The sequence below is a fragment of the Oncorhynchus masou genome, chromosome 12 (assembly GCF_036934945.1).
Source record: "Oncorhynchus masou masou isolate Uvic2021 chromosome 12, UVic_Omas_1.1, whole genome shotgun sequence".
Lineage (NCBI taxonomy): Eukaryota > Metazoa > Chordata > Actinopteri > Salmoniformes > Salmonidae > Oncorhynchus > Oncorhynchus masou.
This window is the reverse complement of record NC_088223.1, coordinates 21,722,215-21,783,162: the sequence shown is the minus strand read 5'-3', so window position 1 is coordinate 21,783,162 and position 60,948 is coordinate 21,722,215. Positions and strand designations below refer to the sequence as shown.

The following is a 60,948-nucleotide window of genomic DNA, read 5'->3' as shown; positions in this document are numbered from 1 at the left end:
AGAATAGAATAGAGGTAACTCACTCACGGTCTCATCGATAGAATAGAATAGAGGTAACTCACTCACGTTCTCATCGATAGAATAGAATAGAGGTAACTGACTGTCATCGATAGAATAGAGAACTCAGTGTGTCATTGATAGAATATAATTGTTATCTCACTCAGTGAGTCATTGATAGAATAGGATTGAGAACTCACTCAGTGTGTCATCGATAGAATCGAATTTTTAACTCACTCAGTGTGTCATCGATAGAATAGAATTGTTAACTCACTCAGTGTGTCAACGATAGAATAAAATAGAGGTAACTCCCTCTCTGTGGCATTGATTTGATCAGGGGTAAGCTGATAGTTCACTGTCTGTCCTCCCTCTCAGTTAACTCAGGGCCTTACCCATCATGGGGGCATCTCAATATTGTGTTCAGTGGCTTTCTTAACCATGTCCTTCTCATTAACTTATCTTCGTCCCATTATGATGACCACTGATAAAAGAGTACTAATGTGGTGGGAACAGAATACAATCCAATCCTTCTATCGACCAGAGATGGGCAGTGTGTAGCTGTCACGTTCGGACCTTTATTTCCTATGTTTTGTCTTTATTTAGTGTGGTCAGGGCATGAGTTGGGGTGGGCAGTCTATGTTTTGTCTTTATTTAGTATGGTCAGGGTGTGAGTTGGGGTGGGCAGTCTATGTTTTGTCTTTATTTAGTGTGGTCAGGGTGTGAGTTGGGGTGGGCAGTCTATGTTTTGTCTTTATTTAGTATGGTCAGGGTGTGAGTTGGGGTGGGCAGTCTATGTTTTGTCTTTATTTAGTATGGTCAGGGCGTGAGTTGGGGTGGGCAATCTATGTTTTGTCTTTATTTAGTATGATCAGGGCGTGAGTTGGGGTGGGCAGTCTATGTTTTGTCTTTATTTAGTATGGTCAGGGCCTGAGTTGGGGTGAGCAGTCTATGTTTTGTGTTTCTATGTTTGGTTTCTGTTTCGGCCTAGTATGGTTCTCAATCAGAGGCGTGTGTCGTTAGTTGTCTCTGATTGAGAATCATACTTAGGTAGCCTGGGTTTCACTGTTGGTTTGTGGGTGTTTGTTTCCTGTGTCAGTGTTTGTGCCACACGGGACTGTTTTGGTTTGGTTTATTTCACGTTATCGTTTATTGTTTTGCATTTCATAGTGTTCAGGCTTTTCTTATGAATATCGTCATGGACACTTACCACGGTGCGTATTGGTCCGATCCTTGCTACACCTCTTCAGACGAAGACATCTGCCGTTACAGTATCAGTGTCTAGACAGTGCTCTTGAAGTAAAGTAGATGATCAGGGCCGTTATGCACTCACGGGGCATGGCGAGGATATCCGCGTGCCCCCGACCAGGCTGCGGCCAAGAAGAGTCGGTGAGGCACATGCTCTGGGAGTGCAGAGCCGCCAGGGACCTGTGGAAGGAAGCAGGCCCCCTGATCACCTCGTGTCTGCCAGCAGGGGAGGACCTAACACCTCAGCTCGTGCTGTATGGGGTGGGCCGAAGGCCCATTCCATCGAAGACCTTCACCAAGCTCTGGTCCACCCTCACGTGCCTGAAGGAAGCACTGTGGTCCTCCCGTAACCTGCTGGTAGCGAAAAACGTAGAGACCAACCCCCAGGCAGTGGCCATGGTAGCCACGGAAGCCCTGGGGTGGTACGGAAGAAAGGGGGCCTCGACCCCAAGCGAAGGGTCCCCCACAACACCCTAGGTCCCGGCGGCCACGGCCTGACAGCGCTGCGGCGCCTAGGGCGATGCGCCTAGGGGAGGGATCCCCTCTGGGCCCCGAGGGACGGAATGATGATCCATTCAGAAGAGCAGGATGAGGTGAGCTTGATAAAGACTCACCCCGCTCCTGTACAAAGGACTGAAGACAGCCTTTTAACAAAGTGGCTTTTTAACATGTTTTTCATGTCTTAAAAATGTTTTACCTTTGTTAGATCATTAGTACACATTTTAAATGGCTTTTACAGATTTGATGTTTTTTACAAGGAAAGTACTTTTATTCATAGTTGTTTTCATTGGTTTTCACAACATGTACTTTTTAACAAATTTAAATGTAACCTTCAAATGCTGTGTTTTATGCTTTTTTGCCGTTTTTATGTGTATAAATAATGTAAAAAATGTATGAGCTGTTTTTAAAGGAATTGTACCAATAAAACTTCCCTGCGTTGCACTACTACCAGGGTTACCATGACATTATGGTCACCTTCCTACTGGTGGTAGGGGAGCGCATGGACATCGCCATGGTGTAGACCCTCTCTAACCACCACCTCAGGTTGATATGAGGATATCGGCACACTTACTATGAGACTCTTTATGAATACATAAGAGCACAGACCTCCAGACCTGGGTTCAAGCAATATTTTAAATATTCCCAAAATACTTTGAGCATTTGCTTGAGCCTACCTGTAGTGACACATGGCAGGCGTGGCAATTTTGAAACTCTTTCCTTGTACCAGGCAAGCTCAATCAAACACAGCTTAAGTATTTTAAAGATTTCAAATAGTATTTGAACCCAGGTCTGTTATTATATCCCTTATTATGCGCTTAATACCCTATTCTGACCACCAAAGATGGATTCCCCTCTCTATCATGGTCACATTATCCTCCTTCCCCAGCTGTGATTTCATGGATCCAACCATGGACAGCACCAAGCACATACTGAACTACCTGATGCCAATACTGGATGGTGTCACACGACTTCCACCGATGTTGGTTCCTCTCCTTGTTCGGGCGGCGTTTGGCGGTCGGCGTCACCAGTCTTCTAGCCATCATCGATCCACTTTCATTTTCCATTTGTTTTGTGTTGTCTTCCCACACACCTGGTATCAAGTACATCATTACATGTTGTGTATTTAACCCTCTGTTCCCCCATGTCCTTGTCCAGAATTGTTTATTGTAAGTGCATGTGCACGTTTATCTGGTGTGCGACGGGTTTTGTACCCATTGATTGTTTGTTCTGTTTCCGGTGGTTTTTATTATTAAATTGCTCTGTTGTAAACACCGTTTTTGCTCTCCTGCGCCTGACTTCTCTGCCACCAGTATGCACCCCTTACAGATGGAGATAGTTGATCCAGAACTACATGATTTTATGCTCAGGTAAATCTTTGTTATTAAACATTTTAATAGACACTCTTATCCAGAGTGACTTACGATGTGCCCTTGCTCAAGGGCACATCGGCATATTTTCCACCTAGTTGGATTAGGGTTTCGAACAATCAACCTTTCGGTTACTTGCCCCACGCTCTTAACCGCTAGGCTACCTGCCGTCCTATGTGGATTTGTTGCAGTGAGAGAGGCACAGATCACAGTTCATGTGACTTCAACTCCAAATCCTTTAGGGAAATTGGAGAGACAGTTTTCCAGATTATTTGAGAAAAGATCAAATAGCAGGTTTGAATGGCAGATAACAAGCGAGGCATGGCTGAAAGGAATACACCTTCGCTTTGAAGTAGTTCTACCAGTTTTCCCCAACCACAAACTCTGATTCATAGCAAGAGTTTTGAAGTTTTTTCAGTTGATAGCAGTGGAATCTATTTTGTTTTATTATGTGTTAAAGAATAAAATGTTCAGATGTTTTACCTTGTAGCCTTGTAATATGTTTTCCATCAGCAACATCAGTTTCTACAGTGAGCTCCAAAAGGATTGGGACAGTGACAGATGTTTTGTTGTTTTGGCTCTGTAATCCAGCACTTTGGATTTGAAATGATACAATGATACAAAGTTCAAGTGCAGACTGTCAGCTTTAATTGGAGGGTATTTTCACCCATATTGGGTGAACTGTTTAGAAATTACAGTACTTTTTCAACCAAATGTATTGGGACAAATGCACTTACAATGCCTTCAGAAAGTATTCAAACCCCTTGACTTTTTCCACATTTCATTGTGTTACAGTTTGCATTTAAAATGGATAGAGGTTCTGTGTCACTGATCTACACACAATACCCCACAAAGTTAAATTTTTACAAATGAATTAAAAATGAAAAGCTGAAATGTTTGTCAATAAGTATTCAACTCCTTTGTTTTGTTGTGACGTGAATATCATTAATGTGATGATTATTTTATCAAATCAACTAAATATGTTTAATTATTATGAAGATTAAATGAATCATGTAACAATTAAGTCATTAGCAATCTTGGGGCACCACGGAAAAAGTTAGTTTAATGAGTTACCCTTTCCCCAAATTAACTCAAGAATATCAGAATATATCCTTATCATATTAGTCATCCATTAATTATTATTACCTCATATCAGTCTCATTCTGAACATCGTTGACTTCAATTCTGCACGATTTGAAAGGGGTGGGGAAAGAAAGAGCGGGAGAAGGAGAGACAAAGGAATTCAACTATTGTACATACATTTGAATAATACGCTCATCGTAAATATGGATATTTAGCACCCTAACAACCGCTCATTCGGATTTAGAAATGCAATGTGCATATCTAAGCTTGTATGTCTTTGTCGTCTCTCTGTTGAAATCGCCCGATCCTTCTGTGACGAATAGTTTGACAGAAAGTCTCTGGTTGTGTAAGTCTCTAGTTGTCCACCAGAGGTCACCATGTCCTTCGTAGTTGTAGTAGGTTTCCTTTGTGCTGGAAGTGTTTGTTGGAATGCATACATCAGACGTACCAATGGTTGTTTGATAGGGAAATGTTATTCTTTTCTCGACTTCGGTCGAGTTTCCTAGACTAGGTTACGTGCAGAGCTGCAGGCGGTGCATGTCTAGTCTTCTCTGTTGAGTTTCAGAGGGTCTTGTAGTTTTCAACCATTTGTCACATATTCAGCCCACGCTCCAAATATACTGGTCTAGTAGTTTTAAACCATTTATCAGCTATGTAGCCACCGCTCCACTCTGTCTGGTCTAGCCTGCTTGGTCTCATGTAAATTTTGTTACGAGTCCTTTTTAAGCACTCTTGTCAAAGGGGGCGTTCCATCACGCCGGCATAATGTCTGTGCTCACCTGGGCGTGGTTACTGACTGGATACAGTTTCTCATTTAGAAGGCTAAAATCACATAGCTATCTTTTCAGAAATAGTAAATCAGTTAATATTTAATCATATAAGTTGTACAACATTTTTCATGTATTTAAGTAGGCAAGTCAGTTAAGAACATTCTTATTTTCAATGATGGCCTAGGAACAGTGGGTTAACTGCCTTGTTCAGGGGCAGAACGACAGATTTTTACCTTGTCAGCTCAGGGCTTTGATCTTGCAACCTTTCAGTTACTAGGCCAACGCTCTAACCACTAGGCTACCTGCCACCCCATTTAGATGTAACTCTGACATATACATTGGGAAAGCACTTAGTTACAATGTTTCCGTTATAGTGTCTTGGGGCGGCAGGTAGCCTAGTGGTTTGAGCGTTGGGCCAGTAACCGAAAGGTTCTAGATCGAATCCCCGAGCTGACAAGGTATAAATATGTTGTTCTGAACAAGGCAGTTAACCCACTGTTCCTAGGCCATCATTGTAAATAATAATTTGTTCTTAACTGACTTGCCTAGTTAAATAAAAATGATTTCACCAAACAATAAATTATCTGACATGATTGTTCTTTAATTCCCTCCCGACCATTTCCCACATTCTTTGTGTTAAGAATATTTTGTTTAATTTTCCACTTTTGGATGTTGTAATTTTGGCGGGAAGAATTATCTTGTAACAAAAGGTTCTTTCCCTTCAATACTGCAGGCCAGGGTGAGACAGTTCCTGCAAGGTATTTACAACCCGTCATAAAACCAGCCAACTCCCCCCAGGAGAGGGGAGTCTTGAAACTGTTGGTTGGCACCTTTGACCTCGATCCAGGAGGGCAAGTCATGACAGTTATGGCAAACCTGAATAAGTTCAGGAGTAAAAATGTGCTTAACAAGTAACATAATAAGTTGCATGGACTCACTCTGTGTGCAATAATAGTGTTTAACATAATTTTTGAATGACTTGAATGACTCATCTCTGTACCCCACACATACAATTATCTGTAAGGTGCCTCAGTGGATCAGTGAATTTCAAACACAGATTCAACCACACAGACCAGGGAGGGCAGCTATTGGTAGATGGATACAAATTTTTAAAAAGCAGACATTGAATATTCCTTTGAGCATGGTGACGTTGCACTTTTGATGGTCTATCAATACAACTAGTCACTACAAAGATACAGGCATCCTTCCTAATTCAGTTGCTGGAGAGGAAGGATAATGCGTGGATCAATAACATTGTAGTTACTTCACAATACTAACCTAAATGACAGAGTGAAAAGAAGGAAGCCTGTACAGAATAAAAATATTCCAAAACATATATCCTGTTTGCAACAAGGCACTAAAGTAAAACTGCAAAAAATGTGGCAATGGAATGAACTTTGTCCTAAATACAAAGTGTTATGTTTGGGGCAAATCCAATACAACACATCACTGAGTACCACTCTTCATATTTTCAAGCATGGTGGTGGCTGCATCATATTATGGGTATGCTTGTCATTGGTCAGTTCTAGGCAGTTTTTTAGGATAAAAAGCAATGGAAAAGAGCTAAGCACAGGCAAAATCCTAGAGGAAATTCTGGTTGTCTGCTTTCCAACAGACATTGGGAGGTAAATTCACCTTTCAGCAGGACAATAACTTAAAACACAAGGCCAAATATACACTGGAGTTGCTTACCAAGACAACATTGGAATGTTCCTGAGGTACGGCTTGAAAACTCTATGGCAAGACTTGAAAATGGCTGTCAAGGAGTGATCAACAATGATTTTAAAAAGAATGTGTAAATATTGTAAAATTGTCTCCCCTCATCAATCTACACACAATACCCCATAATGACAAAGCAAAAGCAAATTTGTTAAAAATAAAAAACTGAAATATCACATTTACATAAGTATTCAGACCCTTCACTCAGTACTTTGTTGAAGCCCTTTGGCAGTGATTACAGCCTCAAGTCTTATTAGGTATGACACTACAAGCTTGGCACACCTGTATTTGGGGAGTTTCTTCCATTCTTCTCTGCAGATCCTCTCAAGTTCTGTCAGGTTGGATGGGGAACGTAGACGCACAGCTATTTTCAGGTCTCTCCAGAGATGTTCGATCAAGTTCAAGTCCGGGCTCTAGCTGGACCACTCAAGGACATTCAGAGACTTGTCCCGAAGCCACTCCTGAGTTGTCTGTGTGCTTAGGGTCGTTGTCCTGTTTGAAGGTGAACCTTCACCCCAGTCTGAGGTCCTGAGCACTCTGGAGCAGGTTTTCATCAAGGATCTCTCTGTACTTTGCTCCGTTTATCTATCCATTTTATTTAACCTTTATTTAACTAGGCAAGTCAGTTAAGAAATCATTCTTATTTACAATGACGGCCTACCAAAAGGCAAAAGGCCCCCTGTGGGCACGGAGGCCTGGGATAAAAAATTCAATAGAAAATACAACATAAATATAGGACAAAACACACGTCACAACAAGAGAGACAACACAACACTACATAAAGAGAGACCTAAGACAACAACATAGCAAAACAACAACACATGACAACACAGCATGGTAGCAACACAACATGACAACAACATGGTAGCAACACAACATGGTAGCAGCACAAAATATGGTACAAACGTTATTGGGCACAGTCAACAGCACAAAGGTCAAGAAGGTAGAGACAACAATACATCACACAAAGCAGTCACAAATGTCAGTAAGAGTGTTGTCATGACTGTCCTGATCAGGTCAGGTTACAGGAGACTACAACCCTACAGATTATCTCTCAACCCCAACAGAGGAGCAGAGATCTAGGGGTCTGAAGATGTGGGGGTTTTATGACCCACACGTCCCTGGTAAATCTCAGGCCACAGACAAATTCCTTTGTCCTGTTACTTTGGAGAACCCGCCTCAGAAGATTAAACATGAAATAAAGGGACTTTGGAACAATGGTTTCCGTCAGCCACAATGGTGGTCATGACGATAGATTGAATATGAAAATGTATGTCATTTTTGTTTTGTTATTAAAAGGTTAATAGATGACGTTATTACGAAAACAGTGTAATGTGAAGAGTTTTCCTAGTATATGTTTGATGTTCATACATTGTACGTTGTGTGGAAAATGTCCAAGTCAAAGGGAGTGTTTTGGTAAATTAAATGTAAAGTTAGATGTCTAAAATTGGGTTTGAGTAAAATCTAGACCTTGCCTCATTAACTTGGTACGCCCAAAGAACTGCCCTAAAGTCGGTTACGCCCACTTCTGACCCAAGGGTATAAAACCTGTGAGTATAGAATTTACAGAGAGGACTACGTGACCCAAGCTGCAGCCAAGGTCTAAAAAGTCAACGAACCCAGAACGCAACACAAGTTTGAAGACAAAGAAATCCTTTTCTACCCAAGTTACGGATGAGTAGCTGTGTCTAAGCGGGTGAATTCAAGCCGGACCCCCTTAGCATCCAATCTCAGCGAATCGTGGTATCTAAAAGTTTCATTCCTATGCTGTGAGCTCTGAGCTACAGAGCTGTCTGTCCTCAGAAGACCCCTTCCATAGCAAGGGTGAGGGAACAGACTCCCAAGCCAAAAGGACACTGACATCGGGAGGACGATCAGAGAGGTGCGCAGGAGAAGTGCGTCATCGAGTAGCTGAACGGTCCCGTGAACGGTCCACGCAGAGAATCCTTGGAGATCTACCCCACGTAATTACATCATTATATTCTGACCCATAAGAGCGGCAGTTTGGGACAAGGCTGGAGTTAGAATAGCATAGCTGACAAATTCACCCAAATGTATATTTCTCTCGTGTACTTTCTTTTTCCTCTCTCCCTTTGAAATCCCCATTTTGTGTAACACGCGCCATAGTGTGTTGGTAAGTTCTAATCAATAGCCTATAAGGTGTTTTGTCTATGTGTATCTTTTATCATCATTTTAGCTTTTTAGTAAATAAATATTCAACTAAGATTGGTGTGGTACGAACTCATTGGTGAGACCCGGGTCTGTGCAGATTCACGGGCTATACGACGTTCAGAACGAGATTGTAAGAGGTAACTGGTTAATTAGCTGCTGTTGTAAAATCGATATTCTGATATTCTTTGAGTTAATTTGGGAAATAGAAACTCAATAAAAACTAGTTTTCCCATGGTGCCCCAGGTTAATTAGTTCATAATTGCTTGATTCAGTTAATCACACAATTAGAAACTTGTAATCATTCGATGAGCAACAGTCGTCACATTAACTAATACAATGTCACGACAGTGTCCATGACAGTCTTTGAATGAATAGATTGAGATAAAACTGTCCAGTTTGAGTGTTTGTTGCAGCTTGTTACAGTCGCTAGCTGCAGTGAACTGAAAAGAGGAGTGACCCAGGGATGTGTGTGCTTTGGGGACTTTTAACAGAATGTGACTGGCAGAACGGGTGTTGTATGTGGAGGATGAGGGCTGCAGTAGATATCTCAGATAGGGGGGAGTGAGGCCTAAGTGGGTTTTATAAATAAGCATCAACCAGTGGGTCTTGCGACGGGTATACAGAGATGACCAGTTTACAAATCAAATCAAATTTTATTTGTCACATACACATGGTTTGCAGATGTTAATGCAAGTGTAGCGAAATGCATGTACTTCTAGTTCTGACCATGCAGTAATATCTAACAAGTAATCTAACCTAACAATTTCACAACTACCTTATACACACACAAGTGCAAAGGAATGAATAAGAAGAATATGTGCATAAAAATGTATGATGAATGAGTGATGGCCGAATGGCATAGGCAAGATGCAGTAGATGGTATAGAGTTCAGTATATATATATATATATATATATATATATATATATATATATATATATATATATGAGATGAGTAATGTAGGGTATGTAAACATTATATAAAGTGGCATTGTTTAAGGTGGCTAGTGATACATTTATTACCACAATATTTCCATTATAAAAGTGGCTAGAGATTTGAGTCAATATGTTGGCAGCAACCACTCAATGTTAGTGATGGCTGTTTAACAGTCTGATGGCCTTGAGATAGAAGCTGTTTTTCAGTCTCTCGGTCCCAGCTTTGATGCATCTGTACTGACCTCGCCTTCTGGATGATAGCGGGGTGAACAGGCAGTGGCTCGGGTGGTTGTTGATGATCTTTTTGGCCTTCCTGTGACATCGGGTGGTGTAGGTCTCCTGGAGGGCAGGTGGTTTGCCCCAGTCATGGGTGAACGGGGAGTACAGGAGAGGGCTGAGAACGCACCCTTGTGGGGCCCCAGTGTTGAGGATCAGCGGGGTGGAGATGTTGTTACCTACCCTCACCACCTGGGGGCGGCCCGTCAGGAAGTCCAGGACCCAGGGTCTCGAGCTTAATGACGACATTCTTACATAGGTATTCCTCTTGTCCAGATGGGTTAGGGCAGTGTGCAGTGTGACTGCGTCGTCGTGGACCTATTGGGGTGGTAAGCAAATTGGAGTAGGTCTAGGGTGTCAGGTAGGGTGGAAGTGATATGGTCCTTGACTAGTCTCTCAAAGCACTTCATGATGACGGATGTGAGTGCTACGGGGCGGTAGTCATTTAGCTCAGTTATCTTAGCTTTCTTGGGAACAGGAACAATGGTGGCCCTCTTGAAGCATGTGGGAACAGCAGACTGGGATAAGGATTGATTGAATATGTCCGTAAACACACCAGTCAGCTGGTCTGCATATGCTCTGAGGATGCGGCCAGGGATGCCGTCTGGGCCAGCAGCCTTGCGAAGGTTAACACGTTTAAATGTTTTACTCACGTTGGCTGCAGTGAAGGAGAGCCCGCAGGTTTTGGTAGCGGGCCGTGTCAGTGGCACTGTATTGTCCTCAAAACGAGCAAAGAAGTTGTTTAGTTTGTCTGGGAGCAAGATATCCTGGTCCGCGTCAGGGCTGGTTTTTCTTTTGTAGACCATGATTGACCGTAGACCCTGCCACATACCTCTCGTGTCTGAGCTGCTGAATTTTGATTCTACTTTGCCTCTATATTAATGCTTAGCTTGTTTGATTGCCGTGCGGAGGGAATAGCTACACTGTCTGTATTCGGTCATGTTTCAGGTTACCTTGCCCTGATTAAAAGCAATGGTTTGCGCTTTCAGTTTTACGCGAATGCTGCCATCAATCCACAGTTTCTGGTTGGGGAATGCTTTAATAGACGCTGTGGGTACAACATCGATGCACTTGCTAATAAACTCGCTCACCGAATCAGCGTATTCATCAATGTTGTTGTTCGACGCTATGCGGAACATATTCCAGTCAACGTGATCAAAGGAATCTTGAAGCGTGGAATCCGATTGGTCGGACCAGCGTTGAACAGACCTGAGCACGGGTGCTTCCTGTTTTGGTTTCTGTCTATAGGCTGGGAGCAACAAAATGGAGTCGTGATCAGCTTTTCCAAAAAGAAGGTGGGGGAGGGAAGCGTTGCAGAAGTTAGAGTTACAATGATCCAGGGTTTTGCCAGCCCGGGTCGCGCAATCGATATGATCATAAAAATTTAGGGAGCCTTGTTTTCAGATTAGCCTTGTTAAAGTCCCCAGCAACAATAAATGCAGCCTCAGGATATGTGGTTTCCAGTTTATACAGAGTCAAATTAAGTTATTTCAGGGCCGTCGATGTGTCTGCTTGGGTGGGAATACATACAACTATGATTATGATCGAAGAGAATTCTCTTGGTAGATAATGCGGTCGGCATTTGATTGTAAGGAATTCTAAGTCAGGTGAACAAAAGGACTTGAGTTCCTGCATGTTGTTATGATCACACCACATCTCATTAATTATAAGGCATACACCCCCGGCCTTCTTCTTACCTGAGAGATGCTTGTTTCTGTCGGTGCAATGCTTCAAAAAAACAGGTGGCTGTACCGAATCCGATAGCGTGTCTCGAGTGAGCCATGTTTCCGTGAAACAAAGAACCTTACAATCTCTGATGTCTCTGTGTAAGGCAACCCTTGCTCGGATTTCGTCTACCTTATTGTCAAGTGACTGGACATTGGCAAATAGTATGCGCTGGAGCGGTGCGCAATGTGCGGAGCCTGACCAGAAGACCTCTCCGTCTGCCCCTTCTGCGGCGCCGTTGTTTTGGGTCGCCGGCTGGGATCCGATCCATTGTCCTGGGTGATGGACCAAACAGAGGATCCGCTTCGGGAAAGTTGTATTCCTGGTCGTAATGTTGGTGAGTTGACATTGCTCTTATATCTAATAGTTCTTCCCGACTGTATGTAATTAAACCTAAGATTTCCTGGGGTAACAATGTAAGAAATAACACATAAAAAAAAAATACTGCATAGTTTCCCAGGAACGCGAAGCGAGGCGGCCATCTCAGAGGAGTATAGAATATAGAGTGCAGTGATGTGTCCTATAAGGAACATTGGTGGCAAATCTGAAGGCTGAATGGTAAAGAACATCTAGCTGCTCTAGAGCACCCTTTCCTGCATATCTACAAATTACTTCTCCGTAATCTAGCATGGGTAGGATGGTCATCTGAATCAGGGTTAGTTTGGCAGCTGGGGTGAAAGAGGACTGATTACGATCCAGCAAACCATGTCTAGATTTAACTTTAGCCTGCAGCTTTGATACATACTCCCAAGTACTTGTATGAGGTGACTACCTCAAGCTCTAAACCCTCAGAGGTAGTAATAACACCTGTGGGAAGAGGGGCATTCTTCTTGATCCTAACTAGTCTCCCAGTCCCTGGCGCTGAAAAACATCCCCCCAGCATGATGCTGCCACCATGCTTCACTGTAGGGATGGTGCCATGTTTCCTCCAGATGTGACACTTGGCATTCAGGCCAAATAGTTCAATCATGGTTTCATCAGACCAGAGAATCTTGTTTCTCATGGTCTGAGAGTCTTTAGGTGCCTTTTGGAAAACTCCAAGCGGGCTGTCATGTGCCTTTTACTGAGGAGTGGCATCCGTCTGGCCACTGTACCATAAAGGCCTGATTGGTGGAGTGCTGAAGAGATGGTTGTCCTTCTGGAAGGTTCTCCCATCTCCACATATGAACTCTGGAGCTCTGTCAGAGTGACCATTGGGTTGTTGGTCACCTCCCTGACCAAGGCCCTTCTCCCCTGATTGCTCAGTTTGTCTGGGTGGCCAGCTCTAGGAAGAGTCTTGGTGGTTTCAAATTTCTTCCATTTAAGAATGATGGAGGCCACTGTGTTCTTGGGGACCTTCAATGCTGCAGACATTTTTCAGTACCCTTCCCCAGATTTGTGACTCGACACAATCCTGTCTCGGATCTCTACAGACAATTCCTTTCACCTCATGGCTTGGTTTTTGCTCTGACATGCACTGTCAACTGTGGGACCTTTATATAGACAGGTGTGTGCCTTTCCAAATCATGTCCAGTTAAATTAATTTACTACAGGTGTACTCCAATCAAGTTGTAGAAACATCTCAAGGATGATCAATGGGAACAGGATGCAACTGAGCTCAATTTCAAGTCTCATAGCAAAGGGTCTGAATACTGTAACGACCAAGCACAGACAGCTGTTTGTTATGTGTTAGGCTATTAGTTGGTTGTGTTGTACTTACCAGTGTTCGCGGGGTCCGACATGCCAATCAACCTGCTATCTGCTAATCACGGGAATGCCTGGAATGTTCTGATGCCGGGCATCCTGGTGGTTGGCGGAGTGGCATGGAGGGGGGTTGGGCAGGGGGATGGAGCTTTGGAAGTTAAGACCAGGTTTAGCCATTGTTCCTTCTCTTATGTCTGGCCTTCACAAGAGAAGGTCACAGCTGGTTTGAGGGATATCTTTCGTTTATTTGGCGTGGGCTACGGCCAAACAGTAGCCTGTGTAAAGTTGGGTTAATAAACCGTCAATTCGTAAACTCAACCCTCTGTCTGGACAATTGTTCCTTTATGATCTAGTCAGGTCATTACAAAACGTATGTAAATAAGATATTTCTGTTTTTATTTTTAATAAATTAGCTAACTTTCTAAAACCCTGTTTTCACTTTGTCATTGTGGGGTATTGTGTGTAGATTGATGAGAAAAAAAATATTTGATCCATTTTAGAATAAGGCTGTAATGTAACAAAATGTGGAGAAAGTCAAGGGGTCAAAAGTTTAGTGTTTGGTCCCATATTCCTTGCACACAATGATTACATCAAGCTTGTGACTTGTTGGATGCATTTGCTGTTTGTCTGCACTTTCACCTCATAGTCATTGTATAATTTCAAATCTGAAGAGTACAGAGCCAAAACAACAAAACATTTGTCACTCTCCCAATACTTTTGTAGCTCACTGTATATTTGCATTTGCGACTCATGATCGGTGTCTAAGATCAGGTCCCCCCTATCCATGTAATCTTGTTCATGATGATCCAAAAGACAAAACTGATCCTAGAGCAGCACCTATTCTGTAACACTTTATTAATACAGGCCCTGCTTCCCACTCTTTTCTCCTGAAGGGGGCAGTAAGAGTCTGTATGTTCTTCTAGGAAAGGTAGGTTGTCGCAGCCAGGATATACAATTGAGTCAAACTAAGAGATATGGAGTAAAAATCCACCCGATCAATTGCTTCTATGTCTCTCCACCTGCCTTGCCATCAGCTAGGCTACTGTACCCCTGAGCCAGCTGGACTAGTGTGTAGTATGAGACTACAGAACTGAGGGAGAAAGGATGGAAGACTGTGTATTTCTTATTTATCACAGAGATTTTTTTGGGCTCCTGATGTATTTGTATAATTGATGGTCTGACAAGAATGTATGCTGTGAGATTTAATTGGGAAGGCTTTGAGTTAAAGAGCGGCCCCTGGTTTCCTGTCTCCACAGTGAACTGTCAGCCAGTCAAAGGATTCCACCGCCTTCCGCTGTGCTGTCACTTTGCTCTCTGTTTCCTCAATGTCACATTGGGTCTTGATTGTCAACCTTCTTAAGATGTCTCCACGTCAATATGATTGATGCACTGACGAGTCACTATGAGCATGGTTGAGGACTTTCTTTTTGTATGCTAGGCATGTTTTTCATCCATCTCCGAGGAGAAATGGAACGCAGCAGACAAGGAACGATATTTTGACTCGAACTGAAGCAGTGTTTTATATGACTGTTCGTCAAAGTTGTGTGACTATATCCCTCTAAAACTCCAGCATTGTGTGTGGTGTACTAAAACACATTACCATGGTATTAGATATTCTCCTCGTCGTATTTACACTGTGTCCTGTGTGTGTGTTGTGTTGAAATGCTTTGGGGTAAGCTGTGGCACATAAACCTCTCTCTCTCTCTCTCTCTCTCTCTCTCTCTCTCTCTCTCTCTCTCTCTCTCTCTCTCTCTCTCTCTCTCTCTCTCTCTCTCTCTCTCTCTCTCTCTCTCTCTCTCTCTCTCTCTCTCTCTCTCTCTCTCTCTCTCTCTCTCTCTCTCTCTCTCTCTCTCTCTCTCTCTCTCTCTCTCTCTCTCTCTCTCTCTCTCTCTCTCTCTCTCTCTCTCTCTCTCTCTCTCTCTCTCTCTCTCTCTCTCTCTCTCTCTCTCTCTCTCTCTCTCTCTCTCTCTCTCTCTCTCTCTCTCTCTCTCTCTCTCTCTCTCTCTCTCTCTCTCTCTCTCTCTCTCTCTCTCTCTCTCTCTCTCTCTCTCTCTCTCTCTCTCTCTCTCTCTCTCTCTCTCTCTCTCTCTCTCTCTCTCTGTGTTGCGTGCAGTTCCTCCCCAGTTCTTGATAAAAGAAAGTTATTTTTGATAGTGGTGCCATGTAAAATGTAGAGAATAAGAGGGCTAGTGATAAATATTGAATATGGGTGCATCTTGGAAGGCCTCTTGGAAGTAGTGCACTAGGGTGCTATTTGAGACAGAGCCAAGGAGATGGAAGCTCACAGATATAATGGTGTTGCTCACTGCTTTTAGGCTACCTTAAGACTGCTGAGGAAATGTATTTGACGCTAGAGCGGTTATATAACCTAGTTTTTACAAATAGGCCCTACTTCATTTGAACAAAATTAAAGTATTACAAAGGCAAGTCATTTGACAACACAATGACTGTTGCTGTTGTGGTTGCCATCCTAAATGTTCAGTTAGCTATAGAGTTGCCTATGGATGTTACAAATTGGTGATTTTTGTGGGCGGCACTCGAGTGCTTTGTCCAAGGAGTTTTCTCCTGCAAAGCCCACAAATAATAACTAAAATAGATCTGCATTAAGTGTTGCAGTCCAAGGGGTTTCTGTAGTGAACCATGCCTAATGCCTTGCCTTTGAAACTGGTCTCTCTGTATTCTGTAATTACACCGTCCTTACTCACAGGAACTGGCATAAGCATAACTTGGGTGTGTCCCAAATGGCACCCTTTTCCCTATATAGTGCACTACTTTTAACGAGAGCCCTATGGGATGTACTCGTAGCCCTTGTTATATTCACACATTTCCCTCAGACTTGCATCCCCCACTTTGCAGGCTAATGCAGGTTAAGTGCTGGGCTGTCCTGCGGTCATCATGACAGAATAAGGACATTGGGTTTACTGTACATTGACTGGTGGGACGTCAACGGATGTATTTTAATTAGGCAGTGTAAAAATGAGCTGTTGCTCTTGATAATGAGCGGTTGAGCAATGTAGTTGTTGCTGTTTATTCCCTCTAAAGTGTATGGAGACTCTGTGACGATGCACTTTAAATCAAATGTGACTTGACCTGTTCTTAATGGCATAGGGTGGTCAAGTGGTCTAAGTCGCTGCCTCCAGATCTCATATACCGCTGTAGTATGGGTTTGAATACGGCCTACTGCTATTTCAGCACTCTCTCCTCTAGCTCTACCTCTGTCCTCTCCTATAAACAAACACAGAAAATAATAATAACTGACTAACTTGTTCATATGTGTTGCAAGGTCGAGGTGGGAACCATCTTTGCTCTGAGCTGGCTCATCACATGGCCACGTCCTGTCTGAGATCCATCATGTTCTCAGGCTCTATGACTTCTTCCTGGCTTCACACCCACTCATGGCCGTCTTCTTCGCTGCCGTGGTAAGAACCAATATTTAAACTGTAAACTCTCTGTTTATAGAATAGAGTAATGTAGAATAAAATACTAGAATAGAATGGATAGGTTATTGTCCATTTTGTAAGGAATAGAAATGTGTCTTGTGCCTTACTCTGTAACTAAATCCTTGTTTTCAGAGCATCTCTCTCATCTGCTTCCAAGTTTTCTGCTGGACATAATTATTTTTGGGGGCAGTGTGTATTTTCTATAAGTGAGCGACAGTCATTTGGGCATTTAACAATCTGAAGTGAATTCAGAGATGCATTCTTATTTGTGGTACAGTAGTTGCTAATGAACAACAAACCACTCATTAGTCTGCACATTCCACTAAGCGCTTATTAGATGGTATTGGGGAAACAATATCTCGCCAAACTTCAAACGTGTGTTTCTCGCTCGGCCCTTTGTAAATGGAGTTGTTTTGTGACTACTTGTCAGGAGCAACGGAAAACAAAACAAGAAGTTTGTTTTTTAAAGGCAAGGATTCCTCTTTTCTTACGTGCACCACACACACACACACACACACACACACACACACACACACACACACACACACACACACACACACACACACACGAATCCAGGGCACTTTGTTATAGCTAGACCAGTTAATTAAACAACTCTAATGAACTCACCAGAGGTTTGGTGTGGAGTACTGGCTGTGTTTGTGCTAGATTGCTTTAAATGGCCCCTTTCTTCTTCTTCCATAAGCCTATCCCCTGCTAGATACTGGAGCTGCACACAAACCAAAGGGGGCCAAGGCCTTTTGAAGTCGGGATAACAAGGCAGTCAGGAAATGTAGTTCATCCTGCCTCTTATGTTACTAGACACAGGGAGGCTTAACCCTTTCAGTCTGCGCTGTGCCAAAACCCTGTACCGTTACTCACCGAACTAAAACCCTGTACCGTTACTCACCGAACTAAAACCCTGTACCGTTACTCACCAAACTAAAACCCTATACCGTTACTCGCCGAACTAAAACCCTATACCGTTACTCACCAGGCTAAAACCCTATACCGTTATTCACCGGGCCAAAACCCTATACCGTTACTCACCGGGCCTAAACCCTATACCGTTACTCACCGGGCCTAAACCCTATACCGTTACTCACCGGGCTAAAACCCTAAAACCGTTACTCACCGAACTAAATCCCTATACCGTTACTCACCAGGCTAAAACCCTATACCTTTATTCACCGGGCTAAAACCCTGTACCGTTACTCACCGGGCCTAAACCCTATACCGTTACTCACCGGGCCTAAACCCTATACCGTTACTCACCGGGCCTAAACCCTGTACAGTTACTCACCGGGCCTAAACCCTGTACAATTACTCACCGGGCCTAAACCCTGTACAATTACTCACCGGGCCTAAACCCTGTACAATTACTCACCGGGCTAAAACCCTATACCGTTACTCACCAGGCCTAAAACCCTGTACAATTACTCACCGAACTAAAACTCTATACCGTTACTCACCGAACTAAAACTCTATACCGTTACTCACCGAATTAAAACCCTATACCGTTACTCACCAGGCCTAAACCCGATATAATTACTCACCGGGCTAAAACCCTATATCGTTACTCACCAGGCCTAAACCCTCTACAATTACTCACCGGGCTAAAACCCTGTACAATTACTCACCGGGCCTAAACCATGTACAATTACTCACCGGGCCTAAACCCTGTACAATTACTCACCGGGCCTAAACCCTGTACAATTACTCACCGGGCCTAAACCCTGTACAATTACTCACCGGGCCTAAACCCTGTACAATTACTCACTGGGCCTAAACCCTGTACAATTACTCACTGGGCCTAAACCCTGTATAATTACTCACCGGGCCTAAACCCTGTACAATTACTCACTGGGCTAAAACCCTAAATCATTACTCACCGGGCCTAAACCCTGTATAATTACTCACCGGGCTAAAACCCTATATCGTTACTCACCCGGCCTATACCCTGTACAATTACTCACCGGGCTAAAACCCTATATCGTTACTCATCAGGCCTAAACCCTGTACAATTACTCACCGGGCTAAAACCCTATATCGTTACTCATCGGGCCTAAACCCTGTACAATTACTCACCGGGCGAAAACCCTATATCGTTACTCACCAGGCCTAAACCCTGAACAATTACTCACTGGGCTAAAACCCTATATCGTTACTCTTCGGGCCTAAACCCTGTACAATTACTCACCGCACATCTCCTGGAACAGAAAATAGTTCTTCATGATGCTCTCTGCGCTTTTAACGGACCTCTGAGACTATCACAGTGCAGGTGCATTTATACGGAGACTTGATTACACACAGGTGGATTGTATTTATCATCATTAGTCATTTAGGTCAACATTGGATCATTCAGAGATCCTCACTGAACTTCTGGAGAGAGTTTGCTGCACTGAAAGTAAAGGGGCTGAATAATTTTGCACGCCCAATTTTTCAGTTTTTGATTTGTTAAAAAAGTTTGAAATATCCAATAAATGTCATTCCACTTCATGATTGTGTCCCACTTGTTGATTCTTCACAAAAAAATACAGTTTTATATCTTTTTGTTTGAAGCCTGAAATGTGGCAAAAGGTCGCAAAGTTCAAGGGGGCCGAATACTTTCGCAAGGCACTTTACTTATTCCAGGGTTTTTCTTTATTTTGACTATTTTCTACATTGTAGAATAATAGTGAAGATATCAAAACTATGAAATAACACATGGAATCATGTAGTAACCATAAACATGTTAAACAAATTAAAATATATTTGAGATTTTTCAAAGTAGCCACCCTTTGCCTCGATGACTGCTTTGCACACTCATGGCATTCTCTCAACCAGCTTCATGAGGTAGTCACCTGGAATGCATTTCAGTTAACAGGTGTGCCTTGTTAAAAGTTCATTTGTATAATTTATTTCCTTCTTAATGTGTTTGAGCCAATCAGTTGTATTGTGACGAGTTAGGGGTGGTATACAGAAGATAGCCCTATTTGGTAAAAGACCAAGTCCCTATTATGGCAAGAACAGCTCGAATAAGCAAAGAGAAACGACAGTCCGTTACTTTAAGACAAAGTTCAGTCAATCCGGAAGATTTCTTCAATGAAACTGGCTCTCACGAGGACTGCCACAGGAAAGGAAGACCCAGCTTCACAGAGTTCAAGTAACAGACACATCTCAAAATCAACTGTTCAGAGGAGACTGCGTGAATCACGCCTTCATAGTCGAAACCGTTACTAAAGGACATAAGAAGAGACTTGCTTGGGCCAAGAAACCCAAGCAATGGACATTAAACCGGTGGGAATCTGTTCTTTGGTCTGATGAGTCCAAATTTGAGATTTTTGGTTCCAATCGCCTTGTTTTTGTGAGACGCAGAGTAGGTGAACAGATTATCTCTGCAAGTGTTGTTTCCACCGTGAAGCATGGAGGAAGTATGATGGTGTGGGGGTGTTTTGCTGGTGACACTGTCTGTGATTTATTTAGAATTCAAAAGGCACACTTAACCAGCTTGGCTACCACAGCATTCTGCAGCGATATGCCATCCCATCTGGTTTGCGCTTATTGGGACTATAATTTTGTTTTTCAACAGGACAATGACCCAACACACCTCCAGACTGTGTAAGGGCTATTTGACCAAGAAGGAGAGGGAGTTTACACACACTTAGGTTGGAGTCATCAACCACTCCACAAATGTCTTCTTAACAAACTATAGTTTTGGCAAGTCGGTTAGGACATCTAATTTGTGCATGACACAAGTCATTTTTTCCAACAATTGTTTAAGACTTCCTGAAAAGTTTCACCCAAGTTAAACAATTTAAAGGCAACACTACCAAATACTAATTGAGTGTATGTAAACTTCTGACCCACTGGGAATGTGCTGAAAGAAATACAAGCTGAAATAAATCATTCTCTCTACTATTATTCTGACATTTCACATTACAAAAATAAAGTGGTGATCCTAACTGACCTAATACAGGGATTAAATGTCAGGAATTGTGAAAAACTGAGCATAAATGTATTTGGCTGAGGTGTATGTAAACTTCTGTACATACATACATACATACATACATACATACATACATACATACATAAGATACGTACGTACATACATACATAAATACAGTTGAAGTTGGAAGTTTACATACACGTAGGTTGGAGACATTAAAAGTAGTTTTTCAACCACTCCACACATTTCTTGTTAACGAACTATAGTTTTGGCAAGTAGGTTAGGACATCTACGTTGTGCATGACACAAGTCATTTTTCCAACAATTGTTTACAGACAGATTATTTCACTTATAACTCACTGTATCATATTTCCAGTGGGTCAGAAGTTTACATACACTAAGTTGTCTGTACTTTGAAACAGTTTGGAAAATTCCAGAAACTGATATTATGGCTTTAGAAGCTTCTGATAGGCAAATTGACATACTTTGAGTCAATTGGAGGTGTAACTGTGGATGTACAGTGGGGCAAAAAATTATTTAGTCAATGATCCCAAACACACCGCCCGGGCAACGAAGGAGTGGCTTCGTAAGAAGCATTTCAAAGTCCTGGAGTGACCTAGCCAGTCTCCAGATCTCAACCCCATAGAAAATCTTTGGAGGGAGTTGAAAGTCCGTGTTGCCCAGCAACAGCCCCAAAACATCACTGCTCTAGAGGAAATCTGCATGGAGGAATGGGCCAAAATACCAGCAACAGTGTGTGAAGACTTTGACCTCTGTCATTGCCAACAAAGGGTATATAACAAAGTATTGAGATAAGTATTTGATTCAATAACAAAAGTTTATCAAATACTTATTTTCCACCATAATTTGCAAATAAATTCATTAAAAATCCTACAATGTGATTTTCTGGATTATTTTCTCTCATTTTGTCTGTCATAGTTGAAGTGTACCTATGATGAAAATTAAAGGCCTTTCTCATCTTTTTAAGTGGGAGGACTTGCACAATTGGTGGCTGACTAAATACTTTTTTGCACCACTGTATTTCAAGGCCTACCTTCAAACTCAGTGCCTCTTTGCTTGACATCATGGGAAAATCAAAAGAAATCAGCCAAGACCTCAGAAAAAGGTACAGACAAGGTACCACATTCATCTGTACAAACAATAGCACGCAAGTATAAACACCATGGGACTAGGCAGCCGTCATACCACTCAGGAATGAGACTCGTTCTGTTTCCTAGAGATGAACATACTTTGTTGCGTAAAGTGCAAATCAATCCCAGAACAAAAGCAATGGTCCTTGTGAAGATGCTGGAGGAAACAGGTACAAAAGTATCTATATCCACAGTAAAGCGAGTCCTATATCAACATAACCTAAATGTCCGCTCAGCAAGAAAGAAGTCACTGTTCAAAAACTGCCATAAAAAAGCCAGACTATGGTTTGAACTGCACTTGGGGACAAAGTTTGTACTTTTTGGAAAAATGTCCTCTGGTCTGATAAAACAAAAATAGAACTGTTTGGCCACAAGGACCATTGTTATGTTTGGAGAAAAAAGGGGAGGCATCATCAAGTTGTGGGGGGGGGTTTCTGCAGGAGGGACTGGTGCACTTCAAAAAATAGATGGCATCATGAGGGGGACAATGATGTGGATATATTGAAGCAACATCTCATGACATCAGTCAGGAAGTTAAAGTTTGTACTCAAATGGGTCTTCCAAATGGACAATGACCCCAAGCAAACTTCCAAAGTTGTGGCAAAATGGTTTCAGGACAACAAAGTCAAGGTATTGGAGTGGCCAACACAAAGCCCAGACCTCAATCCTATAGAACATTTGTGGGCAGAACTGAAAAAGCGTGTGCGATTAAGGAGGCCTACAAACCTGACTCAGTTACACCAGCTCTGTCAGGAGGAATGGGCCAAAATTCACCCAACTTATTGTGGGAAGCTTGAGGAAGGTTACCCGAAACGTTTGACCCAAGTTAAACAATTTAAATGCAATGCTACCAAATACTAATTGAGTATGTGTAAACTTATGACCCACTGGGAATGTCATGAAAGAAATAAAAGCTGAATTAAATCATTCTCTCTACTATTATTCTGACATTTCACATTCTTAACATAAAGTGGTGATCCTAACTGACCTAAAACAGGGAATTTTTACTTTGATTAAATGTCAGGAATTGTGAAAAACGTAAATGTATTTAAAATGTTTTATGTTGGCTAAGGTGTATGTAAACTTCCGACTTCAACTGTACATACATACATACATACATACATTTGTACACATCTATTTAATTATAAAAAAAAAAATAATAATTCACCTTCTAGCCCGACAACCCCTCCCCTAATTTGAGTAAACTAGTGAACAACAATGCTTAGGCTTCAACTTCCAGCGTATAAATACTATATACATTTTACGGGCACAGTCTATTTTACAATAGTTGTATTTTGTTTGTTTTTACTCCTGTCCTTCCTCTAGCCTCAACCTCTCACATATTTTTCTTTCACTAACATTCTGAACCTATATACGTTTTATGGACACAATATGTTTTACATTAGTTATCTTGTTATTATTTGTTATTATTCCCAACTTTCGGCTCCATTCAATCCCTCCCATCTAACTCTTATTTTAACACCATCCATATTGGATATTTATTTGCTATATATTTTTCAACTGTGCTGTGATGTTTCACAAAAGTTTTGAACCTTTCTATTTTCATAATTTCTTCAGATTGTATATCATTCTTGCTACAAGTATTATTAGATTATTGATCAATTGACTATGACGTTTCAGATCATCCAGCAGTGCTATTTGCAGAGATCCAGGTAAATGCTCCAGGTAAATGTTGCAATTCTTCAGCCATTCCTGGAACTGTGACCAAAAACAAACCACATATGGACAGTACCAAAACAAATGATCTAATCATTCTGTCTCGTCGCAGCAAAATCCGCAGAGCCGAGAAGGTCTTCAACAGTTAGAAAAAGAGTGTAGCTAGACAAACTGTAACTACTGAATGGTTGAATGGGACACAGCTAATATAATAACCTGCTAATATTCTGTATTGTTTATAGATCGTCCTGCACAGGGAGAAAGAGGTGAAGCAAACCGAGTGTAACATGGCCATGGTGTACCACATCCTGTCCCAGGTCCCCCAGGACCTGCCCTACGAGGAGCTCATCACCCAGGCCCACTGCCTCTTCACCCTCTACCCTCCCACCCTGTTGGCCAAGCGAGCAAGAGGTGAGTGGGTCAGGGTCTCCCTGTATAATTTACCATACCCTTTACCTTTGGGTGGGGGTGGTGGGGGGGGGGGGACTATGCTTCAACTAAATCCAGTGTTGCCAGGAGGACTTGTGAGCTAAAGAATAGTGGCTGCTTTTACATCAGAACATGAGGAGATGTGGACCATGCCAGTCACATAATACAGGAGGAGGAGATATTACATGGTAGAGGATGTAACACAGTTAGGCTTGCAGACAGTGTTAACATTATCTGCAGTGTAGCCACAGCAGGGGGTTCCAGCCATCCTGCAGACTCTTGGATGTCTGTCTTTTGCAATGGGCGAGTGTTTTACTATGCAGGCCATGGATCCTAAATACCCCTCAAACTCAACTCTGGACCTCGAAGGCAGTTCCACTGCTTTTTTCATTGTTGCCCTCTTATCGGGGACTGATTTAGACCTGAGGCACCAGGGCAGGTGTGTGCAATTAATTATCAGGTAGAACAGAAAACCAGCAGTACTCTGGACCTTGTAGGGTAAGATTTGAATACCCATCCCATAAACTACAATGCTCAATATTTGAATAAAATGTATAATCAGCTTCAAGTCTGAACTGGCCTGAAACAGGGAATGTGAGGAGAGATAGTCCTCTCTGTAGTATTAGCAGTAGATTCAACTTTGTTCAGACAGAGCAGAGGTAGAGGACTCTTGTGGTCCTTTGGGATTTGTTTTTCCACATGTCCAGCAGGTGGGGCTGTTGAGCAGCAAGTCCCCCAGCCCACACAACAGAGCGGCTCCCTATTCTGCTGGAGTTGATCCTCTTCCTCCTTAGTGTATATTGTGATGTGGCTGACGTTCAGTCCTGCCTGTCTGCATCTCAGCCCTTTGTATGTAAACGGTATCTGTCAGTCTACGAGATCTGCTAGGCTCACCTTTATGATGCTATCAACACCAGTGGGAGGTTATGAATACCTTTCCCACAAGAGCAATGTTGTTCTCCCTCTATTCATGTCTCCCTCCTGAGCAGAACTGCCATGCAAATCGGAAAGAAATCTGGTTCATTTTAGATCTTACAGCATTTCTGATTCTCTCGCTGTCCTGTCAGAAAAGGTTGTCTAGAGAGATGGGGTGGTTAGTACGGTGGCTCTGGGTTTGGGGTGTCTTCTCTTTTTAACGTCACATCACAGTAAGAGAGATTTTTTTTTTAAATGGAGGCCCCTTGTGCTATCTAATAAATAAGCCTCATCCCTAGGTAATTATGGGCTGTTTGATTTTGCATGCTGATAACCCCCCTATCCACCCCCCGCTTTTAAGCATCTGTGGCCCCCGAGGAAAGATGGGGGGGAGCTCCGTGTCACGTGGTACATACCCTACTGTATTGTTCTCAAGACAGAGATGAGATGAGCTGCCCTCACTACACTCCAACCCCTGGCTTCTGGCTCTATTTGTCTCCCTGACCTTAGACTGGGCTGCAATGGGGAAAATGGAGCAGTGTAGTGGTTTCCCTCAAGAGGCAGGGGGATGGAGGTGAGGGTGACCCCCAAATGTTCTTCACAAAGGACGCACCCCCCCACGTACTGTAGGCTCTTTTCCCCCAATCTGCTCATAGTTGCAGGCCTATGTGCTTTGGAGGAGATTTAAAATACATGTCAGATCTTTTACAGGTTTTCTTTTTAATATCAGATTATTTTCAGGCCTTTTCAGTGATTTTCTTTAAGAAACATTGTGATATATCAACATCAAATCAATTCAACAGAGTGAAACCCTCTAAAAACAGAATATACTACTTCCTTACTGCAGAAGCCGCCACCTGTAACCCAACCAGTGCATCAGCTCCTCCAGCAGCGGTTGGTTGGGGGGCCTACTGGGTTTGGTGTGTGAGGTGGCTGGCCCAGCAGGACTGTGTTGTAGCCGGCTGGGCCTCCACTGAGGCTGAGGTGGGGGACTGTGATATCACCTCAGGCACATCTTTGAGCTCTGAGCCAGGCGGTGGGGGGTTTGAGGGGGTTGGAGTGGGGGCTGGCTCGGTGGCGGTTTCTGCGCAGCGACAGCGAGCATGCTGGGAGGCACAGAGGCATTGGAAACGGATTAGCCAGTTAGACCTTGTGCACAATCACCTCTGAAAGTGCTCCCTCAGACGAGAAATGAACAAATGCCTCTGCACTCATTTTTCCTTCCTCTCTCATATTCAGTCTAAAAACAGGAGCTTCATACACAAAGGCAACATATGATGGTGAACAAGTCAGTGTGTAAACCTCTTGAAGGTTTAATTTTTCTCATCCATGTTTACCTCTCTGGCTGATCAACATGCCCCCTTTCAAGCGACTCAGAGTCAAAAACCGAACTAATCCATGGTACTCTCCTGTACTCAGACCTCTTGATAAGAAATCAAGCCTGGGCCAAGACAAACTGTCTCATTAGCTGGTTGGCAGCTATTTAGGCAATTGAGAAATTGGTTCATTGCCTCGGTTAACCTTTCTAGGGCAGGCGTTCCGCTAGCGGAACCCCTCGACAACATTCCGCTGAAAAGGCAGCACGCGAAATTCAAAAATAATTTTTTGAAATATGTAACTTTCACACATTAACAAGTCCAATGCAGCAAATGAAAGAAACATCTTGTTAATCTACCCATCGTGTCCGATTTAAAAAATGCTTTAAGACGAAAGCACAACATATGATTATGTTAGGTCATAGCCAAGTAAAAAAAACAGCCATTTTTCCAGCCAAAGATAGGAGTCACAAAAAGCAGAAATATAGATAAAAATGAATCACTAACCTTTGATGATCTTCATCAGATGACACTCAAAGGACATCATGTTACACAATAAATGTATGTTTTGTTCAATAATGTGCATATTTATATCAAAAAATCTCAGTTTACATTGGCTCGTTACATGCAGTGATGTTTAGATTCCAAAACATCCGGGGATTTTGCAGAAATACTGATAATAAACATTGATAAAAGATAAATGTTATTCACAGAATTAAAGATGGACTTCTCCTTAATGCAACCGCTGTGTCAGATTTCAAAATAACTTTATGGAAAAAGCATAATCTGAGAATGGCGCTCAGAGCCCAATCAAGCCAAAGAAATATCCGCCATGTTGGAGTCAACAGAAGTTAGAAATAACACTATAAATATTCACTTACCTTTGATGATCTTCATCAGAAGGCACTCCCAGGAATCCCAGTTCGACAATAAATGACTGATTTGTTCCATAAAGTCCATCATTTATGTCCAAATAGCCACTTGTTGTTAGCGTGTTCAGCCCAGTAATCCATCTTCATGAGACGCGAGCACTTCGTCCAGACAAAAACTCGAAAAGTTCCGTTACAGGTCGTAGAAACAAGTCAAATGATGTATGGAATCAATCTTTAGGATGTTTTTAAATAAATCATCAATAAGGTTCCAACCGGAGAATTCCTATGTCTGAAGAAAAGCACTGGAACGAGAGCTAACTCTGTCGGGAGCGAGCGTCACGAGCCTGAGACACTCTTCCAGACCACTGACTCATTCAGCTCCCATTCCCCCCTCCTTTATAGCAGAAGCCTGAAACAAGTTTCTAAAGATGGTTGACATCTAGTGGAAGCCATAGGAAGTGCAACTTGACTCCATAGACACTGTGTATTCGGTAGGCCAAGCTTTTAAATTAAAATTCCTCAAACATACAAGTATTTTACACCATTTTAAAGATACACTTGTTGTTAATCCCACCACAGTGTCCGATTTCAAAAAGGCTTTACGATGAAAGCACACCATCTGATTATGTTAGGTCAGTACCTAGTCACAGAAAAACACAGCCATTTTTCCAGCCAAAGAGAGGAGTCACAAAAAGCAGAAATATAGATCAAATGAATCACTAACCTTTGATGATCTACATCAGATGACACTCATAGGACTTCATGTTACACAATTCATGTATGTTTTGTTCGATAAAGTTCATATTTATATCCAAAAATCTCAGTTTACATTGGCCGTTACGTGCAGTAATGTTTTGCTTCCAAAACATCCGGTGAATTTGCAGAGAGCCACATCAATTTACAGAAATACTTATAATAAACATTGATAAAAGATACAATTGTTATGCATGGACCTTTCGATAAACTTCTCCTTAATGCAACCGCTGTGTCAGATTTCAAAAAAGCTTTACCGAAAAAGCACACCAAAACAAGCCATACAGATATATCCGCCATGTTGTGGAGTCAACAGAAGTCAGAAAAAGCATTATAAATATTCACTTACCTTTGATGATCTTCATCAGAATGCACTCCCAGGAATCCCAGTTCCACAATAAATGTTTGTTTTGTTTGATAAAGTCCATAATTTATGTCCAAATACCTCCCTTTTGTTTGCGCATTTAGTTCACAAATCCAAATTCCAGACGCGCAGGCCAGACAAAAAGTAAAAAAATTCCATTACAGTTCGTAGAAACATGTCAAACGATGTATAGAATCAATCTTTAGGATGTTTTTAACATACATCATCAATAATGTTTCAACTGGAGAATTCCAGTTGTATTTAGAAATGCAATGGAATGCAGCTAACTCTCACGGGAGCATGCGTGATCAGCTCATGGCCTTTTGGAAGACCTCTTACTCAATCATCTCTTATTTTCTCCTCCTTCACAGTAGAAGCCTGAAACAAGGTTCTAAAGACTGTTGACATCTAGTGGAAGCCTTAGGAAGTGCAATCGGACCAAATTTACACTATCTTGGATAGGCAAATAGCTGAAAAACTACAAACCTCAGGTTTCCACTTCCTGTTTGGATTTCTTTTAGAAACGTCAGAGTGTTTTCTATCCGAATCTACTAATAATATGCATATCTTAGCTTCTGGGCCTGAGTAGCAGGCAGTTTACTCTGGGCACCTTATTCATTCAAGCTTCGCAATACTGCCCACAAGCCATAAGACATTTTAATTAATAGGTAGGTAATTGTCCAGGTCACTTTTGTGTCTATTTTAGATTCTGGGGACATTACCTATATGCATGCAGTAGCATGTACACTTAAACCACTAGATGCTATTTTCCATTGTGCCCTTAGGTATATTACTGGTGATGCTTATAGAACTCACCAGTGTTTTTTTATTAAAAAGTGGTTTGGGCCTCTACAAAACACTTATGCAAAAACTTCCTATGTATCTATCATCATTAATAAAATGTAGACGTACAATGACCAAACCCTGTCTCAGGCTTGGATAACACTGGAGGCCCCTTCGGTCTCCACAGATTAGGGTAAAGCTGATTTTAGTTTTTTTTGCTCCCTTTATGTGGAATAACTTCCAGAGCTCTCTGATATTGTACTGAACAAAAAAAAGGCAACATGCAACAATTTCATAGATTTTACTGAGTTACAGTTCATATAAGAAAGTCAGTGAATTAAAATAAATAAATTAGGACCTAATCTATGGATTTCACATGACTGGGAAAACAGGTATGCATCTGTTGGTCAAAGGTACCTTCAAAAAGTAGGGGCGTGGATCATAAAACCAGTCGGTATCTCATGCAGCGTGACACATCTCCTTCACATAGAGTTGATCAGGCTGTTGATTGTGGAATGTTGTCCCACTCCTTCAATGGCTGTGTGAAGTTGCTGGATATTGGGGGGGAACTAGAACATGTTGTCGTGCATGTCAACCCAGAGCATCCCAAACACTCTCAATGTGTCACGGTCTTCCTCCTCTGAAGAGGAGAGGCCAGAAGGATCGGAGGATCAAAATGCGGCGTGGTATGTGTTCATGATGAATATTTAATTAAAGAAAGTACTGAACACTGAATACAAAAACAATAACGACCGCGACGCTATAAATGAGACCTATGCTGACACAAGCAACTAACATAGACAATCACCCACAAACAAACAGTGAAACCTAGGCTACCTAAGTATGATTCTCAATCAGAGTCAACTAATGACACCTGCCTCTGATTGAGAACCATACTAGGCCGAAACATAGAAATCCCAAAATCATAGAAAAACAAACAGACTGCCCACCCCAACTCACACCCTGACCATACTAAATAATGACAAAACCAACAGAAATAAAGGTCAGAATGTGACACAATGGGAGTCATGTCTGGTGAGTATACAGGCCATGGAAGAACTGGGACATTTTCAGCTTGAAGGAATTGTGTACAGATCCTGGTGACATTGGGCCGTGCATTATCATGCTGAAACGGGAGGTGATGAATGGCACGATAATGGGCCTCAGGATCTTGTCTCGGAATCTGTGCATTCAAATTGCCATCAATAAAATGCAATTGTGTTCGTTGTCCGCAGCTTATGCCTGGTCATACCATAACCCTACCGCCACCATTGTGCACTCTGTTCACACCGTTGACATCAGCAAACCTCTCACCCACAGTACACCATACATGTGGTCTGCGGTTGTGAGTCTGGTTGGATGTACTGCTAAATTCTCTGCACCTTTTAGAGTGGCCTTTTGTTGTACCCAGCACAAGGTGCACCTGTGTAATGAGCTTCTTGATATGCCACACCTGTCAGGTGGATGGATTATCTTGGTAAAGGAGAAATGCTCACTAACGGGGATATCTTTCAGCTCATGAAACATGGGAACAACACTTCTACATTTTGCGTTTATATTTTTCTTCAGTGTAGATGTTCTGGTCCCTCTTGGTCAGACCTCAATGTTTTAAATTTCTTTTTTTTTCAAATGTTTTTTTGATGTTGTATATTGCATGTGTTGATGTATTTATGCGGGGTTCATCTGTAAAATAGACCCTAGTCTCAGTATGACTTCCCTGTCAAAATAAAAGTAAAAAAATGAATATAAAAGAAAAAGGTTGTGACCTTGTGTGATACGACGCTTGCCGCTGATTGTGTCAATGTGTGTAGGTGTAACATACCTCATCACATTCTCTCCATCACTTCCTCTCTCCGTAGCCTATATCCTTCCACTGATGCTGCAGTCATCCCTCTGTCCGTATCCTTCCACCCCGCGCTGAAGTCATTCCTCTCCAGGAGTAAATGACATTGCTGACAAGGGGCCTTGAGTGACAGCTGGATACAAATGTCTGCCTGGAGGGCAGTGTAGCGACACAAGCTCTCTGGCTAGTTGCTGCTTCCTTCTTATTGTAGGAAGTGCTGAGTCAGTCAGAAAGTCAGTGAGTCAGGGTTGGCCTTGGTTGATCTCACAACAGGCGACGTTGGGTAGAAAGAGTTGGTGACACCCAGGACAGGTTCATGTTCATTAGTGCACACACAACGTTTTGCCGCAGAAAAGGAAAATTAGCATTTCTTATTAGACACTCCAGGTAGAATCCTCCCTGTTTCAGTCCATTTTCTTCCATTTGGTGCCTAATGAATACAACCCAGGAGAGCTAGGCTGAATGAGCGGTGGCTGTGGGGCCCTTGTATACGAGACATGATATTAACTCCATACAGGAAGGTGATGTCTGCGTTGGTTTGACTTTGACCCAGTATCTAGTAACAGGTGACCTCGTCTCCCTCCTCTTGCCCAGTAGTAGGGCGATGCATGACATGAAATGTAAGTGAAAGTGCGATGACGAGTGACTAACTGATGCAGTGTATTTTAGATCTAGCTGCAGCATATTGACTCTGAGTTGTGGTGTGTCTCTAATGTAAGAGAGGGAGAGAGCGAGCAGGGGTGTAGTGTTGCGTCACGCTGCACGGCTGAGAGAGCAGCTCCTGGTGGTGACATGACAAACAAGCCGGGTCGGTGATGATGACTCAACCACACTGAACATCCTCTGCTTCTTCTGGGTCACGAGGATAGCTGCATGCTGAATCACCCGTCTGACCGCTGTTGTGTCCTTACTTTACTTCGGACAAGGGAATAGGGTGCCATTTGGGACACATACATGGTGTACTAATGACTACACAGCTACTGTGGAACAGAACCACTGACTACAGTATAGGTTAGGCCAAGGTCACATACAGTGAATGACCAGCAGGCAGGCAGGCACGGGATGGAAGGGTCACAATGCTCATAGAATTTTTTACATTTGTTTTGAAATCTCTGTAATGACCACATATTTAATTCAAAGGTAAGACGCCAGCAAAGCCACCTGTACCTCGCAAAACATTTCTCAAATTCTCTCAAGGTTTAGAATGAGCTGCTTTGATCATGGTCATAATCTCACTATCCTGTCAGCTGTATTCAAAGACTGAGTGTCACTGTCATTGACGAGGTCCTAGACCCTTTCAACAGGAGGAGAAAAGAGAGAAACGAGAAACTGTCACATGGAGGCTCTTTTCCAAATCACACCCTATTCCCTATTTATTGCACCAATTGTTATTTTTTTGTGATCAACATTTACATTTTTTTTCTTCACATTATACAATACACATAACGCAGGATCACGTTACAAATATTTACTTAGTGCACTACTTTTGACAAGGTAGCTCTGGTCAAAAGTCGTTCACCTCATAGGGAATAGGGTGGCATTTGGGATGCTGTCGGAGAGAGGAATGAAGGAGGAGTGAGTGATAGAAGTCATCCACTACTGTATGTACTGTAAACTACAGAAGGAGGTTCATCTGAGGAGCTGGGCCCTCTGGGGTGTTAAGCTGTTTAAAGTGAAAGTTTAAAAGTTAATTGTCTGCCGTTACCTGTCAGCTATTTTCAGCCCTGGCTCATTAGCAGACGATTCTAATGAGAGAGAGATGGGAGAGAGGGAGAATCAAAAAGTCGAACGAAAGACTTAAAGACATTGAGCCCCTCAGCGCACAAACGCATGCTCGCTCGGAGTACCATTTTCCGAGAGGCGTTTCCCTGTCATTAAACGTCCCGTTTTTCTTTTTACAACGTTCATAATCGGAGAGAAAAGGCATTTGCATTTCGTGTTGCAGCGCAATGTTTACTATTACTTCCAGAGGGACGATAATGAAATGGAAGTGAATATTTTACGTTTTTTAATGATGTTTTTCTCCAAACTGTTGAGGAGAAGAAGATGAAAAAAAACGTGCCTTGTTGCCGTTGTCTTGCCCATAAGCGCATGCTGTTGCTTCTGGTGTTGTGTTGCTATTGTAATTGAGAAAAATCCGTAGCCAAATTAAAATAGTTTGAGGCCATAGGGCACTGCTCCCTCCTTCACATATGGAGCATTTTTTCTTCCTTTGTCACCAGTCTCTCTTCCTTCTGTCTTTCTTATTGACATTATTGACATTTCTTCACTCTGTCGTTTACTATCTTTCACTGCAAGGCCACAAGACCTCCTCCACCTTTCTCCTTCCACTTTGACAGTGGTAAACAACGGGCAATTTCCTGTAGTAGGACAACTCATATTGTGAAGTGCCGACCCTATTTATTTTTCTACTGTCCGTTTCAGTGTTCTTGTGAGCCGTAACCAACTCAGCCGATGAGTAACTGCTAACACCCTATCAGACAAAAACAGTATCTCCTTCTGTCTCTCTCCAGCATCACCATCAACTGTTTCAAGGCCTTCCAGATGACCACTCAGCAGCAGCGGCCCGACTCGGTCCTCCGTCGGCAGCTCCTTCGGGGCCCAGCCCAAGGCCGAGGGGGCCCAGACTCCCAAATGGCCCAGCCCAGGGACACGCAGCGCAACCAAGCTGCCAACCAGCTCATCAAGATGGCCGTGTGGGGCATCTCAGCCACCCTGGGGGCGGCCACGCTGGCTGTGGCCCAGACCGCCCTGGACTGGGCTCCTGACTTCTTTATGCAGCTCTACTGATGGACTTACTGCTGCCCGCTATTAGGTAGCAGGGGGAGGGAGGGAGACCGGTCTACCTCTGTTAAGGAGCAGGGAGGAGGGAGGGGAGGGGAGTGAGAGTGGAGGGAGACAGATCTACCTCTGTTAAGGAACAGGGGGGAGGGAGATGAAATGGAGGTGGGTGTGGGGAGGGGGGAGAGGAGAGGAGAACTCCCACAGTTGAGGAGTAAGAGGATTGAGATGCTAGGGACGTAGGGAGGGAGAGCGGAGGGAGAGCGGAGCTAGTGCCAAATAGGTTGAGTCACTCACACATGCAAACCCTCAGCCTGGGGAGGTAGAGCACCCCAGAGGACCTTGCGTGCCAAAATCAGTTCCATGAAAAAGCATTTATTTATTCAGTAGTGTTTTTATTTATGGTTTTACTTGTGCTAATATTGGGTAATGAAAGGTAGTAGATTCATTTTTGTAATGATAAGCATTTTTGAGTGCTGGCCTGTGTGCTGTCAGCAAACATGTCTGGGGAGAAAAACGCACCGGTAGCTAATTCACAGCACCAGGCGCACAAATTCTGAAAAATACCTATCCCCCCATCCTACTTTTTTTCTGCTGAATGCCTTGGGTTGAGAGTGAAGGGAACGGTTCATTAAGGGGTGGAAACACTCACTCAATCAGGTGGTTTTTATTCAAAGAGGTCGACTATGGGAGAGAGAGAGAGAAAGAGAACCCAATTTCTGCTTTAAACTGGCACTTTAAACTTACCGGCTTCCCTTCAGTTGATGTCGATGGAGGATTTATAGAGTACATATAAAATATTCACCTGCACGCTACTAGGAGACAGTCACCTGCTGTGTATTTACATCAATGTGGAAGGAAGGCTGCTGTCCCAAATGGGTCCCTATTCCCTTTTATAGTGCACTATTTTTTTCCAGGGCCCATAGGGTGTACTGCGATATATAGGGAATAGGGCGCCATTTGGGATGCAGACAAAATGTCCAGACTCATGCCTCCAACAACCCTCAAGACTACCGCTGTCACTAGCCAAAGACTTATTCAGTTAGCTGTACTAACTGGATAGCCCTGCGGCTTTTTAAAGTATATTTTATTAAATGTTTTTACAAGAACCAGACTCTGAGAGAGTGTATATCCGTCCAAAGACAAAATATTTTTGACGTCTTGCGTTCTACTGGTCCTGTTTTATCACACTGTGGTGTATGCATGGAAGGAGACCCTGTAAAACACTAAGGATACTTGATGATCATAATGTCACAATGCATGCTGTATGTGTGCACCCCGTGAATTGTAGGGGTGTTGTTTTAACTTGCATTGGACATGATGGATAAGACAACCAATAACCAAGGGGCAGCTGTTGCTATACTCTAAGTTAATTTTATCAATACTACACGAATCACTGCCAGGAAGGACAACATGGTTGGTTTGATTCTGTAAAATGTATGTCTATGTTCCATGTAGCCCAGTTAGATGCTACTAGCCAAGCCAGAAAGTCAGAAAGGCACAGGCCATATGTTAATTTAATGTAAGTTTAATTTCAGCCTCTGGCTATTGGCAAGGGTTTAGCCAAATCATTCACACTGGTGTGCCACTGTAATACATTTAACTAATGAAGCTGACAAAGCAAGGTTTTAAAGGCCCAATGCAGCTGTTTTTACCTCAATATAATCATTTCTGGGTAACAATTTAACTACCTTATTGTATTTTTTTTTTATTTTATTAAAATTGTTAAAAAATAAACCAAAAATAGGTAATTAGCAAAGGGAAATTTCTCAAGGACTTTGTGAGTGGTCTGAGCCCCGGATGGGATAACTAAAAAGCTGCTCTTATTGGCCGAGAGGTTTGGAACTATTTCTTGGTCTATTAACTATACTGAACAGAAATATAAATGCAACAAGTAAAGTGTTGGTCCCATGTCTCATGAGCTAAACTAAAAGATCCCAAAAGTGTTCCATGTGCACAAAAAGCTTATTTCTCTCAAATGTTCTGCACATTTTTTTTACATCCCTGTTAGTGGGTATTTATCAATTGCCAAGATAATCTGTCCACCTGACAGGTGTGGCATATCAACAATCTGATTAAACAGCATGATCATTACACAGGTGCATCTTGTGCTGGGGACAATAAAAGGTCACTCTAAAATGTGCAGTTTCGTTACACAACACAATACCACAGATGTCTCAAGTTGAGGAAGCAATGAATTGGCATGCTAACTGCAGGAATGTCCACCAGAGATATTGCCAGAGCATTGCATATTCATTTCTCTACCATAAGCCACCTCCAACATCATTTTAGAGAATTTGTCAGTACATCCAACCGGCCTCACAACTGCAGGCCACGTTTATGGCGTTGTGTGGGTGAGCGGTTTGCTGATGTCAACGTTAGAAACAGTGCCCCACGTTGTAAACAGTGCCCCCATCCTCAGATAATCCGTGCAGAAAAGTATCGAAAAGAGACTCCGGATTCCAGGCACTCTCGGCGGCCAACATGCGAAAGTCCACCGCTTAGTCTGCCACACTAAGGGAGTTTTGACGTAAGTCACGTAGTTTGCTGGCCGCCTTTCTCCCGGATACCAGAGACTCCAAAACCTTTCTCACCCCTGCCATGAATTCCTCCGAATGCCCGCAAATGGCAGATTGTTGTTCCCAAACTGCCGTAGCCTAGGAGAGCGCCCTTCCCGACATTAGCGTAATTATATACACCATCTTTGATCAGTCTGAAGAAAACAAAGATGGCTGTAGCTCAAAAATAAGCGAGCACAGAGAAAGAAAACCCCAGCAGGCACCAGGATTCCCCGAATAATGCTCTGGAGGAGGTAAGCGGGGTTCACAGGGAGTCAGGATAGGCTGTACCAACTCACCACAGATAGGGAAAAATTGACTGGGTATTGGGGTTTTTCTGAGGTGGCAGACAGCCTCTGAGCTAACTCCCTGATTTGCTCCATAATATCCTTTAACCCATGGTCGCGGCATCAGGTCAAAAAGGTCAAAACCAGATCAGAGTCCAGGAGGTATAAAATGGTAGACAGCCTTGTGGTCAAGGCAGGCAGAATAGTCAGGCAGGCGGGTACAAAGTCCAGAAAAAGGCAAGGGTCAAAACCGAGAGGACTAGAAAAAGGAGAATTCAAAAAGCAGGAGAACGAGAAAAATGCAGGTTGACTTATAAACAATCAAGACAAAGTGGCACAGACAGGAAACACAGGGATAAATTCACTGGAGAAAACAAGTGACACCTGGAGGGGGTGGAGCCAATAACGAGGACAGGTGAAACAGATCAGCGTGTGACACATCCGTGACACAAACCGACAAGTTGTGTGTTCCGGGATGTCGTTCTGCACACCACTGTTGTACTGCACCATTATTTGCCTGTTTGTAGCCCGCTTGTTAGCTTGTATGATTTTTGCAGTTTTCGACCTTTCATAAATTAGCTGTTTTCGTCCACAGGACTGCCGCTGACTGGTTGTAGGTAAACCCTAGACACGTGCCTGAAAAACCCAGGAGGCCGGCCGTTTCTGAGATACTGGAACCGGCGCGCCTGGCGCTGGCGATCATACAGTACCACGATCAAAGTCGCTTAGGTCACCTATTTTGCCTGGCTAGTGTATATAAAACACATGACATTTTGACTGCACTGGCCCTTTAGAAGATGAGAAATTACAAGAAACCACTGGTCTGATTTCAGAATTACTCAAATTTCACCAAATTGTATACGTTTTAAATGTCTGACATGTATCTTTAAATTTGTCATATTTTGTGCTTATGAAGCTGTTTGCAAAATAGTTTTGATATGATTGTCAGTAATTTGTCATGATTATTCATATATTTGTTCATTTATTTGGTACTATATTTTAAGATGTGTTTTGCATGCATTACACATCAACATTTCAAGGAAAATAACATTATAAATATTGCATAATGAACTTGTAGCAGACAGAGGCCCAACCCAACACTATTGATTAAAACATATTCAGATCCTGGTTACTGAGCTACTGGCATTTTGGAGTGTTGTTGGCAGATGATCTAGTTTGGTGGGAGACACTACAGTTAGTTTATTGGCTCAGTCTCTCTCTACCCCCCTCCCCCTCTCTTGTTGGCACCTGCTCTTCCAAATCCTGTCCAGTTGGAACAGGTTAGCATGACTACTGGCCTTTTGATCTGCCCTGTCTGACTCGATCCTGGAGTTTTCAACTGACAAATGTTTACGGCAAGGACTATGGGCAATTGTCTGAACAACTTTTCCCAAATGTGGTACACTAGTCTATACTTCACAGAGAAAGCTAACTTTTAATGGGTGTCTGGCACTGGCACTAGCCATGGTACAGGTTGTGTCCCAAATGGCAGCCTATTCCTTATATAGTGCACTATTTTTTTACCGGTAGTGCACTATATAGGGAATACGGTGCCATTTGGGGCGTAGCCACAGAGACAAGGGTTTCGAGTCTCGCCAGCATTCGACAGGTGCAAGGCTTTTTATTGCTTGGAAATAACATCGGCCTCAGTCCATTCATGTGACGACTGGTTTGCTACGCTGTGCTGTATGTGCTTCCACAAAAACCAGTTATGTTGAAATTGAACACCCCAATTTATTTTCTTGTTTGTGACTTTGATGCACAGTGCACACGTGAAATAGTTTACATTAATGGTACAGTACGATGCATTTGAAAGTATTTCTACATGCTGTTGTATTATAACCATGTCCATATTGATAATGATGAGACATGTCTATGTGTGTGTATATTTGCATCTTTCATTTCAGTCTGGTATTCTGTTATGATATTCTTGGTTAGTGAACAATTTGTCTTTTGGTAAGGAAAAGCACCTCAATAAAGACATGAAAAAAATACATTCTAGTTCCATGACAATCTGTTTCAGATCAGGTGTGTTAATCTCTATTACACTCCACACTGCCCTTTCCCATCTGGAGAAAAGGAACACGTATTCAGTGTTGATTTTACCATGTAAATCTTGGTGGGGCAAACTGCCCACATTTTTCTTTAGATGCATGCCAGCAAAGCCACAACACAACACTAAACAATATATTAATTGCACTATAACGGTGACAAACGGTGCCGACAAACTGTTAGGGCCTATATAAAGCTGTCCCAACAGCAGAGTCCCTACAGCAGTCCCAACACCTTACCACTGCTACACCTGGCTATCAGCCGAGCCTTGTCTGGTAATGAAACAGTTCATTCAGCCTCATTTACTGCCTTTAAAAACATAGCTGATATGGCTGACTTGCTTAAACATATGTGATTTCTACTGACAATTGAGATGTACAAACTATGGCATAAGGGGACGAAGAGTGGATAAGAGACAATCCGTAATTTTGATTAAGACATTAATGAGCGAGCTAGGACGAACGTAGTCAATAAAACTATTTGTTCAGCACTTTTGAAATGTACGGTGACAGAATTCAGAACATGGGACGTTCTTACAGTATTCTCCCTGTACACCAAGTCAGAACCGTAAGATAAATAAAGGGGGTATATAAGCAGACAATGAAAGCAATTCTCTGAAACAGTCTATAGGCTAAATGTGCACCACCAAGTCAAAACAGTAAGCTAAGTTATGAGGTGAAAAGGTAGCAAATTATTAGGTGAGGCACATGGGCTACTAACAGCTTACTACACAACATACACTGATTCAGAGGGGTTGGGTTAAATACGGAAGACACATTTCAGTTGAAGGCATTCAGTTGTACAACTGACTAGTTATCCCCCTTTCCCACATAGTATTACTCTCTTAGCTACAGTATACATATCTCCCTGGCATATTACATCATTTATGCAGCAGCATACAATACTTTTATGGACTCACCTTGTTGTGCTGTGCTCACTTGAACAGGAAGGTGGCACGCTGGTCCTTTGTGGGCAAATTTTGTCATCAAAGTCTGGCATTTTCTGGATTTATGGTGCTTTCAAGACAACTGGATAACCATTCAAAACGTATTTCTCAGGCGGCGCTCGAATTCCCAGTTAACTTGACTGTAGTGAATTCAAGACTTCGCAGTTCCAACTCATGCTTCATTGACAGCATGGCCAATGTTGAAAGTATATCATTTTAAACTTGGAAAAGAGACACTTAGTCCCAGATTTGGGACCACACAGCCACTCCACTGAATAGCAGGCTAGCGATTGCTTTGCAATGCTTGTCGTTAGCCACTGTCTGTCACGTTCTGACCTTTATTTCCTTTGTTTTGTCATTATTTAGTATGGTCAGGGCGTGAGTTGGGGTGGGTAGTGTATGTTTGTTTTTCTATGATTTGGGTATTTCTATGTTTCGGCCTAGTATGGTTCTCAATCAGAGGCAGGTGTCATTAGTTGTCTCTGATTGAGAATCATACTTAGGTAGCCTGGGTTTAACTGTGTGTTTGCGGGTGTTTGTTTCCGTATCTGTGTTTTTCACCACACGGTACTGTTTTGGGTTTCGTTCATTCCACGTTTATTGTTTTTGTATTCAGTTGTTCATGTGTACATTTTTGTATTAAAAGAATCATGGACACTTACCACGCCGCATATTGGTCCTCCGATCCTTTTCACCTCTCCTCTTCGGAAATCCCTTACACTGTCATTGATTCCTTCCAAACCCCTCATTGTTGAATTTGCGATTTCCAACTTGTTGTGTAATGTTTATGTCCTATGGCCAATGAGCACCGATATGTTTCATCTATCATTTTTCTAAATTATTTCTCTTCATATGACAAGAATTAAAAAGGATTTTCCAGTAGATTGAACACTTGATTCATGATGATGACTGCTAGCTAATATTTTGAAAGTATGACGATCAGTCCAATCTAAGCTACTGTAGATATAACGTAATTTGACAATTTTATCTGTGGCCAATGACCATGAGCCTACTTGGATGGGCACTTCTAATGTAAGTCTATGGCAGCACCCAAGAGGATTGAATTTTCGATCTCTACCTGTAGATTTTGCGGTGATGACGTGTCCCCATGAGCGACAGAACACTAGAACACTGAGCCAATCACGGCATAACTAGCGAACATTACCAACCCCTACACTCCGTATTTTCCGCTTGCTGCACCACCACCACAGAAAGCACTGAGCTAGGCTGAACACCATCATTTTGGAGCTGCCTTACTCAAAAAAGCAAAAAAGAGACTATGATTGTATGCGGCTTTATTAACTCAATTATTATAGATTTTTTGACATTGTTTGAAAACTGTTATGTGACATGTGTTAATGCCAAAGTAACATGCAAAACAGAAAAATAAATAAATATATAGAGTACCAGTCAAAAGTTTGGACACAGCTACTCATTCCATGGTTTTTCTTATTTATTTACTATTTTCTACAATGTAGAATATTAGTGAAGACATCAAAACTATTAAATAACACATATGGAATCATGTAAGTGTTAAAGAAATCAAAATATATTTTATATTTGAGATTCTTCAAAGTAGCCACCCTTTGCCTTGATGACAGCTTTGCACTCTTTTATCCGCCTGGTATAAAGGATACCAGGCGGAGTCAGAGGAAGACCCTAAAAATGTATCAGACTCCAGCCACCCAAGTCATAGACTGTTCTCTCTGCTACTGCATAGCAACTGGTACCGATGCACCAAGTCTGGAAACAACAGGACCCTGAACAGCTTCTACCCCCAAGCTATAAAACTGCTAAATAGTTCATCCATGTAGCTATTTGGTTAACTAATTAAGTACACTACATGACCAAAGGTATGTGACCACCTGCTCATTAAACATCTCATTCAAAATCATGGGCATTAATATGGAGTTGGTCCCCCTTTGCTGCTATAACAGCATCCACTCATTCGTGAGGTCAGGCACTGATGTTGGGCATTTAAGCCTGGCTCATAGTCAGCTTTCCAATTCATCCCAAAGGTGTTCGATGGGTTTGAGGTTCTTCCACACCATTTCTGTAAGAACCTCACTTTGTGCACAGAAGCATTGCGATGCTGAAACAGGAAAGGGCTTCCCCAAACTTTTGCCACAAAGTTGGAAGCACAGAATCGTATAGAATGTCATTGTATTCTGTAGCGTTAAGATTTCCCTTCACTGGAACTAAGGAGCCTAGCCTGAACTATGAAAAACAGCCCCAGACCATTATTCCTCCTACACCAAACTTTACAGTTGACACTATGCATTAGGGCAGGTAGCATTCTCCAGGCATCTGCCAAACCCAGATTTGTCCGCTATACTGCCAGATGGTGAAACGTGATTCATCACTCCAGAGAGCGTGTTTCCACTGCTCCAGAGTCCAATGACTGCGAGCTTTTCACCATTCTAGCTGATGCTTGGCATTGCGCATGGGGATCTTAGGCATGTGTGCGGCTGCTCGGCAATGGAAACCCATTTCATGAAGCTCCCAACTAACAGTTCTTGTGCTGACGTTGCTTCCAGGGACAGTTTGGAACTCGGTAGTGAGTGTTGCAGCGAGGACAGACGATTATTACGCGCTGCCTGCTTCAGCACTCGGCGGACCTGTTCTGTGAGCTTGTGTGGCCACTTCTCGGCTGAGCCGTTGCTCCTAGACGTTTCCACTTCACAATAACAGCACTTACTGTTGATCAGGGCTGCTCTAAGCAGGGCAGAAATTTTACGGACTGACTTGTTGGAAAGGTGGCATCCTATGACGGTGCCACGTTGAAAGTCACTGAGCTCTTCAGTAAGGCCATTCTACTGCCAATGTTTGTCTATGGAGATTTCATGGCTGTGTGCTCGATTTTATACACCTGTCAACAACGGTGTACATATCTACCTCAATTACCTCGTACCCCTGCACATCGACTCAGTACTGGTACCCCATGTATATAGCCAAGTTATCATTACTCATTGTGTATTTATTCATCTTTTTATTACATGTTTTACTTTTCTATCATTTCTCTATTTTCTTTCTCTGCGTTGTTGGGAAGGGCCCGTGAATAAGCATTTCACTGTTAGTCTACACCTGTTGTTTACGAAGTATGTGACAAATACAATTTGATATGATTTTCTTAAATGGCGCCCTATTTCCTGTGTTTTACACAAGCCCCCTGTAGGGTGCACTATACAGGGAATAGGGTGCCATTGGGGCGCCATCTTATCAGTACGGGTGCAGTTTAAATGCATCTGATATTCAATCAATATTTAGTTGCGTGTCTATAGATGCTTCCATATTGCTAGTCAACAGCACTTACTGAATTGTTGCTAGTTAGTTGAACATTTACAGGACTCTCATGATTAAGTTTTACCAAGTGTTAAATTATGTAGAAGTTAGGAGAAGGGTGAAGTTGCTCCTATACGCTGATCTTGGGCAGTTTTGGATGTTGCCCCACTAATAATGTAAGGTTAGGATTGGGGTAGGAGAAGGGATCCTAGATCTGTGCCTGGGACAAACTGGAAGCGGGAAGTTATAAAGGCTCCAGATGTTGACGTTCTCAGAATGTCAGAGAGCACTGAGTGCACTAGACTAGAGCTCTGTTGCTGAGGGACCACTCCATAGGGACCACTACCCTATTATCCCTGATCTCCATAGGGACCCAGTAAGGGGGAGTCATCCCGACATCTGCCTCCTTAACCCATGGGGGTGGGGGGGAGTGAGTAGGTGGTTTTGGGGTGGGTCGTATTGGCCTACATCCCAAATGACAACCTATTCCCTATGTAGTGCACTAGGGCTTTGGTCAAACGTAGTGCACCCCCATGGGTGCTATTTGGGACAGCCTAGGTCTCTCGAGTGAAAGGAACCACTCTATCTAGGCTAGGCCAGACCTATGAGGACAGCAGTACACAGCAACAGTGGCTCATGCCCTCATGTCATGACATGACATGAGGACATGAGCAGAGGACTGGGGTAGAGGGGAGGGCAAAGAGGTGGCAGCAATCGGCAACTGCGCCAAGGGCTCTGTCTCTGTGTATTCCCAGAAGAAGAACCACCCCAGTGTCCCCTGCACGGATGCCACACAGCTGGGTCACAGATGTCACCAACCCACCTACCTCGGTACCCCAGAGGGGACAGACAGAGCACCATGGAAAGAACCATGTTTTTATATTATATACGTTAGAGAGAGATACATTAGTGGACCCAAAATGACATGGTACAGTGGTCACTGTTGGACCTTAGGTGCTTCAGGAGGCACAGAGCACCGTGGTTGCCCATGTTTTGATTTCATATACATTAGACAGATACTGGACCCAGATGACATGGTGCAGTGGGTGCTAGGGGAATTCGTTCAGTAGAAGCGGTAGGGGGGTAAGTGAGTCAGTGAGAGTGGTAGCCAGACTACTTTGTCTCACTGTGAATACATCCAAAATGGCACCCTATTCCCTTTATAGTGCACTACTTTTGACCAAATGTAGTGCACTATGAAGGGAATAGGGTTCCATTTGGGACTCATTCATAGTCTCACTGTGGCTGCATCCTGGGTCCCAGAGACAGGAGGTAATGGAAACTACTAGCTGTTTCTGTTGATGTCATGTTTTATTCATAGTGCCATGCTTTAAAGTGTGCCTTTTTTGTTCTATCAAATCAGTTTGTAGATGAGAAAAACCCTTCAGCTCTTGCTGAAATAGTATGTTCTGTATTAAATTCAATATCTCCTTGTCCAGAATACAATGTTATATTAGAAGGTTCTTCACAGATGCACTTCAGGATCTGTATTTATAACGTGTCAGAGTAGGGGTGCTGATCTAGGATCAGGTCACCCCCGTCCATGTTATCTTATTAATTGTGATCTAAAAGGCTAAACTGATTCTTCATCAGCACTACAATAAGACACTTGATGCATACAGCCCCAGTTCAGTTTGAGAATGGGATGATATCAAAGCAGATGAATGATATAGCTCATAATTTCACCTTTGTCCTAGTACCCTCATCCGTTCACCAGTTAAACCATTATCTAAAACGGTCTGTAACCACTCTGAGACAGACTTGATTGATGATTCTACAACATGCAGATACTAAAGACCTAAATACATAAATGAGGCTAAGGTCAAAATCTGAGACGTCCTCATATTCCTCCTAGAGTTCCAAGGGATCTGAGGAGCAAGAGGTCGAATGAGTGTGAGACAGAGGGGTGGTAAAGGTCACTAACGAAGAGAGGGCATCGCTAGTCCTTAGAGCCATCGACCCTTTTGTCCCAAACGACAAAGGTGAAGAGATTAATATTCATATGTCCGAGCTGCACCCGCCTCTTCCATCCTCTCCCTTATCGTCCTCCAGGGGGAGGCTACCTAGCCTCACAGCGGCAACCCAGGATCGAGGTTAATTGATGGGCCTGAGATTCCCTCCGTCAGGGCTGGCTGCCGGTCAGCCGTTGTTAAAGTATTAATAATGAAAAATGATGGCGCCATTGTTTCCTCGTGCATGTAGGAAATGAGCTTCTCTTAATTAGGCCCCAGAGCTCCTTAACGTGTGTAATGAGCTTCTTCTCTTCTCTGTCTTCTCCCTGTGTGCTGAATGTCACAGGGCCAGAGCCGTCGCCATCACTGCACCACCACCACTGTCCGTCCAGATTGGACCATGGATGGACAACACAGCTTCTCAGTTATGGTGATGGCGATAACCGGGAAAATGACCCAGTGGAAAAGCCACAAAGAAAACAGGTATTCAATGTATGTTTCAATTTTTTTTTTTTTAACAATGCACTGAAATAGTTATGTACTGCTTATGAATATTATGGGTAATTAATGTGTTATGAAGTCATTATGTAGGCAGGGTACCCTTACCCAAGTAAAGTGCTTGTTCTGATAGTGAGAAAAAGTGTTTTCCCTCTTTTATGTGAGCAACCTGATCCATGCTAGAGTACATGCTAGAGTACAAGCTAGAGTACATTCTAGAGTACAAGCTAGAGTACACGTTAGAGTACAAGCTATAGTACATGCTATAGTACAAGCTAGAGTACATTCTAGAGTACATGCTAGAGTCAATGCTAGAGTACAAGCTAGAGTACATGCTAGAGTACAAGCTAGAGTACACGTTAGAGTACAAGCTATAGTACATGCTATAGTACAAGCTAGAGTACATTCTAGAGTACATGCTAGAGTCAATGCTAGAGTACAAGCTAGAGTACATGCTAGAGTACAAGCTAGAGTACACGTTAGAGTACAAGCTATAGTACATGCTAGAGTACAAGCTAGAGTACATTCTAGAGTACATGCTAGAGTCAATGCTAGAGTACAAGCTAGAGTACATGCTAGAGTACAAGCTAGAGTACACGTTAGAGTACAAGCTAGAGTACATTCTAGAGTACATGCTAGAGTCAATGCTAGAGTACAAGCTAGAGTACATGCTAGAGTACAAGCTAGAGTACACGTTAGAGTACATGCTAGAGTCAATGCTAGAGTACAAGCTAGAGTACATGCTAGAGTACAAGCTAGAGTACACGTTAGAGTACAAGCTATAGTACATGCTATAGTACAAGCTAGAGTACATTCTAGAGTACATGCTAGAGTCAATGCTAGAGTACAAGCTAGAGTACATGCTAGAGTACAAGCTAGAGTACACGTTAGAGTACAAGCTATAGTACATGCTATAGTACAAGCTAGAGTACATTCTAGAGTACATGCTAGAGTCAATGCTAGAGTACATGCTAGAGTACATGCTAGAGTACAAGCTATAGTACATGCTAGAGTACAAGCTATAGTACATGCTATGACCTGTGTTGGGTAGATATGGCACATCACAGGGAATGATTCATCACAACATCACACAGGTGTCAGAGATAAAGACAAATGTGTAACGTCGTTCTAAATGTCTTTAATAGTGCAACCAACCAACCACACACTCATGGCCTGCGTTCCAAATGCCACCCTACTCCCTATTTAAAGTGCATTACTTTTGACTAGAGCCATATGGACCCTGGTCAAAAGAAATGCACTACATAGGTAATAGGGACCATTTGGGACACAGCCTTAGACACCTTGTGCCATATGTAGATGGATTTCTATAAAACATAAGAAGACCTGGGGCTAATGTTTTAAACATGTCCCATATCTTGCTGCATGCATGTATGTATGAGTGGAAATGAAACACATGGCCATAAACCCCTACATCCTGTCACGTAACACAGAACATACACCACACGTATGCTGCTTGCATGCCTCATAACCGTTGCTGCGCTGGGCTCCGATGGGCTCCGATGGGCTCCGATGCATCAGCGAGCAGCCTCGATGGCAAGTAGGCGCAAGCCATTAAGGTGACACTGAAAGCTGTGTGTGTGTGTGCTGGCACGTTTGCGTTGCTATCGCATGGAGAAGCGCGTCACCCATCACTTTCAATACTACATAGAGTGAGACGGACCGACACAATATGCTACTGTTGTTTAGCATGTTCTGCTTGAGCCTGCATGTGTCGTTTATGGTTCATATATCTGTGACAAGTCACATCCAATATATTCTAATTCATATCACAAATACGGAGTGGAGGGTTGTTGGTAGTGGTAGTTTGCATTTAAATTTTGGTCCTTTGGTTCTTTTCTGTATGCAAGCAGCTGTGTAAAGTGGAGTGAAGTCGAGAGATGTTCTCCATCTTGGTTATCATGACAGATGTTCACACACACACACACACACACACACACACACACACACACACACACACACACACACACACACACACACACACACACACACACACACACACACACACACACACACACACACACACACACACACACACACACACACACACACACACACACACACACACACACACACAGATGTATCATGGCAGATGTGCCACTAGCTGACAACAGAAAGAGAGATGGTGCAGCTTCTTGGGATGAGTGGTTTCTGTGCAACACCCTGCTACACCCGCAATAATAATGCGTACCTCCCAGCCAATCTACCATTACAACTTACCACCCTGCAAGAAAGTGTTTGCTTTCAAGATAATAACAATATGAGAGAGAGAGAGAGAGAGAGAGAGAGAGAGAAAGAGAGAGAGAGAGAGAGAGAATGAATGAATAGCTGACCACTGCAGAACTGAGGTTGATCCCGTGTTGCTGAAGGAAATGATAGGCCTTGTTCTGAGACTGTAGTTCTGAAATGAGATCTTATCTCTCCCCTCCTCCACCCCCTCCCCTTCTCCATCACTCCTTCTCCCCCTTGCCCAAAACATCATTACAGGGCTCATGGAGATGACATTTTCAGCATTCAATAACCGGAGAGAGAGGGAAGAAAAGAAACACACTCGCACACACACACACCAAATCCATTATCGAGACATCACTGATAATAGGATTACTCCCCCACTCTCCAGCGCCAAGGCCCGGGCAAAGTGGCCGTAATTGACTAATAATCAGTCCTCATCATTATCGCTCCCAGCTAAATCTTTCCCCTCCACTACTCCGCCAGCTACTCCATACAGAGGGGATATGGACAACACACATGGACGCACTCGGCCCAGCAGTGACACTACTTCCAATTCATTGGCATTCAGGCCAGGCCCGGGTGGGCCTTAGCTCAACCGTAGACAGGCCAGACAGGCAGGCAGGCAGGCCACAGCAGCCAGCCAGGGGGTCAGTAGCTGAGGGTCTGGGCCAGGCCAGGTGGTGGCTGCTCCAACCAGGGTAGACCCAGCAACTTGCCCTCGGGGATAATGGGGGTGAGACCCAACATGTGTGGCCATCTGGCTCAAGTCTGATTGGCGGAGCAGTGGTCTCTGGCTGGAGGAGAGGGTGTGGGGTGGGTGTTATTGGGTTCTTGGCCTGTGTGTGTGTCACAGAGGTGTGTGGCTGTGTGTGTGTGGCATGGAGGTGTGTGCGTGGACAGGGGGGAGGGGGGGCCAGAGACCTGTCACTCTGTGTCAGAGTGAGGACAGCTCAGACTGGGAGGGGCAGATAGGTTACTGACCAACAGCTGTTGAACAGGCTAGGTGAGAGATGTGTGTATGTGTATTTGTGTGAGTGCAGGTGTGTGTGCGTGAGTGCGTAATTAAGTGTGATAATGTCAGTCTAGCAAGGATTACACTCCACTTCACTATAATAGCGCCATATCGCACAGGACTTTGTAGCGGACAGAAACCTTTAATATGTACATTATACTGTATGACTGAACTCTATGTGTATATATAGTATGTATGATGTTGGTGTGCGACTATCCTTGCCTGAGCGAGTCGTCTGACCAGCTGAAGTAGTGCTGCTACTTCCCAGTCTGTGGGCGGGATGCCAGGAAACCTCTCTGCCTGGTGTGTCCTCTCTGCGGCGGGTATGAGAGGAGACTGGCATATGGTGGAGCAGCACCCTGAGATTGTTAATCAGCACGGTTTCATTAACTTCACCTCTAATAGGTCCTATCTGATGAGTTTACAATGCATTATGCATCTCACGCGCGCATGGGCACACATGCATGCTCACACACACGCACGCACGCACGCACACACACACACACACACACACACACACACACACACACACACACACACACACACACACACACACACACACACACACACACACACACACACACACACACACACACGTGTAGGGAGGCTCACATGCACACACACGCATGCAAGCACACAGACACACACACACGCCATGTAATAGGGAGCCTATTCCGTGTATGTGGACCTTTTTCAGAGGCCAGGCTAGCCAGGTATATCTGTAACCCATTCATTACACATTTCCTCTGGGTATGTGGACCACCTGAGTGGGGCCTAACCTTGGCCTTGGCTGCTGGGTACGAGGCTGAGCCAAGATTCCTGGCATGGCTGGCTGCAGGGAAGCAGGCTTGGAAACAGGAGAGAGAAACATGAAACACCCTAAACCTTGTCAGAATAGATCAATTACTTGCCAGCTTTTGCCAGCCACATTTATCCAGATCTTAGGAAGGGATCTGAGGTTTGTTTTCCAAGAAAGTAGCCTATATCAGATTCATCTGATATGATAGTCAAACATTTACGTTGGGCACCTAAGAGGAGTGTTATGATCAAATAGACTGTATAACATTTACAGACTTGCTTTCAGGAAGTTAGATGTCATCCACAAATCTAACTTTGCATCAAACATGAAAACCCTGCACCCTGTAATCAGATAAGCACTGTAACACTAACGTGACGTCATCAACTCTCACGGCCAATAGACACCCCCAACAAATACTAATTTAATACCACTCCTCAGTACATTTACAAGTGGTAACACATTGGTAAAAGTTCAATATCCATCTTCCACTTTGTAATCAACATCGATTCCAGCTTACTAGCCATGCGTAACAAATAATTCTAGAAACAGTATATCATTAACCTCTTCTAGTCAGAATAATTCCTTAAGAGTCTATAAACGGTATATCATTAAACTCCTTCTAGTCAGCAGCAATGAGGACGCCACAGGTATACATTGAGCCATAACAGGTCAGCAATGTGTTTGTTTATGTGAAAACAAGTTCTCTATGCTTAACAGTGACCAGTTGAAACCAGAAACAGTGGGGAGAAGTCAAGTTGATTGGAAGGCCTATCGCAGTAATCGTTGAGAAAAGATCCAGAGGTCTGCCCATGTGTGTTAACTCTCTCCCTGCTTTGCCTCTCCCTCTATGAGGGGTTAGTAGCTGGTAGCCTGATGAGGGAGTGTAATTGTTTGGGATTCTGTATTCAACCCCGGAGTAGCCGCTATTAACCTCATCACTAAGGGAAACAACCTCAATTCCGTCTGTGATTGATATCCCCCAAACTAATAAACAGGCTGAGGGGCAGTGGCTGTGGATCCGTGGTCTGGAGAACATATCATCAGTGACACAGGCAGGCAGGTGGGCTAGTGATGCCCGGGTTCACTCATAACCCGTAGTCCCCGTGGTTATTTCCGCGGGGCGGGCAGTTTACACCTCATGTCCACCAGATGTGTCGAACTCTTTGCATTCCAGCGGAAGTCATTCATTGTCAATGGAGCAGTCCGCAACTCTATGTTGGGGATGCCGCACTAGGCTGCGGTGCATTCTGTGTACCGCTGGTGTTCAATATATTAAAATTGTGCACAGAAGTAGAGACACAGACTCCAACTAGCTAGCTTTTAGCGAGGTGAAAAGCAAAGCAAATGTGCATCAAGTACAGAAAATGCGGGCAAGACATCCTGTGAAACAAAACACATATGCATCTAGTGGACATCGGTTGTTAGGGTCTTGAAATATTGTGCGGATGAAGGTCGGGTGGGAGGCGGGTTGAATAAAGAGAACACAAATTAATAAATGTATAATTCTTGTGCAATTCATATCTATAGACATTGAGGTTTTTCTTTCATTATTTTTATCTGCCATTAGTGCATTGGTCTAAGCCTAAGCTTTAGGGTCTAACTGTACGAGTGCCAAATACACGTCAATTGCAAATCGATCCACTGAGGCAAAAAGGACAATGTCAGAGTTTGTTTGTGAAAGATTTTATATGTGATGATGAGCATACTGTAGCCTGAGCAATGTAGCAAATGGAGCAGCTGAACCTCCACATTCAAAATAGGGGTGCATGATCATCATCCTTTGGGTAATATGTCATTTTCTATTATTAGTTTTGAGCTATTCTGTATGTAAAAACTATTGGTCGCTAAATCCAGCTAGGACCATGTAAAAACTATTGTCACGAAATCCGGCTAGGACCATGTAAAAACTATTGGTCACTAAATCCAGAGAAATTACGTACCATGTAAAAACTATTGGTCACTTAATCCGGAGAAATTGCGGACCATGCAAAAACTATTGGTCACTAAATCCAGAGAAATTACGGACCATGTAAAAACTATTGGTCACTAAATCCAGAGAAATTACGGACCATGTAAAAACTATTATCACTAAATCCGGCTAGGACCATGTAAAAACTATTGGTCACTAAATACGGCTAAAAGGACCATGTAAAATCTATTGGTCACTAAATACGGCTAGAAGGACCATGTAAAAACTATTGGTCACTAAATCCGGCTAGAAGGACCATGTCAAAACTATTGGTCACTAAATCCGGCTAGAAGGACCATGTAGAAACTATTGGTCACTAAATACGGCTAGAAGGACCATGTAAAAACTATTGGTCACTAAATCCGGCGAGAAGGACCATGTAAAATCTATTGTCACTAAATACGGCTAGAAGGGCCATGTAAAAACGATTGGTCACTAAATCCGGCTAGAAGGACCATGTAAAAACTATTGGTCACTAAATCCGGCTAGAAGGACCATGTAGAAACTATTGGTCACTAAATACGGCTAGAAGGACCATGTAAAAACTATTGGTCACTAAATCCGGCTAGAAGGACCATGTAGAAACTATTGGTCACTAAATCCGGCTAGATGGACCATGTAAAAACTATTGGTCACTAAATCCGGCGAGAAGGACCATGTAAAAACTATTGGTCACTAAATCCGGTTAGAAGGACCATGTAAAATTGGTTGGCTGGTATACCCTCACCTGTCTGAGTGGTCGGCTGTGAATGCCCTCACCCGCTATAAACTTAAAACTGATTGGCTTGGTTCTGTCCTCTATAGTGCTGTCCGGTTAGAACGGGATGTTGAGGCACATCACTGTAGTCTTGACAGTCACCACCACACACACACAGAGACACAACTGTTTCCTTTGAAGATGTTTATATGATTCTGGTAATCCGAATGACTTGGAATCTTATTGTTGTGCTTCTATAAGACAAATATATGTACACATGTAAACAGTATTAGTTAATCATTATAACTATGCAATATACCTATATGTACATGAATAAATGTCAAATTACATTATACTTACAACATGTCTATAAACGGCTATAAACACAGCATCAATATAAACGTTAACATAAACATAAACAGAGAGAAACTAATTCAAGATTTATGGCACCCTCTCTCTCCAGCATTGTGTAAGAATCTGCCAGGCTGAGACCTTAGCCCTGGCGCCACAAGGTCATAAATGACTCTGCACATGAGCAAGTTCCAAGAGCTGTCTGGGATGACTCTAGAAGCTTCCCATGGCAGAACAATAAAACACATTAATAAAGGCCACTATGGAAAACGCTGTGGACGACGATAACACTCTGACCTGAGTGGGTGGGTGAAGTGTCCAAATGTGGATTTCCAAGCGCTCTGATTGGTTGGGAATGGCAGGGCTATGATGGGTGAGGGATAACTTAGGTAGGCTGAGCAGCCAAACTAACGGGACTTAATGGAAACTGAAGTGACTGTGAGGGGAAGTTAGGTAGAGAGGAGTGGAGGAGGATGGCCTTTTTTACACTGTAATAAAATAGATATGTCCATTTTATATATGATATAATAATGAACAGATTGCATTTTGCACCCCTTCCCCCTGTTGCCTCAAGATGAATGATTTTGATCACTGGAAAGTTTAGCTTTGTCCTGCGCAACACTGTTTTGTTTCAGTGCCATTAGAAAGCACTAGTTGCACCACTTGTGTTTAAAATGAGAAGGCACCTGAAAAATAAAATGTTTTTATCTATTTTGTTGTGCTGTTGTTACATTTGTATCATTGTTTCATCATCATGGCTGATGCCCTGTTGTGAGATATCATTTGAGCGGCGTACACCACAAGCAAATTCATTGTTATTTCACTTTGTCTGTTAGAACCATGATGAGCTCGGGCACGTCTGACTAAGCTTCAGGGAATCGCAACCTCTGACTTTGAGTAGCCTTCCATCAGCATACCAAAGGTTGGTTGCACCGTTGCAGAAAACTGGATGTCTGGTATAGAGCACAGTTTATCAATGTGTAGATACTGAGAAATAACCAGAAGGCCTAATATTACATGATTCAATTTGCAAATCATTTTTCTTGCTAAACTGTATACATACATTTAAACACCATTTGGCATTTTTGCCATCTATTTTCATCAAATCAATCGGTTAAATCACATTGTTTATGTGTTTTCATTCAGTGACAAAAGTAACAGAGCTGCCTGAGCCCCATGTGTGAGCACACCTTGGCCGCTTCGCTGTTGTTGCCTGTATGCGCATATGTGCAGAATGAAAAAGCACAGGATATTTGTACCTCGATAAAACAGCTCTGCTTGGCAAGTAATATCGACCAAATAAGCCATCTCTACTCTCGTTGCATCAAATATGTTTTCTGCTAAAATAAGTTTTGATGGTGACAAAGTGACAGCGCTTCAAACAACAAAACAATGCAAAAAGTCTATGTCAGAGTAAAAGCTGAAAGCTCAAGTAATGTGCTTGCTGAGACTACACTTTTGTTATTCGCCATACTTTTCATGTTTATATTGTTGTCAAATATGTCCCCTACTCACTGTGGTGTGTAGTTAAAAAGGCCACTAATAAACAGAAAATCATTTATATTAGCCTAGACCTGTAACTGCAGGCTACACATTTGTTCAAATGTAAAACACTTATTTTCTCTCATCTTAAAAAAGGCAATATTCTCAAGGTAGGCTACAGCAGAATGATTTTTGTAAAAAAATGTGTGGTTCCATTTTTAAAAAATAATACATTTAGCAGACACTCAACTTACAGTATAGTGAGTGCACACATTTTCATTCTTTTTTTTGTACCTGGTCCCCTGTGGGAATCGAACCCACAACCCTGGCGTTACAAGTGCCATGCTCTACCAACTGAATACACAGGTTTTAAAAACCAAAACGTAAATACATGATGTATGCAATGATGTTCTTTGTTTCTTTTTGTCAAATTAGGTCTAGGCAAAAACAAAATATGCAGGCTGTATATGAAAAGCTCGCAATTTGTTGTTGTTGTATGATGTAGCTCTTATTCAGGGCCGCAATTTATGGATATATATAGCTGCCAAAATAAAAATGTGATAATGATAAATTAATGATACATTTGTAATATTGTTTTTTGTGAACATAATCTATGACCATGTTTAAATTTACAACTCCAGTTTGCATTTTGAAGTTGCTCAATGCCCTAACAGATAACACTGTCACGCCTTGGTCTTAGTATTTTGTGTTTTAGTTAATTAGTTGGTCAGGCCAGGGTGTGACATGGGTTTATGTTTGTTGTATTTCTTAGTGGGGTTTTTTAGTTATTGGGATTGTGGCTGATTAGGGGTGTGTGTTGCATAGGTTTGGCTGCCTGAGGCGGTTCTCAATCAGAGTCAGGTGATTCTCGTTGTCTCTGATTGGAAACCGTATTTAGGTAGCCAGGGTTTCACTTTGTATTTCGTGGGTGATTGTTCCTGTCTCTGTGTTAGTGTTCACCAGACAGGCTGTATAGGTTTTTCACGTTCCGTTTGTTGTTTTTGTTATTTCATGTATCGTCATTTGTTCTATTAAAAACATGAGTAACCAACACGCTGCATTTCGGTCCGACTCTCTTTCGGCAAACGAAGAACGCCGTTACAAACACTGTGTCACGTTCGTCATAAGACCAAGATGCAGCGTGGTATGTTTCCAACCTTTATTTTGGAAATGAAAACTTCAAAGAACAAAACAACAAAAGGAACAAAGGAAACGTGAAGCTAATAAAAATAATCACTGGCAACTATATCTAGACAGGATCCAACAAAGCATAATGGGAAAATGGCTACCTAAATATGATCCCCAATCAGAGACAACGATAAACAGCTGCCTCTGATTGGGAACCATATCAGGCCACCATAGAAATACAATTCCCCTACAAAACCCACCCTAAATCACACCCCGACCCAACCAACATAGAGAATAAACAGCTCTCTATGGTCAGGGCGTGACAGTACCCCCCCCCCCCCCTCCAAAGGAGCGGACAACGACCGCAAAACCTGACTCAATAGGCGAGGGTCCAGGTGGCCATCTACCATCGGGGGCGGCTCCGGTGCGGGGCGCGTCGCCGGATGCTCCGGATCGCGGATCGTTTCCGGATGCTCCAGACCGTGGACCGTCGCCGTAGGAACCGGGCCGCGGTCCGTCGCCGGAAGCTCTGGACTGTGAACCGTTGCCGGAAGCTCTGGATTGGGAACCGTCGCCGGAAGCTCTGGACTGGGAACTGTTGCCGGAAGCTCTGGACTGGGAACCATCGCCGGAAGCTCTGGACTGTGAACCGTCGCCGGAAGCTCTGGACTGGGAACCGTCGCCGGAAGCTCTGGACTGTGAACCGTCGCCGGAAGCTCTGGACTGGGAACCATCGCCGGAAGCTCTGGACTGTGAACCGTCGCCGGAAGCTCTGGACTGAGAACCGTCGCCGGAAGCTCTGGACTGGGAACCGTCGCCGGAAGCTCTGGACTGTGAACTGTCGCCGGAAGCTCTGGACTGTGAACCGTTGCCGGAAGCTCTGGATTGGGAACCGTCGCCGGAAGCTCTGGACTGGGAACCGTTGCCGGAAGCTCTGGACTGGGAACCATCGCCGGAAGCTCGGGACTGAGAACCATCGCCGGAAGCTCTGGACTGTGAACCGTCGCCGGAAGCTCTGGACTGGGAACCATTGCCGGAAGCTCTGGACTGGGAACCGTCGCCGGAAGCTCTGGACTGAGAACCGTCACCGGAAGCTCTGGACTGGATTCTCAGATTGTGCGAATGACCACTAAGTGAAGCTATTTTTTTCTGGCTTTTAATGGAAAACCAAAGGAATCACATCTAACCGCCCCAGTGGCTTTCTACAGCCCCCCTAAACACACCACAGAGTGTTCTGTCAATTGTTCTGAAACAGCGCAGTGGAGATACCTGTCACTCAATCATTTGAACTAAAACTGAGGGGACACAAGTTTCAACTGAAGGGGCTAAATCCCCTTTTGCCCCCTCGCGGAGCCGGTTGGGATGCATTATTAGCCACGAACAGCTGACCCGTACATCACTAATGCAGGCCTCTCCTCCTCCTCTCCTCTAGTCTAGCCGTAAGCATTATTAAGTGTCTGGTGGGAGAGCAGAGCTGCTCCATGTTTAAAACAGGAGGCCAGCCAGGTTGGTGTCTGACCGAGACAGTCTGTGGGATGTCATCACAGAAACAGCAGTACTCTGAAAGGGGCAGATTTATCAAAGGTCCCCGTCACAGGGGAGCAGTATAGCAGCTCACTCTGATGCGTTTGCCAGCTCTGCTTTTTTTTTGTATTTTACACACTGCAGTGTTTTCAGAGAGAGAGACATGCCAAGAAAAAACAGAATACCCACATACAAGCATTTACACACGCAAACACATGCACAGACACACGCAAACACACACACACACTTGTGTATTTTTTTTACCTTGACAGAGTGTTTCACTATAAGAAATCTTCCAGAAATGTCAGTTTTCTCTGTAATCTCCTTCATCTTCCTCTGCTGTTGGTTTCAGAGGGCGGATAGGGTTTGAAGTTCCTCATATTTATTTTCTCTCTCTCTCCCTCTCTGAATGAGTAGTCTCTCTCTCTCTCTCGTTTTCTCTCTCTCTCGTTCTCTCTCTCTCATTAACTCTCTCTCTTGTTTTCTCTCTCTCTCATTCTCTCTCTCTCTCGTTCTCTTTCTCTCTCTCGTTCTCTTTCTCTCTCCAGGAGAGGGACAACAGATGATCCTTTCAGGTTGTCTGATGTGTTGACACCACTGCAGCTCAGTGATTAAACACAATGATGGTATTTTTAGGCCCAGGCCAGACAATTTCCTCCTTCATGCTGTTGTCCAGTCAGCACAGTACATAGCTAAATGACTGGTGGCAGTTAGTCTAGTGGTTAAGAGCGGTGACCCAGTAACCGAAAGTCACTAGTTTGACTAGGTGAAAAATCTGTTGATGTGACCTTAAGCAAGGCACTTAACCCTAATTGCTCCTGTATGTCGCTCTGGATAAGAGCGTCTGCTAAATGACTGAAATGTAAACTACTGTACTGTACACAGGCAGGGTCCTTGGGAAAGAGAACGCGAGGACATAATAACTCAGTACACAAGGTCTATAACAGGGTTACTATGTGATAAACACTAGTTTTACTATCTACAGTTATTTCTGTATCTCTCACAAAAGAAAGACATTCATTGCAATCGTTCTATTTCTTTGTCAACTGTTACCTTGAAAATAAGCAAAATTCTAGTTATGAAATCTTAAACCATGGAATCTTACTAAGCTAGATATACACACCAGTGGAGGTCGGTGCTGTTTAATGTGAGGGAGGACAATTATTGTTTTCTTATGAACATGGCCTTATTTCTATTACAGCAGTTGCAAAAAATAGTTTCTATTGGACAAATTCAGGCACTGTATGTTTATCCCCGTTTCGTTCCGTTCCGTATGCTTCTGTTTAAGAAACGTTTTTCAAGAGAATCGGTGGAATGAATACACCCCTGATCACATGCAAACACAGAGCTAGCAGCCACATATAAACCACATGATCACTTTGCTCGTTGTCTATATAATTCCTTCTTGCATCTACGCTCTCTCTCCTCTCACATTTTCCCTTTGCTTGTGTACCTCACTGCACAATATAGCAACTGTAAGGTAAAAAAAACCAAGCCAAACCTTCATACCATAACAGCTAACTGCTACACACAGCCTACATCATTTTCACCATATTAACATCATAGTAAACATAGCTACTAGAACTAACTCATTAGTAAACCTGCTACAATCATGTAGTACAGTGTACAGCAAGCAGTTTATCATTTACACCAGCAAGCCTGGGTGGCAATAAATTCATCAAACCAAAAGCTTACCTTGAATTGGAATAGCTCCTGTGTTGGATAGCCATAGCCAGCTAGCTAATATAGCATTCCTCTCTGAGTAAGCTAAACTAGCTATCTGCAATGGCTAGCTCAGTAAGTGAAAGTAAAAAATATATATACTACGAAATATAGCTTGCTTCTCCTTAATTTTGGAAGAAAATCATTTATTAAAAACGGTCCAACTATTGTCTTCATGGCAGCCCCCCGTACCTCTCTGATTTAGAGGGGTTGGGTTAAATACACTTTTCAGTTGAATACATTCAGTTGTACAACTGACTAGGCATCCCCCTTTCCCATTCTCTCTCTTTGAGTCAACTACTCACCAAATGTTATGCACTGTAGTGCTAGCTAGCTGTATCTTATGCTTTCAGTACTAGATTCATTCTCTGATCTTTGGACAACATGTCAGTTCATGCTGCAAGAGCTCTGATAGTTTGGAGGACATTCTCTGGAAGTTGTCATAATTACGGTTTAAGTCTATGGAAGGTTTGAGAACCATGAGCCTCCTCGGTTTTGTATTGAAGTCAATGTACCCTGAGGAGGACAGAAGCTGGCTGTCCTCCGGCTACACCATGGTGCTACCCTACAGAGTGCTGCTGAGACTACTGTAGACCTTCATTGCAAAACAGTGTGCTTTAATCAATTACTTGGTGACATATTTGGTATAGTTTTATCTAAAAATAATAACTTTTTTAAATGTTTTACTATTTTTATTTTTATGAAATTCACTGAGGAGGATGGTCCTCCTCTTCCTCTTTTGATGAGCCTCCAATGATATACACAGTGATGTGTGAGAGAGTGTGTTTGCATGAGTGTGAGCACGAGCAGCTGCAGGTGCGTAGGTGGATAACGGCAGATCAACAGCCCTCAAGGACGATCACATGGTTTCTCTCCAGCTCCAGTGTTCTCTCCTTTTTCACATGTCAGCAACCCTTCGTCAGTGTGAAATTGCACATAGTGCAGCAAGCGGAGCAGTCCAAAACCAAAGCGAGGCCTTTTCAAAAGATGGATTTGGACCAGAGTCACAGAAGATTACTCAGCAGTGAGCAGCACCGGCCGGTCAGCCAACGCAAACAAAATCAGACACACCCAGCCACCTGTTCCTCCATCTCCCTCCCTCCGTCGATCTCCCCTCTTCAGACATATTAACAGAGATGCGACCCCTTCAAGGTAAATGTCCAAGGTCATAGGCACAACAGGGCTGTGACCCCTGACCTTTCTGTATGCCACTCCCTCCTTTAACTCCTTACAGTGTGTGTGAGAGATGAGAGCGAAAGGGCCTCTGAGTGGTGATGGAAAATGATTATTTAGCAGAAGTGGGAATAATAGCCCTGTTAAAGTGAGCCATAATCCTCTCTGCACTGTTGAGGGGGAGAAATCAATGGGAGAGAATGAAGGACTCTGTTCCCTTAATTAGCCTGAGGAGAGGGAAGGAGAGGAGCACTCACACGGCACGGAAGGCAGGGCCGTGAGGAACGACGCAGGGTGTGTGTGTGTGCATGCCTCTGTGTGTGTGTGTGTGTGCATGCCTCTGTGTGTGTGTGTGTGTGTGTGTGTGTGTGTGTGTGTGTGTGTGTGTGTGTGTGCGTGCACGCAGGGCCGCAGGCAGACTGCAAATGGGACTAACTAATGTAATGGTGACGTGCTCTCCAGTCATCCTTGCTCCTGGAGGAAGAGATAAGAAAAAATCTGCATCGATAGGCCAGGTGGTTTTAATCGCCAGATGAAAATAATAGGATCGATCGACTACTGTAGCAGTGGCTTTGACTTGTAAGCCTACAGTACACTCGCCTTTCTGTAGTGTTAAACTACTGCAGACAGAGGCATCGTCCAAAGATAAGAGAGAGAGGAGGGATCCATCTATTCTAGCCCAGTGAAAAATAAACAATATCTGAGTCCCACATGGCACCCTATTCCCTATTTAGTGCAATACTTTTGACCAGTGCCGTATTGGCCCTGGTCAGAAGTAGTGCACTCTGTAGGGAACAGGATGCCATTTGGGACTCAGGCATTGACAACATGGCACAGAGACGTACATGACGGAAATATAACAGCGAAACGATATATAAATATCAGTGTGATTCAGAGAGAGTTCAGAAGGATGTCTAATGTGTGTGGGAATTTAAAATGGAAGCCTAAACACACACACACACACACACAGGTGCGCACGCGCACACACAGAGATAATGTCACATTCAACATAAGACGGAATGCCTTTCAAGTTGAGAGAGAGGGAGAGATGGAGAGGGGGCAGAGAGAGAGGGGGAGAGGTGGGCGAGAGAGAGGGGGAGAGGTGGGCGAGAGAGAGAGAGGGAGAGGGGGAGAGAGAGCGAGGGAGGGAGAGATGGAGGGTGGCGAGAGAGAGGGATAGGGTAGGGGGTGAGAGAGAGAAAACAAAATGAGAGCTTCACCACAAATCACAAAAATAAATTAAACATCGTCTGGCTTGACAAGGTAAACAGGGAAAGACCGAGAGCTGGCTAATTGAAGTAGCACATATTCAAAGCACACCTCAGGAAAATCAACCCAGCTCATTACTGCACTTCAAACCGCACACAGACAAGAACCAGATCAGAATAGTAATTAAGAGTACATTGAGAAACAAGAAGAGGAGGAGGAGGAAGATGAGGTGAATGAGGAGGAGGGAGATCAGGAGGCAGAGGAGAAAGAGGAGAAAGGAGGAAGAGATGGAAGAGGCAGAGGAGGAGGAGAATGCAGCACTGTTCCATCATTAGAT

The 60,948-nt window shown here is 43.2% G+C and overlaps 1 pseudogene; it reads left to right on the top strand.

The window, feature by feature from the left end:
- Positions 1–2,167: 2,167 nt before the first annotated feature.
- On the top strand, positions 2,168–33,729 carry LOC135549275 (TBC1 domain family member 20-like; annotated as a pseudogene).
- The last annotated feature ends 27,219 nt before the right edge of the window (positions 33,730–60,948 follow it).